Source organism: Akebia trifoliata, chromosome 6, assembly GCF_017979445.1.
Source record: "Akebia trifoliata isolate Shusen 1 chromosome 6, ASM1797944v1, whole genome shotgun sequence".
NCBI classification, from domain to species: domain Eukaryota; kingdom Viridiplantae; phylum Streptophyta; class Magnoliopsida; order Ranunculales; family Lardizabalaceae; genus Akebia; species Akebia trifoliata.
Window position 1 is genome coordinate 6,870,887 of NC_141380.1, and position 72,089 is coordinate 6,942,975.

Sequence of the window (72,089 nt, forward strand, 5' to 3'; positions counted from 1 at the left end):
ATTCTCTTGAACCAATATTATATTTTTCAAAAACTTTCTAATATAAATCAAATTATCCTAAACTGACTTTATAAAATTACATACAAATCTTATGGTATATTAAAGAGTGCCCCTAAAATATATTTTCTAGATCATAGATGTTTTATAAAATATTCTATATTTATTTAAAACATTTTAGAGTTTTTTATATTTTTTTTTATCCGTAAGCTGGGGTTGAAAGGACCCCTCACCTCCCTTTTATTCTAGCTTCTCCATTCTTGGCTTAAGGAAAAAATCCAGGTCACACCACGAGACTGTGACTCATAGTTGGATTTGAACTATAAGACATTGGCTAGATCACATATTTTCAAGGATTTTAATTTGGAGTTCTAGAATGTAGCCAAACATTTTATAGACTTTAAACCATAGAGTTGGAGGATTGATAGATATGTAAACTTACGTATTTAAGTAATGGGATTGACTAGTTGCACGTCACCTAGAACCAATTGCACTCCAATCTAAAAAATTGCTTTTTTTTTTTCTTCTAAAAGAGAAAAAAAAAAATTTTGATCCCATCCCAACTTTTTTGCATTCTACAGAAGAATTTTACTCCAACACTGAAGTTAAATAATCCATCATTATATTGGAGTCGTCGTGCAGATTTTGATTATACTTGTTTTGAAAATTGAATTTACAGTTTCTGAAGCTTTGATGTTGTGGTGACTATGATTTTTCAAGATGAGAAAAAAACAGTGCAACTTTTTGTTTCTTCATTGGTCATGAAGTGTAATTATATGATCACTTTTGGTTATAATTATGAGAACGTGGTTTGGATATTCATAGTGCGAATACTTCCAATACAACCATGATTGATGGATGGAGCTGAGTCTCCATTGGTTGATTGATTTTATTCTAAAACTCCTCCTTTGCATCATCTTCCACATACAAAATATATTGCACGGAATTGCTTGCGTTATGAAGCACTCAATATTGTTATTTGGATACTAATTTTGTTTTTTGTATAATTATGATAATATTAAAATCTCATGATAGAGCCCTAACAGCCACATGTTTTCATGAGAGAGAGAGAGAGAGATTTGACCAGTCTTGGAAATAAGAATTTGTGTTTACTTTAATAAAATAAAGTAGATGGATGACACCACAGTTTATTGCAGAATGATGAAGGAGCCTATGTTCCTGGTTCTAAAGACAATTGGAAGAACTAATTGATGAATTGTCTCATTTCTCAAAAAAGTTTTGAGTTAAAAAAAAAAAAAAAAAAAACAAATCCTATATGGGAATTTTCTTTGTTGGAATTATTATTATTATTATTATTATTATTTTTTGGCTCTTTCACATATACAAATTTACATAAATACTAGATTGTAATTTGTTCAAAACATTAAACATAAAATTGAAAATCATGTTTGTGATCTGGCATTGATTACCAACATCAAATATGATGGATTAGTGAACATTTTATCAAAATTTAAGTGGTATTCACCTAACACTATAATTCTACGATAGGTAAAAAATCTAGTATCATCTTTTATTAATAGGTGATCGTCCCTCCTCTCTCTACACACAGATTATTCTATTATTGAGATAGAAGTTTCCATCACCAAAAGTATAGACAGAGTTGGGATAGTACGTCCATTCTTTGCAAATCAAGATCAAAGTGTTCTTCACAGATTGTAAAAAAAAACGAATCCAGGTATTTTAATATTTATTGTTTTTCGATTCGATTATTATATTTTTGTTCAAGATCAAATCCTAAATCCATGAATATTGTCTTTTAGTTTCTCCCAATATTCTTCTCTTTCCATTTTAATACAAAACTAAGTTTTTGAGGATGTATTATATAGAAAACTTCTATTGCCACAACATTTTTACTTTATGATACACAAATCATAAAATTAAATAGATATGTAAGTTATGGGGAGAGCTATTTGTTTCTTTTTTTTCCATTCAAGCAAGACTTTTTCAAATCCATAACCAGTGAGAGGGTTCTAACAAGAAAGACCACGAACAAACGATAGAGGTAGGGGAGGCCGGGAATAGGAAGAGAAAAGAAAGTTTAAGATGAAAGGAGAAGACTTTGAGAGAGAAAGAGGGAGAGAACATAGAAAAAGGGTTTTGGTTGAAGAAGAAACTCTAAGAAGATGGAAATAAGTCTAATGATTTTAAGATCCATAATTTGCTATTCATTTCTTCTTATTAATTTGATGGGTATATTTAATTTCATCATTGGTGTGTTATAAGAAAAAGTTGGTGTGGAAATAAAGAATAATGTTTGTCTTGATTTCTAAATCCAAATGAAAGACAGGGTGGTTCTCTTTAGGCAATTAGAGTTTGTACTCTTGATAATCAAATTTAGCTTAACTCTAATATCATTTCATGGGACACTCTCTTCCAACAAATGGTATCAGTGAAAGATGTTGGGTTGGAAACATGTCATCATCCTCTATCCGATCCAATAAGGTCTAGGAACATTGTCATACTCATGATTTAAAAAATCTTCCAAACAAACATGTAATCGTTACAGTTAAAAACACAAATCGAGATGTATATTAGAGATACAAGTGTTCATCAGTTGGATTTTGTGTTTATCGATCTGAGTGTTCATGCGTATACAGATCCCAACTCCAAGAAACGTGCAATCCTAAATGTTAAAACACGAAATTCAATTATTCAGATAAAAACAGGTATACTATAAGAATGTCACAATAGTTGATAGTTGTGATACAGGTTTGATCTTACAACCAATGCAACAAATGTATAACATGGGATACATTCCCGGATCCATAATCTTGAGAAATTAAACTCATAAAGAAACACACAATCCCAACTGCTCAAACGGTAGAATTTAACGATTGGGATCAAACATGTATCCTGAAGCTGTCACACATCCTTAACATAAATCCCAATACATTGTTGAATTTTATGTTTCAGATTGTATTTTTCTTTGAGTTTATGTTCATTTATCTTCAGATCCCAAACGTCAAAAGGAAAAAAATCCATCAATCTGGACTGATCCTTATGGACAAGAATTGGATTGTTTGAATCCAAAGTTGAGTTGAACCTACAATATCTGAGTTAGAGTTGCAATAAGTCTCACCTCTGGCAATGCCAACCACCCTCCTTTATCGAGATTTGGGACCAGCAATTCAAAGGAAACACTACACAGGCAGAGAGTTTAGATCATTATCTTCTTCAATTGAGTTTGGGTTATAGCGATCACTCCCACAGGAGTTCAGCTTTGCACAGCTTTTAGTTAGTGAAAACAAAAGATGATTCCTTCCATAGAAAAAAATGAGGATGTTTACAAGTAATACATGTTACATACATAAGACATTTATGTTAATCACACCAGAGCGACGTTCTTCCCTTTCGATTGCTCTCGACTTCTGTCCCTTTGATGTATAACTAACCCCCGCACGACTTTAACAAGCGAGCTGGTGATCTTCCACCTGCCCTTCACAATACAAGCAAAATGCCCCTTCATCTCTTAAAGCACCATGAAACCAAGCCAACGAAGAACAAAAAGAAACTCATATCTACACAACTTGCTGAACATGGTGGCTCTCAGCATCAATAGCCTGCACCTGAGCCTGCTTTTGTTGCTCAACAAACCTGCTCATTCGGTCAAGCAGCTGTGCAGCTTTTCGTTTCCCTCTATCTGTACCATTTTGTGCCAAGTCCAACAATGGGCCCATCACTCCAATCTCTTGGGCCTCAGCCATATGATGCTGGTCTCCAGAACACAAGTGCACCAGTACAGCAGCAGCATTTTCTTTATTCCTCGGGGACCCACTCCGAATCACCTCCACCAAGACTGGTACAGCCTTGGCAGCTCCAATCGCTACCTTACCCTCAGGATTGCTTGCTAGTATCGCAAGGATCGCCAATGCCTCATCCATCATTCCACCCCCAGGTTCGGTCAACAACCTCATCAACGTGGGTACCACTCCTGCTCTAACTGCTCTCGCCTTGTTTCCTTGGTATATGCATAGGTTGAAAAGTGCAGTCGCCGCATCCTTCTTCCCCCGCTGACTACCATCATTTAGCAATGTCACGAGTGCGGGTATTGCCCACGATGCACCAATTGTCACTTTGTTGTCATCCACCACAGAGAGGCTGAAAAGTGTGGCTGCTGCATTCTCCCGTGCCTCCATACTTCCCTTCTTGAGCACGTGCACTATACCAGGTACCGCCCCGGAAGACATAATGCTTGCTTTGTTGTCTTCACAGATGGAAAGATTGAGGAGTGCAGTAACAACATGCTCTTGGATTCGAGGATCAGACGTGGAGAGGAGGCTGACGAGGAGGGGGATGGCACCAGCCTCCGCAATACATACACGGTTGTCTGCATTGCGCTTAGCAAGAAGACGGAGCTCACCTGCGGCAGATCGCTGGTCCTCAAGGCTGCTAGATGTAAGTTTGCGAAGGAGAATATGAACCTTGGCACATTCAGGTGAGGAGCAGACAGAGGTGGCATTACTAGGTCCATTGCCAGGTCGTTTGGGGGGTTCTATCCCATTGGACTCACACCACTGGGCAATGAGGCTACGCAAAGCATAGTTGGGTGTGAGGGCCATGCTTGAAAGGGTCTGTTGTGTCTTTGGGCATGTGCCATGCCCTGCTTCAAGCCATTTTTTAATACACGTTCGTTCATAAGTCTGCATAAAGGATATCCACATCGAAGATCAGAGGATGGTGGAGTTCCTATGCAACAGAACAGGAACAATTCCCCTGCCAGTGCCATACATGTAGCAAAAAATAATGGGGTCTGCAATTGAACATTTGATGTTCGCCTGAGGGAATATTTTTTGTAAACAAATTGACCCCATCATGGACATAAACCTCTAGCTTTGACACTTTTTCTTGAAACCAACAGTTTTCTTAAGAAAAACACTTCCCTTACTAACTTAGTAAGATTTTAAGTCATACTAAGGGTCGTTTTGCTCAAATGGATTACCACATTGGCAATCCAACTCCACAGCCCTCTAGATTTCATGGAAAAACTCAGATAAAAAATTTTAAAACTAAAAATTTTGGGGCTCATCCAAGGTTTTGAAAATGTACGGCTACAAAACTTCCACAGAACTCCCAAATTTAAAATTAAAATTCAATGGTGAAAAATAACTTTCTTTTGACCATTTTATTTTTCGAGGTTCATAGAATTTTGTCCTCTACAAACCTGGGCATCAGATCATGTTTTTGGATGATGCCACAAAGTGAGTGAGGTCATTGACCCAAGAGTTGAAATCTTACTAAGTTAGCAAGGCTAGTTGGACTCTTTTCTTAACCATCAGTGGATGGTTAGGATCATCCATGAGGGTCCAATATGCCTAAGAGAGATCTCCCAGAGCGGCCAGTGGGTGGTCCCAAACTGTTGTACACAAACCAAGGTCACAAGTCACAAGGTTTCAAAGAAAGTAAACCTCAGAAATTTATGGCAAACCTAAGAAAGGGAAATATAATGGATCTAGATTTTGATTATAAAAGCGCATAAAACCTGAACTAAGCACAAACCTGCCCCGTGGATACAATGACCGGATCTCTCATCAACTCCAAGGATATGGGACAACGGAAATCATCTGGGATGGACAGAGATTTGGGACTGCCATCAGTGGAGGCCTGCCCATTGACACTTGAAGGAAGAAATTTTACATTTTCCAGCGCACCGATGTTTGGGTTTTCGGTCAGCAATAGATCCTTGATTTTTTTCAATAGCATCGACATCTTTTCGATGCTACCCAAAGGATCACCACTAGCAACAACCATCTCATGCAAAGCTAGAGATTCTTGTTTGAGATCGGCTATGCCCACTAACTGTAAATTTTCAGCCAATCTCCTTAAGACAGCTGGGTCTGTATCAGCATCACTGGTCCTGTCGTAAATGGATAACAGATCCTCATACAGCTCAGCATCACATGTATCGACACGTCCTTTTGCTCTTCTGAACTGAGCAAGTACAAGCTCAACCTACAACAACAAAGTAGCAGAAATAAAACAAAAATGTAGAAAATATTTTCTGCAGGCCCACTCAATTTCTTGTTGAAGAAGAATATATATAAAGAGGGGGGGTGGGGGGTGGGGGGAATTGTGGGGCCTTCTATAAATCTTGTTTAATGCAAAGAAACAGTAAAACTTTCTGGGAATCTTCTAAACTTCTTCCAACAGACAAATATGCAAAAGAGAAAAAAAAAAAAAAAAGTTCTGTAAGGTCCCAGTCCAACTAAGCTCTTTTAATGAATATTCAAATGTAATTTAAGATTGGCAGAAGACCATTTCAAGGTCTTGCAACTCCAGCAACTTGACATTAAAAAGAGAGAAATACAGATATTGTTGGGGCCCTCTATAATTATTACCAAGTACAAATACTGAATGTTTTAAGAATGAAATATGGATCTCTACCTGTTCCTTAACTTCATCTGATATGTCAAAATTTTCAAAGGAAATTCCGCTCAAAGCTTGTTCCAATTGAGCTGTCACTTCCTGGAATTTGTTGGTTATTTGCTCCCTCTCAAGGACCTGCACATAAATAAAAAGATTTGGTACCAATAAAATCTTATAAAAACATAAGATGGGCTTTCTGGCTCAACACACTTGATGTTTATTTAGAGAAGCTATAATAACAACTTGGCATAGGCAGTGTATTTCTGCACAACAGACCCTTATATTCGAACCCTGGAGTTTACGTTTGGTTACACTTATGGATGCATGTGTAGTGTGTACCCACATAAACCAATCCGCACGTAAGAATATGGAACACAGGTCACACCTCTTGAGACTTGTTCTCTCTTGGCTAAGAGAATGATCAACCCCTATCACCATCCAAGTGGCGAGACAAATAAAACACTCCTGGACTAACTTATCCACTCACAATCGTCCAATCCGATGCAAGAACCCTTGCTTAGTTCTCACCACAACCTAGCATCGTTAACATGTCATTTTCATAGGCTCTCCTAATCCATACTTTCCAGTACAAATGTGCTAGCTGCTGCTGCTGTACTACTACTAGAGTAAGGAAAAAAATGTATTTTATGGTCTAAATCCAGGTATAGAAATTGGGGAAAATTAGAAATTTGAAGAAAAAATAATAACAGAGGATGAATCAATTTGTTTTTATTTTTATTCTATTTTTTATGAATAGTAAAAAATCGATCATACTACCGAGAAACCCTTGGAAGAACAGATCACCAAGAAATCTCTAATAATAAGTGGAGTTGTCACCACCAGAAATGGGCAATGCCACCTTCATGTCCACCAAAAAGAATTGTTGAACATTCTCTGCATTGTGGTTCTATGTGGATCCAAGCCATCATTATATCAAGACTAAAAGTCAAGGTCATTCTAATCCAAACTCCTATTTTGACTTGGACAACTCTAAGGCTTTTCGTATCAACATAACTTATTCAGAAACTTAACTTGATAAACAGGAGTTGACAAATTAATTTCAAACAAATGCCGCCAACTGTAAGAACTTTCAGGAGAATCTTAAAAACTAGAACCAATGTCAGCCGGATACTTCAATATATCCAGTGACATGCTAGAATACTAGAATCAGTTCTAGATACAACACAGATATATGTAACAATTTCTCATTTCACATTGTACGATACTTATTTTCTTAATTCTTAATAATTTCCTTGTTTGCAATATAACATGTAAATAGTACATTATAACAAGTCTCACATAAAAACTATGCACTATTAGAAGTTCAACTATGTTTTTGATGATGTAAAACAATGATATTTTGCTTAAAAGAATATATAAAGAAGACAGAGTACTAAGAAATTTGATGCATTGAAGAAGTGATGAATGGGTGACCTTTTTTGTGTACTCTGGTTCAAAAAAAGTGAAAACCTCGAGGCTTTGTGGGATAAGCTTCATAGCAGAGGATATTAAAATAATAAAATGACTTGTAACAATATTGAAAAGGATGTGATCTGCTTTGATTATTGTGTATCATATAAAAACCTGTAAAAAGCATAGGAACACATTTACAGTAATGATAATTATTGACCATGTTGTACCTCTCCCATAAGAAATTAGAACAAAAAGAAAAGCTCAAGAGAGATTACAGAAAAGAAGGATTCAAAAAGTAGAGCTCTGAGAACTGTCTTCTCAGTGACCCAAACACATTGTCTTATCATACACTTCTAAGCTAACAGTTACATTCTAGAGAACAGTAAGATATTAGATGGAATTAAAAGGAGAAACAGGCCGGCCCCAAATTTTTGGGATAAGGCTTCAATGATGATGGAAATATTGAGAGCAATTGCATTAATATATAAATGATGGATGGATTAGTAAGACCATTGTTACGTTACGTACATAGTTTTCAAACGAGAAATTTAAAATAATGCCATTTCCACCATCTACAAGTAGCGTGTGGGCTGGTTAATTTGAAAAACTCAAGTATTTCATTAAAATTCATACATATGAAAAAGCCTCATGAAAAAACAATACAAAGATAAAGCGTTGGGCACTTATAAACAATGACAAAGGAACATACATGGACTATCCCCAAACAAGGACTGGAACCAGAATCGCTCATTCATTCCAAATGAGGGTCGTTCTAAAGACCATAATTTCCAAAAGTAGTAAAGAAAATGAGAGCATGAGACCCCCCTATACAAAGTATGTCATCCTAAAAATCACTGATCAGGAGCAGAGCGTGAAAAATATTTAATTTCTATTAAAAGTAACCCACCTCATAAGGCACCAATTATGCACCACACCAGCAGGACATGACACAACAAAACAGTTTGTTCCCCAAAAACTATCCTCAATAAAGGAAAAAAATCATTTCAACCACAAAACTATGCTGGCAAGGTTGTTAGCTAGTATCAAAATGTATTTGGAATCAACCGAAGATCATGCCTAAAAATTCTCCTTCATTATCCTCACAAGCTTCTTAACTACCATCGAATAAGACAACTTATTCCAACCCATTCCTTGGAAATGATTCCCAATGTCCCCAAAACTCGATTTAAGCACTCTGTATGGCTGAAGGTAGATGTGGATAGACAGTTATACACCAACCAAGAAAGGGGAAGCATAATTTCAGAAGGTCGGGGAAAGAAACCTAAACAGAGTCACTGCAAAGAACAAAAACATCCTGCTCTCTCCCTAACTCATCAAACTCCACTCAAAGCCAAGACACAAAGCAAGGTTCAATACTTGTAGCAAACGTTACATGGTCTTTATTGGTAAGACCAACAACCAATCAATCAGAAGAAACTTAAAAATTGTTACAGAGTTCATAATCTGTACACGAGAGAGATAGTCATAGACAACGAAATAAAAGCAAAGATCTTCTTATATAAAAATGTAAATCAAACCATTAATGGGAAGATTAGCAACATATTTTGGCTATTTTCCTTTGCTTAAAACTTTGTATACCTCAATCATTAAGAGAAAAAAAAAAAAGCTTTATCAAATTACATCAAGAATAAGAAGACCATAATAAACTCACATACAAAATGGAGAATTTTTCACATAAGAAATAGCAAAACCGCATTGAATTGTTTCCTCCTTAATGCCCCTTTTGAATGCCTCTAAGCACGATCAGCCCCCGAAATATATATTTCCTAATTCACTCACCCCTTCAATATTCTAGCACAAGACATGAGCTGAAAATTTCGACTCCCCTTTGTTGATGAAACAAAAAAGATCACTAATTTACATAATTTTCACAAAAACTAACCCTAATTGATCATGAAAATTAGCTAAAAAACGTTGATCTAAGCCAATTTTAAAGCGAAAAGCATATTATACAAACGGTATAAAAAAGAACCCAATCAATTGGTTACAAAAGATCATCAATAACACCACTACAAGAATCAAATAATAAAATCTAAAAGGATATCCGCACGTTAATAGAATACGCACCATGTAAATCGTGCTACCCTCGCTTCCCAGTCTGAGAAAGTCCTTAGCTGATTCCAAAGCTTCCTTCAACGAAATTAGGGCTCTTAAAGACTCTTCAGGGATCGGTTCTTTGCTCTCTTTCAACTCTTCGAACATTGGCGTCAAGAGCTTCAATCTCCTTGCGAGATTACAGTACTGTTTCTTGATTGTACATCTGAAGTCTGATATTGCAGAAATCTCATTAACGATATCGATCAGTCTCTGAACCAGAGCACCCTTTTCTTCTTCCATGGCTGACTAAGATCGATTGATCGATCTCTCTGTGTGTGTGAGTCTGCCGTCTCCTACCTATCTAATTTTCCAGAAAATAACCCTAGAAACTAGGATTTTTGCTAAATTGGTGAGAGAGAGAGAGAGAGAGAGAATTGTCTACTAAATTTTGCCGAACGTTCCTTGTAGCAGTTCAACTTCTCTCATTGAGATTTGAGAGAGACTGAGAGATAGATTAGTGAGAGAAGACTGGCCCGTCTTTCACGCGCAGACTTTTCTCTTGGCGTGGCTGCGTTAGATGGCTTAACCAGGGTTGAGATTTAACCGCAGATAGAGGCGCTTAGTGAGTTTTTGTATAGTTAAGCCGAGCCATGATCAGCTAAGGCCTAAGGCTCGCCAAAATTTTAATTCGCCAACCAACACAGCCTTCTAGATTTAATGGAAAAACTGAGACAAAATAAAATATTTATAAATAAATAAATAAATAATCTTTTTTTTAATTTGATTCAAGGTGTTGATAATGGCACCTACAGAAATTCTAAATGTAATGGTGAAAATCAATAAAAAAGATTCAAAGTTAATAAAATTTTGTCCCTTGGAACCTTATGGCATTGATCACGTTTGTATGCCCCAAGGTTATGGAAAATTTCGTGTTTTTCATTGTATAAAGGTTAAAAAAATTAATATGAATTTCTTAAGGAAAATTTTCAAATAATTACAAAATGTTTCAATATTTTTGAAATTTTGTTAATGTTATCAAAATTGATAATATTTTGTTAACATTACATGACAACTTTGTCAACATCAGCAACATTTTGAAAATACTGAAAGCTTTTGTAATTATTAGGGAATTCACCTAATTTATTATTGGTAAAGCACGAAATCCAATTGTTGGGATAAAATACATCTCTCGGGGATAAATTACATAGATATAGAATAAATCTCAATCGTTGACTCAATATTTTGATAATTGGGATTACATATATCAGTACGAGATCCATAGCCTAGATTATAAAATAGTAGTAGTAAATGCAACTAATAATATTATGGGATGAGTGAAAATGCAATTAAACAATGGATGGCAAAGATTTATTTGAAAGTATCAACTTGCTAAGTTGATTGAAGTTTGAGGGTTAATGTCAGAATTTGGGTTTCTTCACCGAATAATTTGAGTGTGATGTGCGGGCGTTGCACGTGCTCAGGGGAGGGTCCCATATGACTTGGTTTCATCCTTAGCTCATCTGATCCCCTTAATCGGACGTAAATCTAGACAGCCCCGATATCTTAAAAAAAAAAAAATTATTGATCACTAACTCGCTTTCTTATTAAAAAAAAAAAAGTTCATGATCATCTTGTTGTTGGTAGGCAAAGTAATCAAGATAAAAATGATTTGTGGACTTGAAAGAGTGTTGGGAATAGAATTTAATTATGATGTGAAGCCACTTAACTTTGAATGATACCCATACCTAACTAAGTTCATCCTAACTTGAATTAATTTCTTGAGGGGAAGTATGATGGACCCAAATTGAGTACATAATTTTGGCATCAATAATTAGGATTGATGATGAGTTATAAAATTTTATTAATTCTTTGTACTTTAGTTCAATTAAATTAATTTCAATTGCCTATTTATTCTCTTCTACCAACATCAATGTAGGATCCATTATTATAATTAAAAAGATATTGGAAGAAAAAAAGAAGAGGAAGCAACAATAGGACAAGTTGTACCAGTGAGGTTAGGAAAGTGGCACAAGTCAATTATTCTTTCTTTCTTCTTTTTTTTTTTTCTTTAATTTTTTTTTTACTAGTAAGTTGGGTGAAAAGTTCAAAAATTGATAAATAAGTAAGCAATGTAGGCAAATAGGTCTAGAAGAACTCATCCACCTACCAAATTTGACAACTTAATTAATTCTAATTTGAAACAAAACTTGAATCGACTTGAAAGTCTTGTTGAGGTTATCTTGAAGTCATTGTAATATTAATTAATCTTATAAATATATTATTAAATATTTTAAATAAATCTATGAATATTGCTTTAAGAGTCATAATAATCAGACTCACTTTTTTTGTAAGCTCACTTCACAGAACTGTAGATCTTTTGTTTCGAGATACACAAGGACGAATGTTTATGATTTGTACAGTTCTATGAAGGGAGTGTACAAAAAAGTGAGTCAGATTATCACGACTCTTATTTTAAATATTAACATTTCTATTTCATGATATGAGAGTATGAGATTGCACATAAATTTGGTTAGAGACATTGATATCATAGTGGTTTTTAATTTGTCTAGACACTTAATTGAAAAATGTGACTCATCCCAAAGACAAGAATGATGTCTCTTTCTACATAACCACTCATTTCATGACCTAAAAATGAAATAAGGGGATGACTTGCAAAATGGTGTATCTCTGATTCATTTCCTCACTTTTTCTTATTTCTCTACTATTTAAAATCCTTTCTACAATCTTTTTAGTCAACTTTTCTCGAGTCTAGGGATGATACTATGAATCAAGTTGGTATCCCGAGCATGCCTGAAAGATAAAATCTAACTCAAATAAACTTTTTGAAACATTTTAGAGACACTTATGCTTAAGAATAATTGAAAATGGAGATTAATATGTCACATTTCAATTGTTCGGCCTTATTTTGTTGGCTGAGTTACCAAAACATAGGCTGAAATCATCTTATTTGTTGGGACAACACAAAGTTAGTTAAAAAGAGTTTTGGGTAAATAAGGTTTTTTTAATGGTTAAAAGACAATAGAATTAGGGTTGAAAAACATTATAAAAGTCTCTGATATTAAATTGGTGAAATATAAAATTTTCCCCAATTATCTTATTGTTTGAAAAAAAAATTATTTGAAAAATATTTTTAGATGTGTATTGTCACATTAATCTTGAGACCTCTAGTTCATGAATTGGTAAAAGTAACTATTTTGTTTCTAAAAAGAGAAGAACACGACAAATCTAATACATCCTCCTCCCATTTGATTGTGTTAATCTTTGGAGACGGTGGTCCTCCACTAAGATCTATCACCTATCAGGGTTTTTTTTTTTTTTTTCCACTGAAGGGGTGGGCCACACATTCATGATCCAATCGAAGATTATTAAGGAATGTGATATGGGAAAGTTGTCACTTCTCAATAGTATCGTATGAAAAATAGGAAAACTAACAGGAAAATGGTTTTCTTTAGAAAATACAATTTTTAAGTGTATGATTGTTCATTTTCTCACAGTTCATTTTCTTTTTTAAAATGATATTTTTTTCCTTTGGAGGAAAAATGATTTTCCACATGAACTACTCAGGAAAATGATTTTCCCACCTCCTAGTGTTATTTTCTCACGATGACCCCCATCCCTAAAACCAAAAACCAATACTCATTTTAACATTTTCTTAGGTGCAATCCAATGGTATAATTTATTAAGTGTTGATTTTCTAACTCAACCTGACAGAATAATTAAAAAACTCAATAACGCGACATGTACAAGAACTGTAGACTTTTCCTTCAGGATACACAATTGCACAAGTTTATAGGGATCTGCAATTGTGTATCCCGAGAAAAATTTCTACAATTCTTGCATAGTCCTTAACCATTTTTTCTAATGAAATACTTTCCTTACTAACATAGTAAGATTTTGAGCCTTACTAAGGATCATTTTGCTCAAATGGATTACCATGTCAATAATCCAACTTCTAACACCAATACACTACAGTCCTCTAAATTTCATCAAAAAACTTATATTAAAAAAATCAAAAAAGTATTTCTTTTGAGCTTGATCCAATGTTTTGAAAATGGATGGCTACACAACTTGCATATAACTCTCAAACTTGAAATTAAAATTCCACCATGACAAATAAATTTGTTTCAGAATTTTTTTTGCTCTATGACACTGAATCATCTGATCAGTTTTTTGGATGCGGCAAATTGAGCACAAGGACCCTTAGTAAGGGGGAAATCCTTACTAACTTTGTAAGGCTAGTCGGACTCTTTTTTCTAGGAATAAAGGGTAAGAAAGCTGCTTAACTCGGCTTGAAACCACTCTTATGGCGCCGCTATCAGAGAGAGCCGTTGCGTAAGGCGGCTGAGATTAGTTATCTCAGACAGAAACTCTTAACAAAAGTGGGTCCCACGTAACGAAAGTTGACGTGTACACAATTATGATGTTGGTGCCGTCGTAGAACTTGATCCGTTATAGGGGTTCACAAAAGAACTTCAATTGATCTCACCCGTCCATGTCAATTCAATCTTAAATCTGTACAGATTTTCGAGAATACTAGAGATTAATGGGCCATAGTAAAAAGGTGGGCCCTACAGCGGGTCCAGAGATATTCCAATGGTGATGCCGATATACACGTGACCCACTACCACATAAAAGACAGCTATTAAGAGCTCAGTTTTCCGCATCAAAATTATATTAACCAATCTAAAAGCGACACGTGGATAAGATATTCGAACACAGCTTTTAGTGGATTCACACATGAAAAAATCAACTTGATTGGTTTTATTTTCATTATAAGAATGAAGACCATGTGTTTGACAAAAAAATGCGGTGTGGGTGCATTTATAGAAAAATGGTTCTGAAAAAGTGCCACGTGGCAATTTATAAGGTGGTTTCCTTTTTACAAAGTGAAACATGGAACATGGACATACTCGTTTTTGAAAGTTAGGAAAATAAAGCCGAAATTTTTTACTTATTTTATAATTGTTCTTAATTTAAATACTTTTCCAAGGGGGGGCATTCAGCATTATTTATTTACCGAAGGAGACTTTTGCCAAAAGAAAAGAGTATGTAACTTTGAATCTCACTAAAAGTCCCAAAAAGCTCTCATCTATGAATCTTGGTTACAATGATTTTGACTAATATAATCGGTATATAGGGAGATACTTAGCTAAAAAGAGAAAAAATTGTTAAAGAGCCAGCGTAGATATTTAAAGTTTAGAATAGAAGTAATATCTTTAAAAAGCATTCTAAGTTTATTGGTCATATTGGAGATGATACACTTATGAGTCGGTATAATCTAATCTGACTCTCTTATACTCTCTTGACGTTTAAATATGTGCAATTATGTATCCCAAGCAAAAAAAATCTATGGTTTCATGTACATGCCACATCAGGAGAGTAGAGGGGAGTTAAAGAATCATTATTCTACATTTAAAATGAATTTGGTGTCTTTCCACTAAAAAGAACAAGTGCAATCCAAATCATCCTTAGTGGAAATCAATATCATACTAAAGTGTATTTAAAAAAATAATAATAATAAGAAAAAATTTGACTAATCGGTCTCAACGTACCCTTCTTTGACGATCCACATTTTTCCTAGAGATTAGTTCTTTGTAGAGTCGATTTGTAGCTTGGAGATGATCATCTTGAGTGACTTTCCTTTCATTTTAATAAATTTTTATTTGTATATAAAATAAAATAAAAATCATCATAAATAGTCCTCTGGCTTGATGAAGAAGATGATCTTGTTTAATTAATCTGCAACAATACGACAAAAAATCTTTAAAATTTAAAGAGATTAGAGAAAATTGAATAATTGCGAAGTGTGTAAGAAATGGGACGAGTATCCTTTGTATAACTATATGTTAATGTCGCATCATGAAAGCTTGACTTCCGATAGGAACCAATCCCTCAATTGGTATGAAAAACTAAAACCCAAATTAATAATTGAAATCTATATTAGATTGCAAGAATAGAACATTTCGATTATGTCCTAATTGATCTAAAGTAACTATTGAACCCAATTAGAATATTGTATGCGTGTACTATCACAAGACCCTTATTTTTTATCAATATTTTAAGAATATAAACTATTTTTTAATGGAAAAAAGGCGTCCCTCCAGAAGTATCCTATTTTAGCCAATGTTGGATTAAACATAAGTCATAAAAAAATTTCACTTTATAGGTTTACTTTAATTTTAATATTTCAAAATTTTCACACAACTTTTGTTTCCCAAAAATTAAGGTTCAAGTCTTTAAAAGAAGCGATGCAACAACTCAAATTATCTTAAGATATTTGTTATGAGATATCTAGTATTTTATTGGACTTGGACTTCAAGAGACAAGGCAATATCAAAATGGACTTTTCCCAAAGCATAATGGACTCCACACAAAGGGAAAGGGAAAGGTCCTTGGTTAAGTTACTTGACTAGGACCACATGAAGGTTTGGGGGCACCGTCTCTAAGGTGATTTTTGTGTTTTTTGTTTTTGGGTATATGTAATATTTTCGAGTATGTTTATTTATATTTATTGCTCTGTGAGGTTCCTTGTAATTATGGATGGACAAAGAGTCTGTAATCTTTATCATTGATAGTGTATTTTTCTCCCTTTCCTCTGCGGACGCAGGTAATTTATTGAATCATGTAAATCTTGTGCGTTTGTTTTTCTTTTTTTATCTTTTCTCTTGCTATGCTTCCGCACAATAATATTTTGTTTATTTTATCCAATAACGATTATTGTGGGAGACACGAAAATCTATATTGTTTAGTGGCAATGGTAACATGTATTGCACACTTACACAAGGATACAAATCAATACCCTATGCCCAACACTAACCACTTTTGTTCAAAACGAGATAATCCTTGTATCTTGAACCAAAACAAAAGAAGTCAATCTAGGATCATCCTCACAAGTCAAGCACACCATCTGTAATTAGAAGTCGATTTCATAAATAGAGATCTCTAGGATTGTAAAACTTAAAAGAAAATAGTGATTGTTCTTATTCTGGTATGTGGACGTAGGCACACTACCGAACCACATGAATCCTTGTGTTTGTGCAATTTTTATTTTCTTTGTTGTTTCAATTTTTCACAAAGGGTTGATAGTATTTTATGGAGTATTTGTTTTGTTTGAAATTTTTTGATAAATCACATGGTTAAGATTTCAAAATCATGAAAAATAAAATATATAACTAAGGTTTTAAAAAAATGGAATGTCACATGTGCAAATGCACGTGTATATGAAGGACTCTTTTGTAATCTAGAATATTAATTAAAGGATAGTTTTGAAGAATACATAGTTTAAAAAAAAAAGATATTTTTGTAATATTAAAAACTAACCACAAAGATTTTAGGACGTGTGATGACAATTCTCTTGGTTTTGGTCAAAATGACACTTATTATATTAAGTTTAAATGCTAAGATGAGGGCAATTTTGGATTTTAAATGGTAGTGTCAAACTACTTCTACACCGCCTTCTCTCATTATAATAGTACCCGTTGATGGCAAATGATGCTAAATAGAAGGATCAATGTTCTTTACTGTGTTACCAAATTTGTAGCTAATAGTCCAAATCACAAACCTGTACAAAGCGAACCAATTCGTGATACGATTCATACTAGGTTCATAAAATCAAGCGAACCATGAACCCACTGAATTTTGATTGGGTTCAACGAACCAAAGCATTAAATTTGGCAAACCCAACAACTTTGTTTTGCAAACCCAACAATTTGGTAAGTAAACTAAATAATTTTTATATTTTTTTCATGATTCACATTTAAAATTTAGATTATTTTATTAATTTATTTCTATTTAACTTAAAAAACTTACCATTATAATTGTACTTATAACTTTTACTTGAGTTATATATATATATATATATATATATATATATATATATATATATATATATATATATATAATATATATATATATATATATATATATATATATATATATATATATATATATATGCATAAGCGAATCAAACTAGCGAACTGATATAGCAAACCAAAGCAAACCAAGAAACAAATTATTTCTACCTACCTCTATGAACAAGGTTCATTTTAGAGTTGTGAACCACGAATCCCGAACACGAATTCGATTCAACGAACTAGGTAACATTGGTTCATTACAAATCAGGCTAAAGTTGACAGGATTTGGTGAATAATATATTTGAGATATTCCATGTGTTTTCAGACACCCAATGACAAACTTTCTTGGCTTAGGTCTCCATTAGAAGACTAGAATATAATAAACTAAATGCTTTTATCTTCTTTTCAAACTCGTCTCTATCCCCCAAAATACTCAAATTTGTTTATGAGATTTGTGAGTTGAAGGAGATATATCTTTTTTTTTTTCAGGCCACACGTACTATCCACCCTGTCATGTGAAATCATGTAAGTAGCCACTACTTTGGTGAAGGGGTATATAGAGATTCGAAGTCATGACTTGAGGGACAAATCCAATCAGTCTTGCCATCTCAACTAACCCCTAATGGGTAGATATAATCTTGAGGTTGAAGCAAAGACACAATTTCAATGCACTTAGAATTTTGAGACAATATCTTTACAACTATGGTAGTAAAATCTTCCTCTTAATGCCCTCTCATGAAACAACGAACTCCAATCACAAAAATTGACGTTCAAATCATCAATCACAACAATTTGAATTGTTGAAATGAATGATTCATGTTGAAACATGAGATTGATGATTGTAACAAGGTCAATCTCAAAAATTTGAAAGTTGATTTGGATGATTCATGTTCAAACATCAAGGTCGACAATTTACATTTACAATATTTGATATCGACTGTTGTAAAAGATGATCTCAACAATCGGAGAAACATTTGGTCTCAAAAAATCATTGATGTGACCAATTGAAAGGGGGTCAAGGGCTACTAAGAAAGAAAAAAGTTCTTTGAGAATACCATGAAAATATTATGTAATTTTTCCAAGAAAATCAAGGGTTTTTGTTATCATGTGGCCTCAGGGCACTTGTTAAGATGTATTACTTACTCCTCCAAACTTTATTTTCCTACCAAAAACACCCCCAACAAAATTTTCTACCAAAAATATCCTAAAATTCTTATTTGCAAGGTGTACTTAATGCATCTTTACATTTGTCCCCCAAAAAACAAAGGTCTTTGACAAGAGGCAGAAGAAGAGGGGCAGTTTGGTCATGTCTTCCCAGTCTCTACCAAAAGATTGAAATCAATTAAAACCTAAGGGATATCTCTAAATTTCAACAAAACCCGAAGGGGTACCTCAAAATTGTCCTAAATAATAATAATAATAATAAAAGATTGAATTTGAAAGAAGAAGCTAGTGCAGGATTTTATATAGAATAAGAGAGAATGAAGGGAAAATTTGGAGCGAAGCAACCAACAGGAACGCCATCATTAGCATGGTCATGCGCAGTTGTCATTGTTTCACTTCTCGCTGGCGCTTCTGTTGTCCACAACATTTTCAACCCTGATTTGGTAATTTTTTTACATTTTTATCTATCTATCTTGATGCCTGTTTTATGTTCGACAAAATGTCCCAACCATCTCAAATGCATGGCTCAATTGAAGTTTTTTAGATGTTTGAATTTCTTGTTTTGTTGTAATTTCTTTTCTATCGATGGAATTTGATGTGCACAGACATTGCCGCCTGTGGAGAGCGTTGGTGGGAGTGGGAGTGAGAATAAGATAGACGACCCGGAGAAATAATGAGTCATTTTGAGGTTCCCAATTAGTATTAGATTTGGATTTACATCAAACATAAATTTCTAGCCTCAATACTTACAATATGGTGGGATGTTGATTTAAGACATAAATTTCTATTACGTACGTTTTTTTTTTTAAAAATGCGATCTATCAATTGAAGGATTGGTTAGATGTGTTGAGCGTTTAGAATTCAGATGACCTTGCTTAGATGTATTGTAATATCCGCACTTTACATGTTTTTGAAATCTAATATTGATTTGCAACACAACCAATGCAACAAAAAAAAAATACCTAGGAGTTTGGTAGTGCAGAAAATTAAGCCCAAGAATTTTTATGGGGGCACTTGCTCCCACAAGAATTTTCATAAGTCTACTAAGGATTTATGAGTTATTCCAATAGATAATGATGATGGATAAAGAAATCCACCGCTATTTTTTTCAAAGTCTACTTATGGTTTATGAACTATTCTGATAGATAAAGAAATCTGCCGCTATTACCCTCACAAAAAAAAAAAATTCACTCTTAGTTGCCCCCATGTGGGTAAAATTCTGGCTCCGCCCTTGGTCGTAAACATATCAGACCACCACGCTCTGTTGTCGACATCCATGGTGGCCCACTCTGTGGTGACTTTCACTTTGATAACTCATTTCTAGCGTCCCCTAGTAATTCCTTCAGCTAACATCCTCGATGCCTACTTTATGGTGACTTTCACTATAGCACCTTTTTTATTGGACTACCAAGTAATCCTTTCCCCCTAGTCATTCCTTCCAATGTTTGTACCCAAGATGTTATGCTGGCTTTGATACCAAAGGATATGAATCCAACCAAAACAACAAAAATACCTAGGTGTTAGTGGTGTGGAAAGTTCAACTCATCTCTCTTTAGGGTCGTAGCAACTATGCTTTGAAAATATCACTAGTGAGAATGAGTGTGTTGTTTGGAGGGCTTTAAAGAACAAGGAAAAGCCCAAATGAGGATGTGGATGAAGACATTGCAAGGAGACATTTTTATTTTTAATAAGAGTAAGCAATGAAGGTCAATCACAAAAACAACTCACATATTATGATCATTAATAATGCTAAAGTGACCTGAGTCTGGAACCTCATATTGCACTTCTTGATGTGAAAGTGTATGGGAACCAAAGATGCTTTTCATCGCGATGCGATTGAAAAAACATCTATGGTTCCTATCCACTTTCATGTTAAGAAGTGCAATATGAGGTTCCAGCTTGAGGTCACTGCAGCACCACTCTATGATCATAATCATTTGACTTGAACCTTAGTAACCCAAACCATCTTTTCATAGCTGGTTCAAGTAATAATAATAATAATAATAATCAGAACAATCAAAGTTACTTCAAATTATCCTCATGAACATGCGTTTTCAGATTATAATGCTAATAATAAGTAAACATATAAAAGATAAAAATGAAGAAATTATTGTAGTTTTACTGACTTGTTAAGCAATAACAACCTTCAACCACAAACATATGCATTGTGCACACCTCTGAGTCTGGCATGACTCTTTGGGCGTTACAAAAGGTGAAGGTGTATGGCATGGATACAACTAGAATTGGGTCAAATTAGATGCCAACCTAACAGATTCTCTAAAGTGTTCGATTTAAGTCCAAGTGTCCAACCTAACAGAACTTCGGGCCTAGGATACTTGATCCAAGGTATAGATAGTACAACGCCAACCCGACTTGGGTTGGTTCTAATTGGTCGGGTTAAGTTGTAAAAATGAACTAGACACTGAAAAGTGGGGATGGAGAGATGTAATTACTTGAGATGGCTCGTGAAGAAGAGAGAAAAGGGAAGATTCAGCTTCTTGAGCCTTAACCCTAGACACGCCCTCCCCCTTTTTACATTCATGGTGGTTGGGATAGTTGACAAGACTAAGATGCAGACGTTCGACTCACACTCACGCTTTGGAAACGAAAACAATTGGATGTCACATTTGTAAGAGATAAAACTAAATTCATTCTTGTATTTTGGCTCATGTCTCCATGTCACCCTACCGACAGGAATAAGAATGGGGAATACTAATAGACACACAGATATTGGTGGTCATCAGAGTTTCAAGTTTTGTGGGATGGTCTTGGGGTTAATGATGTCGATATATTCTGTGTCGGTTCTTGGAATCGTTTGATTATTTTTGTAGCATATGAATACATAAGAGTTAAGGTCCGATAACGACAACACTACTGACACCTCTAATAGAACAATGCACCAAAAATTGAACTCTACAATCAAAGCTATCGATATAGGAAATACTAATCGATTAACTTTGGTAAATATCCTTCTTGATCTCTACACGAAAGGATACACCAATTATGATTCGATTCAAGTGAATTTGTAACAAATTAACTTATTTTATTAAATTGGCTCAATCTGTTTTAAGAAATTTATTAGATACGGAAACAAACGGACCCAATCAGATCTATCTTTTAAAGCTCCAGACCCAAATTGGTATAATCTATTGTTCTAGAGCAGATTCGATAGGATCCAATTAAAAAAATCAATTTTTTTTCTTCAAACGGACAAATTTCAATATGAATTTACTGAAAAGTATATAATAAATATTTTCAAACACATTATTATTAGATTAAGACATGGGTGATCAAAACCAATATGATAAGATTTCTCAAATTGGGTCCTCGTAGAAACTCAAATCCTCGATCTTGACCTGTAGTTATTGGATTGGAAAAAATCAAATTTCAGGTCTTATCCAATTTGATTAGCAAATATGACTGCTCAATGTTAAATCAACGCCGCACAACAAATGGGACCACACAAAAGAACTTTTTTTTTCTTCTAATCTTTATTTATTTTTTTAAATATAAACCCAACTTGCAAATCCAATCAAGAAAAATATCTCCTAAGACAACTTTTGACTATTCTTTATAGTATACGTCCACTACTGATCCTCTAGATTCAACATCAATCAAACTCTTATCTCAGATTATTGGTGAAGATCTTTTAAATTCTAAAATACATTTTTTAAAATCATTAATTACAACAACAATATCCACTCCACTATGGTTAAACAACCATGCTAACAAATAGACATTCTACCATAACACAAGCATGAACACAGAATTATTTTATGTTTATTAATTCATTCTTATATTGCAAGTTGGGTCTATTAGATAGCTACTTGGCACCAAATCTATGAAATTAATGATATAAAAATCATTAATTTTGAATAAAAAAAGTGATCGATTGGTTGCGAAGGATGAAGCAAGATATTTTGAGGGCTCAAACCTATGAATATTATATAATGAGTTTACAGCCAAAGTTTCTAAATTAGTGTATAATTAATTAATATAATCTTAAATAAGGAGACTTTTCTTTTTTAATCTCATATGAAATAATACATTTAGAATTCTTTTAAGTAAGATTAGAGACCAATGACCAATCTTGTATTGGACTAGGTAATAAAATTCTAATTTCAACCTATCAGTGTCAATTACTTTAGAGATAAGAGAATTTTCCTAGAAATGGGGCCCTAATGGAATTATTAAAACTAGAGAGCTTCTATTACAACACCAACTTTTGATAACGCCACTCTAAGATGTGTTCTAACTCTTTGGTGATTTACATATGGATTGAGGTTGCATTAGCAAAAGTTTGTCTAGCGATAGAATCTCTCTAAAACTACCTTTGAAAGTGAGAACTTTGGTCAAACATGATCTGATTTTTTCAAGGTATAATTACCTTATTGCCCTTAGGTTTTCAGTGAAATCCACTAAAAAGTATGGGTGCAACTTGGTCCGGTTCAAATCGAGAGTCAAACTAAATCGACAGCTTTTGATTGGTTTGATTCGGTTAAGAACAAGTTGTGGGTCGGTTTTGGGTATAGAAATGGATACCTGATCAATTTGGTTCGATTTTGGTTCAAGACTTGTATAGAACTCAACCTTATAAATAAATAAATTTATTTTAGGAATTAGGACATAGATTAATGATTTCTTTAAGGATGAATTAATGATTTTCTTTTTATAAATAGATTAATGATTTATTATATAATTTTATTTATTTATTATTATTTTTTATTAAAAATATGTCGTTTTCAACTAAGTTTATAGAATATTGACAACTTATGGAATTGAACCGAATCAAACCGACCTTAATTTGGTTTGGATTGGTTTAGTTCTATTGGCATTTCAGTTCAATTCTATTTCTTATTTAGTGGAATTGACCTAAGTTGGTTCCGTTCTGATTTAGCCACAAATTGAACCGAGTTGCACCCCTATTAAAAAGAGCACTCTTCCCTAAGCCAATTCTAACACAATCCAAGAAATCAATAAACCTAGTTACCTACAATCCAAGTTTTTTATTTACCTTTTTTCTTTTTGAGTCATGTTGGATAACATTGAAATTGACATCGCTTCACACATTGGTGTGCATAAAACCATACCATAGATGCTTCTCACTTGTATCTCGATGAAAAGTATCTATAGTTTTGTGCACACATCAACGTTATCAATGTGTGAAACGATGTCAATTTCAATGTTACTTTAGCATTTTCCTTTCTTTTTGTCTTTTTTATATTTTTATATCCATAATTGAAATTTATAATGTAAAATTCAAAAGACTCCTCAAGGTGTTAACTTTACACCATTAGGCTTTCGGTGTTAATAAACAACTTTTCCCTCACAAGACTATAGGTTTAATGATACTAATATCCAAAATATTGATGATGAATCTATTTAAAGGCAACATTCCATCAATTGTCACCTTGAGATTTGCATTAAAAATATTATAAATGGGGAAATGAGTTTCGAATGCTTGGAATCTTGATGTCAAACGGTCAAAACATATTTGAAGATGTGATCGTAATAGATTCGGAAATTAATTCGACAAGAGATAAATCAGGAATGTCCTATCAACATATAACTTTTAGTCAGGGTGTCGTCTGATCGATTTTGATTTGATTTTTAAGTTACCTTGAATTAGAATCACCGCAATTTTCTAATTCTATTTCTCAAGAATTGCTTATAACTTTAAATCAGGGTGTCAATGTGTCGCACGTTACCTGGAATTAAAATCATCATATTTACAAACAATAAAATTTTAAATGAAAATTTGAAGAACTTTATGTAAGATAGAAAAACTTTCAATCTCATTTCGAGCATCCATGATCACTTATCAGATAAAATTGAATTAGTTCTGATACTTATAGATTTGGTTTGATTTAAAACCATCTCTAATAATCCAAAATTTTTATTCTAATTCTAATTTTATTACAATTAAATGAATACACATTGGCATTTTAACTGAAAGTATGATTTAGGAAAGATAAAAATCACGAACCTATTAAATCAGTAGAAATATTATTATCATAATCATAATTGAAAGGAATCAATCAAACATTTTTCTAGAAAAATGTAAAAAAAAATTACTTATTTGATTTGATTATTGGGTTCTGATTAAGAATACGCCATGAATTTGACTCCAAATATAAAATATTCTTTGACAGATACAGCACAATTCCTAAAGACTAGTGAGAAATCTAAAACTAGATTGAAGGCATCAGATCTCAAAGTGTAAGAATCTCGAAAAAAAAAATCTTTCACAGATAAAATCAACTAAATCTTGGGTCAAACAAATTCTAGTGTACGTCCATCAACAACAGGCCAAAAATAGTGTCCTTTGTCCTTCGTACACAAGGGACAGATTTTACACATGAGTCACCATGTCAAATTGACAACTTCAAAGGTGTCCCTCAAACGGGATCTTCAAAATCTTTTTTTCTTCCCAAAGTAAAAAAAAAAAAAAAGCACAAAAGAAGAGAAATAGGGCGGTTAAGGCCTGTTTGGAATTATAAATAAAAATTGGAAAATAATTTGTGTGTGTGTGGAAAATTTGAGTGTGATTGATTTAGAGCATTATTATTGGCACCCCAAGTTCTACTTATGACATCTCAGATAAAAAATAAATGAATGATTGAGAATAAGTAAAATTGGGGTGCCTATAAAAACTCTCATTTTTATTTATCTATTTGTTAAATTTCTATTTTTTGAATTTAAGATTTTATATAATCCCAAGAGGTTGGCTTAATGGCAAGTTGAGCCTTGATATGCTTCTCAAGAAGGGTAGGTCAAGTGTTCGAAATCCCACAAAATTATGAATTCCTTGGGGCCACCTTCCAGGGTCCAATCGACCCTTGACTCAATCAAATGCAGGTAGGATTTTTTGAAGGGGCAGTGTGTATAATCGTGGGATTAGTCTCACCCGAATGGTGGGAATACCATTGATAAACCTAAAAAAATAAAAAATAAAAATTGGAATTTAAGATTTTATATGAGCCTAATCATAATGTGAATAACTATTGCAATTATTTGAACTTTGAACCAATGTTATAATGTAATGTAATGTTAAGATTATAGTATTAGTTAAACTTTTGTAACGGTTGACGAGTGTATTTTAATAGTTAATTGGGGTGCGATAAATAATTTATGAAATTGGAGTGTGATGAGTAAAAGTTTGGGTGCTAATACCAGTTATTTTGATTAAACTAATATGGGCCATTAAAAAGATTTGGCTGGGCTGATGGATGGTCAGGATCATCCATCTGATGTGATTGAACCTCAAGTCTGAAACAGGTGGAGAGAGATGGACCACACGATCATCACACATTTGTTAATGTAGGTGGTACATGTGATTCATCACGTCAAATGGGTGATCTAACTGTTCAATTAATATGCTATTTCTGTCCAATCATTCAGGTAAAAATGTCCCATCAATCTTGTTATCGAGAGGATGCTTCGTGACCCTAATAAAGTAACTGTTCCTCCAAGATTTTTTATGAATACCCCTCTACATTTTGACAAATATGTGAGATAACCCTTGAATTTGGTCCATTTGGAAGACAACTGGAAATGACCTATATGCCATCTTCAAGTTTTTCAATCTTTAGGGAAACTTATTTTTTAACATATTCAATTTCATCTTCAATCAAATCCTTTTCATCCACTTTGGAAAATACCTTTGATATTTAAATTGAAAAATTATCCTCTTCAATTTCTTACAATGATTCTATCTTATTCTTCATATTTGAAGCAGGTTGAATGAGATAGAATCTTTAAAGGTGAAGATGAGGATAAAAAAAAATTACTTATAAGTTGAAGACAATGGGTTATAAAGAGAAAGCTAAAGGTTTTTTTTGTTAGAGATTGAATATGAGGGTATTTTGGTAATTTTTTATTCATCATTTTTCACAGCAAAGGTCTTGTCATCAATTTAAAAATACGTAGAGGGTATCTCAATTATTCACCAAAACATGGAGGGGTACGTGTAAATCACTCAAAACTTAATGGGTTTCAAGTCCAACTTTCCCACTAAAAATATATTTATTTTTGAAGGTTGAAAGGCATGCCACTCAAAGAGGTGGTCCATTTTATTGTGTACAAAGTCAAGGTTAATTGTGAAAATACTCTCAAGGGACCATTGAAGTTTCTAATAATGTTATATTTAAATATATCTAATATAAAAATAAATTAAAAAAGATATTTATATATATATATATATATATATATATATATATATATATATATATATAAAATAAAATTTTAAAAATCAAGTTAATTCATTTTTAATTCAGGCATTATGATGCTACCCATTAAGATTACATAATTACCCTAAATAATGGTGTTAGTTGGATTGATAGTCTAAGAGTGTTTTGTTTTTTTTTAATGATCAAAATAATAAACTTAACAAAAGTACATTTTCATTATTGAAGAAGATTATTCAAAATTGTATTATTTAAATAATCAATAATAAAGTTGAAAACTACTCAACAATGGTACCATTTGATTTAACAGTCAATAATGAAGACATGTTACTTGCCAAACTTTAGCACCTCATTGAATTATTCAATATTTTGGGGAAAAAAAATCAATTTGGGAAAGCAGGAGAGAAACTGATAGTAAACAATAGGTTTATTATTCAAAATACACCTTGAGAATAAGGCACACTTTGAAATGAATTAATTTATTTCTTATCTTTTGCAGGGCTGAATATGTTCAACCATAGTGCTGCTATTTCAATCATAAAAATTTTGTAAATATATATTCTTTTATTTTTCTATAAATCTCACTAATTTTCCATTACATTAGCTCCATTGATTTAAGAAACATAATTTCCTTTTTTTCTTTATTTGTGATCTTAAAATATATATTTTATTTATTTATTTTTTATTTTTTGGAAATATGGTATCCCCGTTGCTAGAGGATCAGGACCTGGTCCATCAGGTAGTCCATAGGATAGGCCCAACTCAAGTTTCCTGGTCATACCCGACATGACTAATTCATGACCACATGCACCAACCCACACAACACATGTGGCATTTTAATCAAGAAATGGTCCTTAATTTCGAACTCACAACTTAGAGAAGCAAACTCTAGTTGTTGGTCTTACCATTGAGGCACACTCCTGATGAACTATTTTTTTATATCTAATTATCATAAACATCAAAATTAGAGAAACAAAAATTGGTACCCAAAATAACTAATTGTGATAATGATGGGGTCAATAAATGTAATCAATCAGAAAAAAAATTTCATATAATTTAATTATACAAGCAATGGGGATGGAATAAACTTTTAGGCAATATTTGAGCATTTATTTTTGAAGCAAGTTGATCAAATATTCCCCATAAGATAAGAATTTTAATGCCTATTATTCTTAGGATTAACACGGTCAATTTAATGTTTTATGAGTAAAGAATTAAGATCACCCCATTTAAATGGTGAAAAAGGTTACAACCATGTATGTCTAAAGACACTAAACACATCAAGCATTTTCTAAATCTTTCATTTTGAAACTACTTTTTGCTTTAGTTTTTATATTATACAAATGAAATATGATTTCCCTTTGAGAGCGTATGGTCCCACACCAACTTTTTTTTTTATAACAAATTTATGAGTTCTAAAAATTTTCCTGAGGATCAATTCTTTCAATCTTTTTTTTTTTTAAAGATCTTTGTGAACTATTCTCTTTCAAATGCTTCGATAATCAAGTTAGTTATTAATTCAAGATGGTCTTAGTTCTATTCATGAAAAATTACATATCTTTTCCATTTCTCACACCTTATTTATTGATTTTTGACCTCTTAGATTGCATTGCTTATTTACCTGCTCACAACGCTTCATCCTATTGCATCATATTTGTCTGATATCATTTCTCGAATTTCTCATTCTTAATTATACCATAACATGTATTACTTCTTGTAGATGATGACTCCTCTATCAACTATTCAAAATAGATATGCGTCTTAGTGCAAGGTGACAAATAGGCTTGATGGATTATGCATATCACTACCATTATTTTTAGAATTGTGATTTTCTGATATCCCCTCTGACATATGCTCCCAAGATGTGGTATGGGTTAGAATCGTAAATTTTTTTTTTCTTTTTTACCTCAAGATACACAATTGTACATCCCTATAAATATGTGGAGTTGTGTATCATGAGAAAAAAAAATCTACGTCAAAGAGCATATGGGAGAGGAGAGTGTTAGAAAATCATTATTCTTGTTTTTATGATTTTTCGTGATTTTAGCATCGATATTTTTTTTATCGGTACCATGGTATCCTCTGACCATTAAGTAATTATACATATACATGCTTTTAATGAGGTTTATATTCTTAATTATTTATAAAAATTAAGTAAGTATAATTTACTCTTGGTATATTTTTATTGGAATCAAAAGTCAAAACCAATCAATAAATAGTGTTAATTTCAACGGTCAAGATTTCTCCTCATTAAATAATCTTACATCGTCATCCAAACTCTTGTTTATATAAACGGACTTCAAAGACAGCTATTGATTTAGAAAGAATCTAAAGGTCCAGAAAAATATCTGACTGATGCCCGGACCCAGTCTTACCTCTGCCCAAAGTCATACGGTCATCTCCCCCGTACACACTTGGGCAGCTCCAGAATCCGAAAAAAAGCGCTCTCTCTCTCTTCCAAATTCCAATACTTATTCTTGCAATCTTCCTTTTTAACAATCGACGCCACCACCTCTGTGGAAGGTGTTGTGGCTCCAAGGGTGTTAAGTGCGCACCCAGAGAAGAGTAGGAAGGAGAGAGATGGGTCAGGGACTGAGTTGCACAGCGAGTTCTGAACATGGTTTCTTCAGTGCTGTTCAATTTGGTGACTTGAACACCATTGAAGCTTTGTTGGAGAGAGACCCAACTCTCTTGGATCAGTCCACTCTCTATGATAGGCTCTCCCCACTTCATGTTGCTGCATCAAAAGGTCGAATTGAGGTGGGTTTTGTTGTTGTTGTTGTTGTTGTTGAGTTTTCTTCTTGTTTTTTATTGATGGGTTTTGTTTGTGGTGATTGATTTGATGATGGGCAGGTTCTTTCAATGATTTTGGATCGATCTGTTAATCCAGATATCTTAAATCGTCACAAACAGGTGAGTTTTACACCTTATGTTTGTTTAGAAAGAGGGGAAGATTTAAAAAAAAAAAATCTTGTTTTTCTTCTTCTTCTTTTTTTGGGTCATATTTGATGATCTTTAGTTTCTTTTTTGTTTTTGATTGGTGTAGACACCTCTAATGTTTGCTGCAATGCATGGAAACATCTCATGTGTCCAAAAGCTCATAGAAGCAGGAGCCAATGTATGTAAAAATCCATTTTTTTTCTTGAATTTTATGCTATAATGGAGATAATAATCTGGGTTTTCTTTCAAATTTTTATTAGATTTTGATGTTTGATTCCCTACATGGAAGAACTTGCTTGCACTATGCCGCCTACTATGGCCATTCGGATTGCCTAAAAGCCATTCTTTCAGCTGCCCTTTCGCCTCCTGTTTCAAATTCTTGGTTTGTAATTGTTTTACTATATCTTCTAGATCAAATTGAAACCTTGATGTTCTAACCTGTAATTGGTTTTAATTGATTTTTTGTATTTGGGATTGAATTGCAGGGGATTTGCGAGATTCGTAAATGTTAGAGATGGTAAAGGAGCAACTCCGTTGCATTTAGCGGCTCGTCAAAGGCGAACAGATTGTGTTCATGTTCTGTTAGATAGTGGGGCTCTTGCTTGTGCTTCCACAGGCGGATATGGGTAATTAGCCCTTATAATGGTTTTGTTGTATTATAGTTAAAGTGATAATTTTCCAAAATTTTGGATTGATTTGAGTTCTAATTACAGATTCCCAGGGAGCACCGCACTTCATTTGGCAGCTCGAGGGGGTTCACTGGATTGCGTTCGGGAATTGCTTTCGTGGGGAGCTGATCGGCTTCAAAGAGATGCATCTGGGTATGATTTAGATATTGAAATTAAATTATATATTTTCATACCCAATTAAGTCTAGCCCAACATGGGTGGAATCATTTTATATTCCTCGATAACTTTAATTCAATCTTGAATTTGATCTTTGTTCGCCGAATAGATACTTGGGAAACAAGCTTTGATTTACACATTTTTTTTAGAAGATTTGAAGCTGACCTTGTGTTAATGTGGGTGGGAATCTATAGGAGAATCCCATACATGGTTGCGTTGAAGCACAAACATAAAGCATGTGCGGCACTACTGAACCCTTCGTCAGCAGAGCCGCTTGTCTGGCCATCTTCCTTGAAGTTCATCACTGAGCTTAACCCGGAGGCAAAAATCCTATTAGAGAGGGCTCTCATGGAGACTAACAAGGAAAGAGAGAAGAATATCTTGAAAGGGGCAGATTTCTCGCTTCCATCTTCATCGCATTCTGATGTTGGAACTGACGATAATATCTCTGAGGTGAATTTGGCCCCTCTATCTCACAATTTTATTTTTTTAAATCGAATGACACTCATGGCATATTTCATAAATCTATTTCTACGACGAATCCACACAAAAAAGTTTACATTTATGAAGATGAAACAAACATCTTGTGCTAAAGTTTTTCGAAAATTTTCCCTCAAGAGATGAAATGAGAATTAGAGATTGGATTTTTTCTTCGTTTAGGCAAAATATTTGGTTATATTCTTAATGTTGACTCCTACTAGGTTTACGAGCCATCCTAAATCACCAAAAACATTTAATTTCTTAAATTTTCCACTATTTTTTATCACCAACTTCTTCATATAGTCTGTGGAACTCAACTAATAATAGCAAAATCCATATACTCTTTCTACATTACTATCTTCGAAACTCTAATATAAGTTGTAAGGTTTCGATTTTAGTTGTTTGTTCAATTGCATTTTGATTGTGGAGATTAGACATCAATTTTTAGGACAATCTAAATAATTGATTATGTGTCGACCATAGGAAGCCCATGTTTTCTTTAATTTATTTTCCTTGGATTCACTTGGAAAATTATCTCATGCAGGCCAGCGACACCGAGCTATGTTGCATATGCTTTGATCAGGTCTGCACAATTGAGGTCCAAGACTGCGGTCACCAAATGTGTGCACATTGTACTCTAGCCTTGTGTTGTCACAACAAACCAAACGCCAATACCACGAGCTTGCCCACTCCGGTCTGCCCCTTCTGCAGAAGCAATATCGCCCAACTTGTGGTCTTGGAGATCAAGAACACCAATGAAATCAACAGAGAAATCAACCCTTCAAAGTTAAGGAGGTCTAGGAGGTCAAGAAACTTTAGTGAGGGTAGCAGCAGCTTCAAAAGTTTATCGGCAATGGGTTCATTTGGAAAGATGGGTGGCCGCAGTTCGGGAAGCATTGCAGCTGATGATCATGATTTGATCGATAAGACTTGACACATAGCAATGAGGGATTGGATATCTTGTTTTTGAACCATTCGGACGCACATGTATGGAGCCCATTTGCTATGTAGATTTCTTTTTGGGGGCCATTCTAAGAATCCAAATAAGCAGAAGGTTTGGGTTGGTGAGTTTGGTTTGGTGGCTCTCTTGATGTAATCTTGGTTTACTTTATATATTCAAGAAGCAATGGTGAGTTTTGGTTTTTGATTTTAGAGGGTCTTTTGAAATATTTTTGTTTGTTTGTTTGTCTGTTAAGGAAAATGTTTCCATTCATGTATGGCTGGTGGACTATAACAAACCCTTTTGTTTTCTTCTCATCTATAGTAAAAGAAAATGTCCACATTCAGATGTGAAATGTAATAATATTGTTTTATATTTTTTAATTTAAAATAATGAGGTTTAGCAGAGAAGCCTGTTTGGTTGTTGGTTGCCATGTGACCCATGTCTCCAATTGGATTCATAATTTGAGCACTTTGAGGATATTTATTTCCTATATTCACACCAGTGGCCCTCACATGCAATTGATTTAAATAAAAAAAAATGGAATTAAACAAACATTTGTAAATTGGAAGGGAGAGAATTACTAATCAAAGTTTCTTTTGGTTTGTTCAACCATCAATGGTTCTGCCATGAATCCGCTAAAGTTATTTGACATGGGCTTAACATGTCCATTAGATCTGCTGGACCTGACCTAAAAGATTCCATTAGTAACAAGATGGCACAAATGTAAATTAGACTTCTTACAAGTGTAGTAGTTACAATGTTGTGAGGGTATAAAGAGAGTGAGATCCACCGTTGTGTTTTATTATATACATTAGAATTCATCTATTGAAAATTTCTCTAGGATTAAAGGGTAAAAGAGGAAAATAAAAAAATTAAGGGAGTCTTATTGAAAATCTTTGTGTTAAAGGAATAAAGAGAAAAGAAAGTAAAATTAGAGGTGGAGTAGAAAAAAGAAAATAAAATTGAAGGGGATGAAGAGGTAAAGTTGGGTAGTATGGACCCCACTCCAATGGAGATGTATGTGACGCCTATCATCACAATACTGAAATAGGAGTGGGGTCCACCTCTATGTTTTATTATATAGATATTATATATAATAAGATGTGCCACTTTATAACAAAAACAAAAAAAAACCTAAAATATATTATAAAATTACAAATTTATTTTCATTGCCAACGCTTTTTCAATTGTAATTGACATTAGATATCTATTTTGATGAAAACAATATAAAACCAATTGAAAAAACCAAAGTGACAAAATTTTATGATTTTATGAAAAATCAAGATTTTAATAATTGTTGATTAAATCAAGATTCTTTTTCAAAAATTCTTAAATTTTTTGAAATATATATATATAAATTTTTTTTTTTCAAAATATCAAAATGAATCGTAATTTAATTTTGATGTTTTCAAAAAAAAAAATACCGATTACTTTTATTTTTAACATTTTTTAAGTATTATTTTTTATTTATATATAGGGTCATGTTCCATGTACATGGAACCTCGTCAAAAGTGATTTACAAAAAATGGATGGACTATCATTCTTCAACTCATAAATATGGGGTTAGAAATTTTAGAATTAGTTGATTTTAGTGGGGATGATCTCCTCGTCATAGAAATCATCCTCACAAAAAATCAGCTCAATCAAAAACTTTTAGCCCACATAGGACAAAACATGTTGTAGATATATGAGTAGATATGTGTACACGGATCCTAATCCATGTTTTCTCAATTTTTTTTACAAACTTTCTCTTACCGAATTATCCCCAAATCCCATTTTGTCACTATGGAAACAACTTCCAGAGAAGTTGGTGTTTAGTATTTTTATAAAACCCGGAAGAAATCAACCTAACTTGGCTTTTGTCGACTTAGGCCTGATAGGAGTATATGGTTGGTGTACGGTACAGCCCTAGGTCAGGACTTAACCAAGCCACAGCCCACAGGTCTAGGAGATGGAAGTCACCTAAAACTTTAGTGGGTCCGGTATTAGTTGGCCTTAAATTATGTTGGCTACTTGATAGAGATAGAAGAAATCAAGTAAACATTTTATAAGTACTTGATTGGGCCGTTAGGGCTTTGATACAAGAGGGTGACTGTGGTGGGAAATTGCCATTATCAAAATCAGTTGAACTATAAAGTCGTACCCCCTTCTTAAATGAGTAACACGTAGTTTGAAATTTGAAATTTAGGGGTGGTAATCTTAGCCTGTGTCGCAAACATGACTTGTAAACAACATGAAATTAGTACGTTTGAGTCAAACCCAATTGGATTTGGATCATGATAGTGTTAATCCATCTAACACGATAATTAAATTGGTTGTGTCCAGGTTAGAAAACTCAATCCGCTTGACATGTTTAGATATTGTGTCATTAACATGTTTTTTAAAATTGTGAAACATAGGAGGTATCTCAAATATCAATAATTTTAAGAATTTTTAAAATTACCTAATTTTTTTATTAGAATTTTGTAAAAAAATTTATAATACTTTTTAAAAAATTTTTTTTTATAAAATATAGAGGGTGTTTGAAGATTTTTTTTCAAATAGTTAAGGATTAAACTTTTAGTTTAAGAAATAAAAACTTTCCTTATTAAGTTAACAAGGAAAGTTTCCTCGCTGCATTACCTTGTGACATCCAAAAACATGATCCAGTCCCACAAGGATATCAAGGACAAAATTCTAAGAATATTGGAATTTTTTTAAAAATACATAATTATGTTAGTTGATATTCATTTATGGTTATGTGACTTTATTTTTATTAGTAGTATTTTATTTTGGTGGTGGAAATGAAACTTTTTTTTTTTTCACTTAAAATTATAATTTTATCAAATGGGTTATATGGGTTGAATCAAATTACCTATTTAATAAATGGGTCCGATTCAGGTTGGGTGGATTTTTCATAATACCCTTACCTCAACGCTATGCTCCCTTACTTTGAATCTATATGGAAATACTTCACCTCATTAAATACAGTTTTGAAAATAAGCATTGAAGGTATTTTTTGTGTAAGAAAAAAAATATTGAGGGTATTTTAGATAGAAAATATAATTTTCAAGGTGTATTTAATGCAGCTTAACAAATGCCTTAGGGCCCATGTTAATTAAACCCATATTTTATTTATGTGTAAATAATAACGAGATTTGTAAAAATAGTAATCACAATCGTTTGAAATCAAGGAATGAGAAAATGATGTGTTAGAAAAGGTAGGAGTGGGAGTTTCGTTTCAAAATAAGTAACTAAAAGATCGATAAGCCTACGTATCACACATTATTTCTTTATTTTGATTTTTTAGGATATAAGAATTAAAATATTACTATTAATCTGACTTAAGCATATATATATACATTGGTGCTCTTAGAAAAGGGAATTTAAAGGAGGTTGTTGTTGTTGTTGTGTATCTCACTCTAATTGACTAAAAAATATCGCACAAATAATTTAAACTATTTTTTTTTCTTTTTTAGTTTGCAATGTTACACTGGTTTTGCTGATGCTAATCATCACGTTGAGGCTTGAGAATGACTCTACAATAATGCGATTATCTAGAATAATATAAGTCTAGCCTAACTAACTTAGTAAGATTTCAAATTTTACTAATGATCAATGTCATAGGGATGAGGAGGACAAAATTTTAAGAACTTTGAAAAAAAAAATTCTCACCACTAGATTTTAAATTTAAATTTGGGAGTTCAACAGCTTTGCATTTTCAAAACGTTAGATCAAGTCCCCAAAAAATTATATATGTGGGTTAGGATGCGTGTGCACATATATCTACAATGTGTTTTGTCCTATGTGGATTAAAAATTTTGGATTGAGTTGATTTTTGGATTCTCACCAAAATTCAGCTAATTTTAAAATTTCTAGCCCCTTATTTAGGAGTTGAAGAATCGTGGATCGTCCAATTTTTATAAATAACTTTTGACAAGGTTAAAAGCTTCGGATTGAGCTAATTTTGGTGAGGACAATCACATCATAAAGATCATCCTCACCAAAAATCAGTTCAATCCGAAACTTTTAATCCACATAAGACAAAACTCATTGTAGATATATGTGTACACGGATCCTGACCCATAGATAGATATGGGTAAGGATCCATAGACACATAAAGCTACTCATAAAATTACAACGTTTTTGTCTTATATGGGCAAAAAGGTTCGGAATGGGCTGATTTTTTGTGAGGATAATCTTTATGGTGAGAGGATCATCCTTACAAAAAATCAGCACATTCCAAAACTTTTAACCCCATCAAAAATGATTTACAAAAAATAGATGGTCCAAAATTCTTCAACTTGTAAACATGGGACTAGAAGTTTCAGAATAGGCCGATTTTTGGCAAGGATGATCTCCTCACCATATAGATCACCCTCACAAAAAATCAGCCCATTCTAAACCTTTTTGTCCGTATAAGATAAAATACATTATAGCTTTATAAGTAGTTTTATGTGTATACGGATGCTGATCCACATATATATATATATATATATATATATATATATATATATATATATATATATATATATATATATATATATAGGGGGGCGTTCAATGGCCAACTTTTTGGCAAAACATTTTTCAAAACATGAGTTAGAGGTTTTGGAATGGGCTGATTTTTGGTGAGGATGATCTCTACGGTGAGGAGATCATCATCACCAAAAATCAGCCCATTCTAAAATTTCTAACCCATGTTTACAAGCTGAAAAATTGTGGACCGTCCATTTTTTGTAAACTATTTTTGATGGGGTTAGAAGTTTTGGAATGGGCTGATTTTTGGTGATGATGATCTCCTCACCGTAGAGATCATCCTCACAAAAACTCAGCCCATTCCAAAACCTCTAACCCATGTTTTGAAAAATGTTTTGCCAAAAAGTTTGCCAAAAAGTTGGCCATTGAAGGCCCCCATATATATATATATGTGGATCAGCATCCGTATACACATAAAACTACTTATAAAGCTATAATGTATTTTATCTTATACGGACAAAAAGGTTTAGAATGGGCTGATTTTTTGTGAGGGTGATCTATATGGTGAGGAGATCATCCTTGCCAAAAATCGGCCTATTCTGAAACTTCTAGTCCCATGTTTACAAGTTGAAGAATTTTGGACTGTCTATTTTTTGTAAATCATTTTTGATGGGGTTAGAAGTTTTGGAATGTGCTGATTTTTTGTAAGGATGATCCTCTCACCATAAAGATTATCCTCACAAAAAAATCAGTCCATTCCGAACCTTTTTGCCCATATAAGACAAAAACGTTGTAATTTTATGAGTAGCTTTATGTGTCTATGGATCCTTACCCATATCTATCTATGGGTCAGGATCCGTGTACACATATATCTACAATGAGTTTTGTCTTATGTGGATTAAAAGTTTCGGATTGAACTGATTTTTGGTGAGGATGATCTTTATGATGTGATTGTCCTCACCAAAATTAGCTCAATCCGAAACCTCTAACCCATGGATTAGGATCCGTATAAACATAATGGGCAAAAATGTTTGGAATGGGCTGATTTTTTGTGAGGATGATCTCTATAGTGAGGAGATCATCCTTGCCAAAAATCAGCCCATTATGTAACTTCTAGCCCCATGTTTACAAGTTGAAAAATTTTAGACCGTCCAATTTTTGTAAATCACTTTTGATAGGGTTACAAGTTTTGTAATGGAATGATTTTTTTGCAAGAATGATCCCCTCACCACAGAGTTTATCCTCACAAAAAATCAGCCCATTCCGAATCTTTTTACCATATAAGATAAAAATGTTGTAGCTTTATGAGTAGATTTATGTATCTACCGATATATATATATATAGGGAAATGTTCAGCACCCTAAGTTTTACCACACACTTTAACAAACGTTTTTTGTCCTACATGAGTTAGAAGTTTTGGAATGGGCTGATTTTTGGTGAGGATGATCTCTATGATTAGAAGATCATCCTCTCCAAAAATCAGCCCATTCCGAAATGTTTAGCCCCATGTTTACAAGTTGAAAAATCGTGGACCGTCCATTTTTTGTAAATCATTTTTGATGGGGTTAGAAGTTTTGGAATGAGCTGATTTTTGGTGAGGATGATCTCCTCACCATAGAGATCATCCTCACCAAAAATAAGCCCATTCCGAAACTTCTAACCCATGTAGGACAAAACGCGTTTGTTAAAGTGTGTGGTAAAACTTAGGGTGCTGAACGGGACCCATATATATATAGGTCACGTTATTACGACCCCCTTTTGGACCCCCTTTGCGACACACCTTTTTGTCTTATATGGGCAAAAATGTTTGGAATGGGCTGATTTTTTGTGATGATGATCTCTGTGATGAGGGGATCATCCTGGCAAAAAATCATCCCATTCCAAAACTTCTAACCCCATCAAAATTGATTTACAAAAATTGGACGGTCTATAATTTTTCAACAAAAATCGGACGGTCTAGAAGTTTTGGAATGGGATGATTTTTTGCCAGGATGATCCCCTCACCATAGAGATCATCCTCACAAAAAATCAGCCCATTCCAAACATTTTTGCTCATATAAGACAAAAAGGTGTGTCGCAAAGGGGGTCCAAAAGGGGGTCGTAATAACGTGACCCTATATATATATATATGGGTCGGGTTCCTGCGACACACATATAGACAACGTGTTCGTCTTATATGGGCAAAAATGTTTGGAATGAGCTGATTTTTTGTGCGGATGATCTCTGTGATGAGGGGATCATCCTGGCAAAAAATCATCCCATTCCAAAACTTGTAACCCCATCAAAATTGATTTACAAAAATTGGACGGTCTATAATTTTTCAACAAAAATTGGACGGTCTAGAAGTTTCATAATGAGCTGATTTTTGGCAAGGATGATCTCCTCACCACAGAGATCATCCTCACAAAAAATGAGCCCATTCCAAACATTTTTGCCCATATAAGACAAAACACGTTGTCTATATGTGAGTTGAAATGGTTGTCGTTTGAACCTGACCCTATCTATATATATATATATATTAGTATTTTTCCATGAAATTTAAAGAACTGTGGTGTTGGGTTGCCAATTTGATAATCGATTTGAGCTCAACAACCCTTAATAACACTTGAAATCTTGCTAAGTAAGGAAAGTGTTACGCAATAGTGTGCGGAATTCCCAGTCATGAGGATCATCCTTTTAAAAAATAGTATAATAAATAAATAAAATCAGTTCCTTCTTTCATTTGTTGAACTTGTTAAAAATCAACAGGATTATAAATCAAATTTTTATATGGTTAACAAATTGGAAATTGGAGTATAAATAAACAAAGGGAAAATTACATAAAGGACTCTATTACAGGGATTTTTTTTCTAATTAGTCCTTAAGTTTTAGGACTTCTTTTAATAATCCATTTTGTAAAACTTTTATTTTTATTCAGTCCTTGAACCCACTCCACACATCTCTTACAATTAAAATGTCGAAACAGCCCTTACTATCCGGTTAAGAGGAGATTGGGAGAAGTGTTCCTTATTGTTAAAAAAAAAAAAAAAAAGAGGTGAAAATTAACATTTTATTTGCTTCTAAACATACGAAATTCAACCCAAATAAACACTGAAAAAAAAGAAGAAAAAGAAGGTAAAGTGAAGACCTAAGGAGCACCCATTCAATTGGCGATTTGTCCGCACATACACGAAAACAGTACTGGAACTCCACACCCATTACCATGGTCCAAGCTTTCATTGGGTCTCCTTCCAACGTCTGAACCGAACCATGGACTTGATTGAGGAGGGGCAACATGACCATTAACAAAGAGCGAATTAGGTTCGGAAACAGATTGAGTTCCAATGAACTCATTTGGTTCAAAGATCATTGGACTTTGATTCCTCCTGCATCCATTGGCATTGGCAGCTCTCCTCTCCACTTCAAGAAAATGACCAAGTGATGGAGGATTGTTCACATTGTTCGTATAGTCGCTAGCCTTGCAACATAGAGAGAATAACCAAGTTTTGGACCTATAACTCTTCTTGCCTCTAGATGATTCTGCTCTTCGTCCCCTACCTGATCTTCCCGAGAGCTCTACAATACTAGAGACACCAATGAGGCTCCCAAGTGTGATGCTCTTGTCGTGGAAAAAGGACCCGGTAGACTACAATCGATCCAAAGATGATGAACAAGTAAAATAACAGGATGAAAGATTAAACACTCACTAAGTTATTGTTTAATTCAAAATCACACTTCATACATGAGCACATCCTGCATTTACTTTGAATATAAAGGTTGGAAACACATCGATACAAACATAGTGAACGAATCAATTGATCTTAGATTAAAGTTTTGGGTTTTAGTCATGTAGAGAATCACATTCAATTGTTTATCCAAGCTTCTTACAATGTTGAATTGGTCTGCTCCCCCATATTATTCTATTAGAGATTGGAATTAAACACTAATCAAGTAGTCAAAATCCAATAAACATATCTATGTGGAAATACAAAAAGGATTCAATGTTTTATTTTAATAATACAGATAATTTTATAGAATTTATTCCATTCAAGATACTGCTTGATTCTGCAGATAAGCAATGCTTTTCTCAAAAAATAAATAAAAATATTCATGTAAATTTTGTAACTTACATTTCCATTATGGAAGTAGTCAAAGAATTTCTGACCACCCTTTTTTCCTTTTCACTCACTTTAAAAAATTACTTAAAACTAACCTGAAAATATAATTTAGTGGACCATGTTGCCCTTATGCCCAACAAAGAATAACTTGTGCCATTTTCAACACGATCTAATCCATCGAAATGGGACTCGTGACAAATGATCATATTAGATCAATCTTTTGAGAGTTAGGTATTAGGTAATCTTTTTATTGTCAGCAAAAGGATGAAGTAGTAAAAAAGGGTATTTAAATGGTATAAACAATAGTTATATAAAAGGAGCATGATATTATCTTTGTAAAGCGTAACCTTGCTCATCAAAAGAACAAAGCACCATCATCAGGTGTGCACAAACAAATCTTATTCCTCCATTGAATTTAGTCAAAATATATCTTTTGTTAATTCAAGCGTGTTAATAAATGCCATCGCTACCTCAATCAATGTTTTTCTCACTCTTTTAGAAACTTCAACTTGCAAGTTTTTCTAGACTGGGCTTTTGTCAATCGAATTTCCCCTAGTTTATTATCTATTAGGGTTACTCCTGCACTTTCACATATGCTTTCAATCTAATTTTTATATTTCTTAACTTTTCTAATCATCCATCTCAGCACACTCTTCTCTAACAAACTCAATCCATGAACACATTATTTTTTTTTATTGTGCAACATTACTAATTTTTCTACTTTCTCGGAACATTTTCCTTTCAATTTGATTGACATGAGGTGGTCACATTGTACTCCAGAAAGTAGACCTCCACTTTAATTATCTCAAGTGCAATAAATGATCAAAATTCCAAAAGAGTTTGGATCGTATACACATGGCGGAGGGAAACCCTCCTCCCACATCTCAATACATGCCATGTAAGCCACAATCCAAAAAATTAATGCCTAAAATATCTCCATTTTATAATTTCCTTGGATTGTTGCTTACGTTCCATGTATTGAGGGGTGGGATGAGAGTTTCAATCCTAATTCCAGAAACACATCCTCTCAAGCAATTTTTACAAACAAAAAGGGAATACAAATTATTGAGAAAAAAAATGGGTATATTATCTATGAAATTTTGATAGAAGATGACAGTTTTTATTGTAATTTTTTTCTTTTTTACTTCCAAAGAAGCAAACAAATAGGAAAATGACAAACCTCTGTATCTAGGTCTGATGAAGAATCTGTTGAGGAACTTGGAGAACCAGTGATCAAAGTGTTAAATGAAATTGACCCCGAAAAATCACGATTCCTCACCAACCCAGCTCTCGCATTCAATGGTTGCAAACCCAAGGGCCACCCATTTTCCTCCTATCCAAATCAATAAGACCAATAGTTCAGCAATCTATCAAAGAATTTAGAGAAAAAGTGGCAGAAAATAATACCACTGCACAACAAAAAAAAAAACCCTAAACCCATTGTTAAAACAAGAACAATTAGAAGAAACAAACGTCAAGAGAAGATACCCATCAGTCACATTGAGGGAAATATCAAGTCAGAGAATCATAAAGAAAAATTTTCAGAGTACCCAAAAAGGGGGAGACAAAACAAACAAATAAATAAATAAATAAATACCTGTCCAGCCATATATCACAGAGAACTTGGACTGATTGATTTACAAGGAGAAGTTCAATCAGGTCACCTCAGAGAAACAACTTACATTTCCCAAGTCTTAGACTTTCATTCTAACTAAAAGAGTAAAAAAAATGTAGAAACATTCTAACTAAAAGAGAAGATGAACAAGAAAAATGTACAAACAGATGCTTTCAAGTGAGGGTCTCCTTTGAAGGAGAGAAAGATAAAAACTAAACAAAAAAAAAAATGTAGAGGAGCTGAGAGAGTCAGCAATGCCCAATGCGTAAGAGATCTTACACTCTTGCCATTTATACACATATTCTCATCTCACTCTCTCTTTTTTTTTTCTTTGTGATTTTGTTGGCAGAACCCAAGGGAGAAACAGAATAAATTTGTACAGAGAAAAGAAGATAAAACAGGGGAACAAAGACAGTACTGCAGTAGTGGTGACAGGAGGTGGCCCGCTTTCTTTCAAATTTACCAAATTACCCCTCCTTTAGTAATCATCCCTCGAATGCAGGAAAGGATCCATCCATCACGGGGCATTATGTAATTTCGTCCCATTCTCTCTGAAATTTTCTTGTCCACGTAATTTAGCTGCAGATGGCCCACGTAACCATCAGATCTTGATTGGATGGTGATTAGATGATGAACATCAAATATTTGATGATCTAGACAGATGACTTATTTGAGTCTCACCCACGCTTCGTTAAAGATGCGTCAGGACTTGGGTCAAGAGAATCTGTGCCGTACATTTTGCAGGAATTGGGGATGAGAGCCATGTATGGACACCACGTGTTTGGGAATATCAAACGTTGCGCCCTAAATATTCTTCTGTATAAGAATTGGGGACACTAAAGTCATATTTGGAAGAGAAACAAAGTATTTAGTCCACTAGAAAAAGTTGAATGGATTTTCATGATGAAGGGCCGAGGAGAATCCAATAAAGAGTATAAAAAAGAAGAATAATTATAAAAGCCAGCATCAAAAGTGATCAGTCACAGGTAAATAGAAATAGGACCCCACACAATTTCAATGATCATCCAACGGTTGAGAATAAGAGCAGCATTTACCTTCTATGTGCCAGTGCAGTACCAGATAAAGAAAAAATAGAGTAAAAACTAACTGTACACTGTAGCTTCCCCAAGGCATCAAACTTACCTGTCAAGCCACCCAATAGTCATTTTCAAAGAAAGAATAGAAACAGTTTTAGCTAATACAAAGGGGGGACCTCTTCAGTACTTTTTTGGTTTCTCCTTTTTCCATTTTTTTTTTCAAACCTTGTTTGCTTTTTCTTCAATATATTCTTGATCTTGTTGTGGACCAAAAGCCGAAAGCCAATCGGGAGAATTGTTTTGATCGTATAAGGTTTATATTAATCTAAAAGAGATTGAACCTGACATACATTTTGTGTTCAAATGATGGTTTCGATTTATCGATGAGCATTATTCGATGCACCAAGTCATACTCTCCGATCCCAAGCAAGTCCTGCACACATCCAGGGAAAAAGGGAAAAAAATCAATACTTTTAATAGATTAATGTAAGGTTAGCAGACGTAATCCAGCTGTGTGTAATAAAACAACAAAAGCATGGGCTTTTGAAGAAATGATGGAGACGAGGATGGGTAAGCGCTATAAGTTGAATTTGACTTTCAAATGAAATGATGCATCACAATGATGATGGGGTCCAGCCTCATGAAGCCAACTGGTGGTAAACACATAGGTAGGTAGGGAATGAAGGGGAGCAGATGGAATCCAAGATCCAACCAAATTCTAATCTGCTTTCACAAGCTATGGATCCTATACATAAGATTCATATAAAATGGATTGGAGTAGGGTCTGGAGTTTGATTCAAAACACGGGTCTGACTTAAATGCAGCATTAATTAGTTTAAACATGTAAATTCAGGTTGGATCCACTGCATCCGACCCATTTCAGGCCTACTAGCGGGTTGAACATTATCCACCATAAGAAAAATATAACTGAAAAAAGAAGTCAATATGTAAATGGATGGCTTATTAAACATCACAACAGGTTAAAGAGATTATGCACGAATTTAGCACCGACAACTTGCTTCAAAAATCTTGGAAACAACTTCAATGAAAATATGATTCGAGATCCACATTTTTACCCCATTGACGGATTCAACAACTTAGCAACATAAAAAAAAAAGAGGTAAGCTTTCACCGTCCATGTACAATCCAAACTAGATCTGACCAACTGCCCAACCTACCCACTCTACGTTCTTGACAGCCAATCTTGGTCTCAGTAGAGCCTTTTAGTGGCATGTTTTGGTCCTCTTCCCTATTACTTCGAAAAAGTGAGCAAACACATATTGTAGATGGTTCTAATGAGTAATTAATGATACAATATGAGAATGTCAACAGGCAAATTAGCCGATTTGTGCATGATGCTGGTTCCAATTGATATGGCCAGACTTGTATCTCCAAAGTCTCCATCAGATAATCCTCTCTAAACAGATTTAAACCTATATCAGCACTACCTAAGATAAACAATTGAACTCCAATAAGAAGAAAAGTGCATATTTTCGTTTAGGGTGAATGTGATGTTAGTGTTGGAATCATTCATATCCCATTTCAAGTTATCCAGCAGAAGAACAACTTGTTCTCAGCATGAACAGACTCATGTTCTGCAATCTACTTTACTTGGTTGTGGTAATTGTTTCCTGGTTGAGTTTTGAATAAGGTTTTAGGATGGTGAGTTAAGCATCATTACGAGCTTATTTGGAGAGTGCAAGGTCGTAGGAAAAAGGTGTATGAGAGGTCAAAGAGTGGAGAGTTCGGAAGAATAGTGAATGTTAAGAGACTTGTTTCTCTCACAATATTGTACTCTTACCATTTCTCACAGCGGAAGCTCCCAATCATTGTCACCCTTGGATGTATCCCTTTGGGGGTACCCATGCAAAATCTTTGTGCATTTGCGTGTCGCTGTTTTCTTGTATCTTCTCAACTTTTGTTGGATCCTTGGGTTTCTGCAACACAGGATTGGGGAGCCCAAAGCCTTGGTTAGGCTCTCTGGTGCAACAAGAGATCCCCAAAGAAGACAGTATAAGATGCTGTAGGAGGGATGGTATGAGGGAGACCTAGCTTTGAGCTGTTGCAAGTAAAAAATGAACTTTGATTTATGTTTGAGTTGAAATAGCTAAGATGAAGTTCTACAAGTAACTACTACCAGCGATTAAAATAGTTAAGATGAAGCTCTACAAGTAACTACTACCAGAAATACAATGAATTATATTTATTGAATCTCATAAAAATGTTGTCTATTATTTCTGTATGGTAGAGGAACTATGGCAGCATTTGTTAACAAGAATTGTACTTTTTGTGAAAACCCATTTCCAGGTTTTCCATGAAATCATTTTTCAGGACTCATTTTCTTGCTGCTAGGATGGAAAACATTTTTTGCTGCAACCAAAAGGCTGACAAGGATCCTAATGCATAAAACCATATTTGACCCATACATTAAATTCTTCAAATTTTCCGACCCAAGATCCGTTTTTACACACTATAAATATGGGACAGACTGAGTAAAGGTTGTCGATAAAAGGCTCAAAGGAACCTGAAGTCACACGTAAATGACTTACTTGGCATGCTTTATTTTTAGGTCTGGTTTCCGCTGTGCTGGGAATGTCATGGTTTGGTTTCAAAAATGTTTTGGCCATTCACACAAGTCCCATCCATCTGAGAAGCCAACACCTCTGGCAACAAGACAAAGAGAATGTGATTATAAGGAGAAGACAATGAAAGAAAGACTGGTAACTAAGTTAAAGAACATACTGCATATAAATACCAAATCTCAAATTCACAAGAGTTGAAAGGTTTTCTCTACACAAGGAAGTTGAGGTAGCAGGCATGAAGGGTACCATGAATTCTGCTACCTCGGCATCAATTCATATAGAAACTAGAAAGTTCCTGTCCAATAGCAGTCCACCATGCAGCAACGAGAGGTACATTTCTCTTGTTTTTGTTTTTTTCTATTTTAATCTTCATCAATTTTCCAAAAATTCAAGGGGAAACAAACAAGGTAGCTTATAGGCATGACTTGGACAGGGGAACTACTCACATGGCCAATCAAGATTCCAGAGGGTTATCAAATGGATCTGGATTGATCACTTCAGCCCCCACGCTTAAAGAAGAAGAATTTAGTAGAGGATTTGTCAAGCTTCATAATGAGAGCTTGGCAGATATTTATAATAACTAATGTGTGAATGGAAATAAATGCCCTTACATAGAAATAAATAGAAAACTCATAACAAACTACTTCCAATAAAAGAAAGCCTGAGAGAGAGGTTTTCTGGGTGTAAAAACATTTTTTTCTTTCATTTGTTAATTGATTTCTTGTTAAATGGGCTCCCAATATTGTGTAATCGGTCTAGTCCAGAATCTGTCCATTCAAGTGACAAATACATGGAAACATCAGCAATTCTTAGGTGATAAAAAGTGAGTTGTCAAATTGGAAGTATGACAAGAAACAAATGGTTTTTCTTAAATAATGAAGTAGAGTTATCCATAAGTGACCCAAGGAGGTTTTCTTTGATATTTATTTGTTGTAGACCTTACTGCCAATATGTCCCTAGTCTTAACAGGACATTTTATATGCATATGTTTTAGAGCAGTCTAATTTAGTTCCAAACATGGAGCAGGATAAGGGTACTACTAGGAGCGCAGGTACAGAAAGAACCATGAAGACCTAAAAGTAGGTAGCACTGTATACATGGAAGTACTCATAAACATTGTACTAGACACGATATGATATTGCTCCAAACCCTATCAACGTTGAATCCTAGAAGTAATCTTGTTCTAGTCCAAGAAGCAATATGGGCACATTATTGATTAAGGTAACATGCAGATCATGGTGACAAGTTTATAAAACTCATAGAAACATTAGAAGAACAAAGTCCAACCATCTAAGGTTGGTGAGATGGTCAAGATCACGCCTCAAGAAGCAAGCAGAGGTCTTGAGTTCAAATCCCACCTTATGGGCCACCCTCAGGGATTTATCCCAGAAATTACCTAGTGTGTGGTGGGGTGTGGGGGGGAGGCAGTTGCATGTGTTCGCGAGGATAATTTGGGTACTCTAAGAAGTCCAGTTACCTCGGTTCCCAAAAATAAAATAAAAACATTAGAAGAACGAAGTGACACACCAAGTGTGTACTGAAAATCTGAAACGGAGATTGGAAGGAGGCGGTTGCATGTGTTCCTGAGGATAATTTGGGTACTCTAAGAAGTCCAGTTACCTCGGTTCCCAAAAATAAAATAAAAACATTAGAAGAACAAAGTGACACACCAAGTGTGTACTGAATCTGAAACGGAGATTGGAAAGATTTAGGGTTTTTTTAAAGAGAGTAAAGATTGAAAGACAATGAAGTAGAAGTACCTACCTTTTCATAAATAGAAATGCTTAGATTACATGCCAAACTTAGCCTACAGAAGTGTTTGAATAAAAAAGTTTGAACATTCATAGCAAGCTTGAAGCCAAATTCAGAAACTCCGAAATAAAAAATGATTTCTGAATTGATACAGACCCTGTTTGGGTTTGTTGTGGGCTTTTGAGTCCAAGAACCATAAGAGCAGAAGCAGTGAAAGAGCAATTGCAATACTATCGTTTGGTGAGAGGTACTTTTTGGGAAATAGCTTCTTTGGACTTCTTTTTTTTATAGTAAAAGGGTTAGTGGTTGGCCAGTGAAGTTAGGTTCAAGGGATTTGAACCTAGGACATGGGAACAACACTCCACATGTCTTACCAAGTTAACTAAGTTGGCACCTCAGCTTCTTCAGAGATATTAGTAATTATATTAGGAATTGTGCTGGAGTGACCTCAAGCTGGAATCTCATATCGCACTTCTTGACGTGAAAGTGGATAGGAACCATAGATGCTTTTTCACTTGTATCTCAATGAAAAGAAACTACGGTTCCCATACACTTTCACGTCAAGAAGTGCGATATGAGGTTCCAACCTGAGGTCACTTCAGCATTATTCTATTAGAAGTTTTGATTATTAATTTAACATCTTAGTAACATTATGGGGGTACTTTAGCCGTTAAACAAATAAATAAGGGGGATTAATGTCTGAAAATCACATAAATTTTCATTTTTGTTAGATTCCCGTAAATGCAGGAAGTAGGCAGTAAATCTGAGCCCCACTTCTTAGCTACTTGACAAACAGTAATTTGAATTAGAAAAACCCTTCCCAGCGAGGAAAAAAAAACTTTTCAAACGCAAACTCAAACAGGTTTAGAATTGAGCACTGAAAATTTTCACCAAACTTCTAAAAATGTGAAGTTCTCTGTTGATACTCAAACAAAGACCAACCAAGTCAAAAACAGTTCGAGTTCAGAGGTGAAACATATTCTTTGCAATTGAAATGGAGCAAGCAACAGAAAAATGCTGTAAATTTAACATTTACCACAGCTTTACAAATAAAAACTACATTGAACCCGATATTATACTTCTTCCATTGGGTGCATTATAGAATTTTCTTCTGAACCTATCTAGAAAACCTCATCTATAAACAAACACTCAGCAAAGAGAGAAAACTCAAAAGATCTCAGAGAAGTAAAGTGCGCTCATTGGATAGAAGTAACTGTCTAGTATAAAGGACATTAATTTCCTCATAAATCAATTGGATGATTTTAATTTAGACAGAATAATAGATCAAGAACTTGTAAGTGATCCAATTGAAAAATAACTTAAATTGGAAGTGTTTCATATGCAGGCAATGAAACTGTTGTCAATCGAAGCTTAATCCAGAGTTTTAATTACTATAACTTCAGAAACCAAAATAATGCAATAAAATAAGAGAAAAACAGAAAGAAATTACCGCTAGATCTTACACTTTTCTGCAACTCTTGATGAAACTCTAAATTTTTCCTCTACTGTGTATTGTTTCGGCGAATTTCTGAAGAACTTTGGCATGAAAATTGATTCGTAACCTGGTATCGTCGACGTCCATTGCTTCAACAGATATATGGATCGAAGACGCCATTTTACTTGGTTATGGTTTCTTCTCATGAGGCTTTCTAGGGTTTTATCGAAGTTTTTGTTGCAGAGAAGAAGGAACTTAGCCATGATAGTTATTAAGGTTCTGTTTTCTGATGCGAGAGCTCTTTTTCGAATTTCAATGGAGGGAGTCAAAAGTCAAATGTCAAAAGTCAATAGGGGCGAAGAAAAAGGAAGTTATTTACGGTTGTGTCCGAGCTAGGTTTTTGCGAGCGCTCCTTTTATATATAGAGCGGATATATAATCTATAAACAAAGGTTCGATACATCCATCTCCCACTATTTTTGTGGACAATGATTTATAGCCGTCTTATTGGGCTTTTTCTATCATCTGCTTCCTTGTTTCAAAGCCCATGATTGTTGAAATCCACTTTTGATTTCAAGTCATTAGATCTAAGCATTTTTTTTATCATGGGCTTGGATCCACCCATGATTTTGATCAAGCCTGTGATGCAAAAACAAAATGGTTTGAAATAGGGCCGGCAATAACATATCTGATGTCTAAACCGATCCGACAACATGAAAAATCGGATTTGGATGTATCCCAATCTGCTCCAAAAAAATCTGATCCGAATATATTTTAATAATTCTTAATTTCATATAAATACATATAGATAAAACGTTTTAATCTTTTTTGGTTTCCCTCTATATTTGTAGTTGAAAATTGGATTTTTTTTTTTTTAATTTTTGAACATTAATAATTTGAAAATAAGACATGTGTTTGGATCGGATTGGTTTTGGATTAACGATGAAACATATCTCACTTGGTTCACAAATTCATTAATCTGATCAGGTACAGTTTTTTTTAAAATTAGATTGGTATTGGAGTGTTACTGATCGGTATTGAATGGATCCGTTGCCAGATCTAGTTTGAATCCAACAGCTTGAAAATCATTAATCATGTATACTTGATTTTTGCTATGTAGTTTAACTATTTGTTGGCCAAATATTGATGGGCCAGGGACCAAAAACACATATTGATGGGCCATTCGGCCCACAATAAAGGATGCCATGTGGCAAAAGGATATACGGAAAATCAACAATTAATCCACAATTTGTCAAGTATTTGTGAAATATGATAACATTTCTACCCCTTAACAACCAAGATGAGAGTGTTTATAGAGATTAAAAATGACAGTTTTTATGATTTTTTATTTATTTTTTATTTATTTTAACAAATTGAATAATTATTGAATCCTAACTTTGATTTCATGTAATCTGCACTAGGACCATTGTTTTTAATCTAAAAAACTTGACTGAACCATTGGTCGGATATGGTCCAACCGATTTTGAGATAAAATTGATTCCATTAGGAAGGGCTGAATAGAATTGGTTGACACCAAAATTTACTTAATAATAAATGCCCCCATTTTTATATTTAAATTTAATAAAATCAGGGTTATTTTGATAAAATCACATTGTTTAGTTTTCACCACTATAAAAGTACTCTTATTTTTTATTTATTTATTTATTTATTTTTTATTTATTTATTTATTTATTATTATTATTATTATGATATAATCTTCAAAAATCCTTCAATTAATATTTTAAATTACAAATGAACCCTTTTGATGCATGTACATTTGCACATGTCACCTTCTAGTTTTTAATAAATGTAATTTGGTTTAATGAAATTGAACGAAGATCCAAAGAAGGTGCAACCAATTTGAAAAAAAATTAATCCAATCCTTGGTTGGGACAAGTATTCATTAGTGCACCAACCTAGCGAACCATACACAATGTATGATATTTAATGAAGGAGAACAGTTTGGATTGGCTCTCATTTTGGATTCTACCATTTTAGGCTATTGAGTTTTGGTTCCTTCTCTTCATCTAGATACAAATTAAATCCAAAGTATTTAATTCAAAAGTTAACATTATTAATTCTAAAATTATTAATTCTAACTAATATTTTGATCTCATAAATACAATGTTAATTATCCAAAGTATCCACAAAAGTTGGGCATTAGTGCTTCGTAAATTAAAGTGAGTACCCACCCATGGGTTGCCTAAGTGGTAAGGGCGAGCACGTGAAGTGTGGGTTAGGCGCACATCACGGGTTCAATTCCTCTCTTGGGTTCTCATGATTTAACTGGGGGATCATGGCGGTGGGTTGCTGTGGTAGTCCTCCCCGAGATTAGTCGTGGTGCGCGCAAGCTGGCCCGAACACTCGATTAGAAAAAAAAAAAATAATAAAATAAAATGAGTACAAATGTAAATAATGTAAATCAAGTGTTTTCTCTCTAGTTTCGGTTCGATGTAAAATAACATATCAATATGCAACTTATTTCATAGAGACTCTAAACATGTTACATTTAAAAGATATGGTTAGTCCTATCCTCAATCATGGCCATTTCAAATTTACCCAATTGAAAAAATCGATCTCCAGATACACATATTCCATTATGTTTTTATAGTTCTACAATATCGAGTGAGGATCTTATTTTTATTATGGGTCTTGTTAATGTTTAGATGCATTAAATACACATTGAAAATAAGTATTTGATGGTATTTTTTATAGAAAAAAAAAAAAAATCTTTTGAGGGCAATTTTAGTAGGAATTTCAATTTTCAAAATGTATTTAATGCACATAAACATGTGCCCTTAGGACACCTATTAACAAAACCCTAATATTATTATAAACTTACCATGGGAGAATGGTGAGTTTTGTTGATCAAAATCCAAATTAAATATTTTTCTTTAAATCACAAAAGCACCATGTCGATAGATCTATTGATACATTTGATATACGTCATCTAAAACTAACATAAATAAAATTCTTTAAACTAATCACACACACACACACACACACACACACACACACACACACACACACACACAAAACAATTTAATTTAATTACGTTAGGATGCTTCTGAGTGTTCCACAAGGGAAAATAACTATTACTTAGTATATCAATTTTCAGTCCTAGTGGTGCACTCAAAATCATAAAATCAAGTTTGGAGTTTAGCGATGCTAATAGTTTTAGTTTGATTAAACCCCGAGTGAATCAATACTCACTATGAACATTAATTTTTAGGGGCCACCTTTGAAGGTGCACCCTCACTTATTCGGTATGTGTGATGTGCGAGCGTTGCACGTGTCCTGAGACTAGTCTTTAGACAAGATCATAGTTTATGGAATAGGCAAAGTTCAGATACTAATTCGATCCGTTGTTTCAAGGATATTTAGATATCACAAAAGAAAAATTAGTTTGATTTGTAATAAAATGTGCAATGACAAAAATCCATAATATTTTGACACAATCATCGTGCTTTTGTAATGTTATGAAAAAGTTAAGGTCCTGTGTGGATACACTTCTCCGCACAAGAGCAAAAACTCAATCTCTTCCCGTAAAAGCAAAAAATCTCTTCGTGAAAGAGTAGATTTTTGGAATTTCTGAACAAAGAACAAAGAACAAAAAATCTCTTCTCGCAATAGTAAAAATTTCTATGCACAAGAACAAAAATCTATCCAAACATTTGCTAGCTCCCCGCAAGAGCAGAAAATCGTCAAAAAACTCTATCTAAACACATAACAAATTTCTCTTATAAGTCCTACCAAATCATATCTAGCTATTTTCCTTACAAAACAATCTCACCATTTCATATTTATTATCAACACACACATTTAATGAAAACTTGTTAAGCGTTAGAGTACGATCCAATAAAAATCATAAAAAAATGTCTACCCTTCACAGTTAGTTGAACTTACATTTTTGAGATATATATCAGAGATGATCATGTGCTTCTAGGACTTCGGATTGCAAACTGACTCCCACTTTTTTATCTGGATGCAAGTAGCCATAAAAACACTCTAACCCATGAATGTTTGGCTAATCTCATTAGAGTGCATCATCTTGTATATTCTCACTTTCGAATATTTCTTTTTGGGTCGTACAATTTTTTTTTTCTCGTTTACTTAGGATTGCAACTTGAGCGAGCTGACCCGGCTCAACTCGATTGATGGGTAACTTGGGCGGAGTTACCTAGAATATAACTTAACCAGACCTTAATTGGGCTCGAGCTTGGGCAACCTAGCTCAACCCGAACCCAAGGCTATACAGGGGCGGATTTAGAGTGGGGGCAATGAGGGTACTTGCCCCCATAAGAATTTTCAAACTTTCTTCGGAGCAATGAACTATTGCTCTCCCAATTTGTTTTACACTTTTAGTTGCCCCTACAAAATAGTTTCCATTGTTATGTTGCCCCCACAAAAAAAATTACAATCTTCGTTGTCCTTACAAAAAAACTTCCACTCTTACATTGCTCCACATGAGTTAAATCTTGACTCCGCCCTTGAGGCTATATAACAATATTTAAATTTATATTAGTTATATATTTAAAAATATTTTTTTTTCATTATTTCTTGTTACATATATTTATTGTAAGGAAAAAAATCATTTCTTTAACATTACTTCTCTTTCTATTTGTTGACTATGAGTCTATTGTTATATTCATATATGTACGTACAAATTTCATGAAGGTGAAAATTCAAATTTTGTGTAAACTTATAAGAGAGAAAAAAGAAATTAAAAATAAAAATAAATAGGAACTTGAATTGATTAAGAACAAAATGAGGCTTGTTCAATGATCCAAACCTGTCCAAAAATATCTAACTAGGGCTAAGTCAAGCTTTACTCAAGTTTAGAAGTTCAAGCTCAATAGGCAGGTTGAGTTGAACTCAAGCTCGATACTCGGGTTAAGGTGAGCTTAGGCTGAGGGCTCTACCGCTTGAACTAAGTCTAGTCTACCCTCCAACCCGCTCAAGTTGCAACCCTATTTGCACTAGTGTTCTTGGTGGTCTATTTTATTAGATTTTCTTTTGGTATGTACCCTTCTGATGCCAGCTCCAACTCTGTCCGAAGTTAAATCCCACATGATCTTTTTCTATATTATTCCTTTAAGTCCTTATATATTTGAGATGGTGTTACCAATCAAACTAATTTTGGTGGGTAGCTCAACACAATAACGATCTAAAAGCATGATTGTAAAATTCATCCAAGATTGAGATGAAACTTATAGAGTTGTAACTTGCACGAGATGACCTGTGTGGACACGGGATTTTCAATGTTTTGAAACATCCCTCCACTTTGGGGTGTTTTGGAGTCGCCACCATTCAAATTTGACAAAAGGGTGTGAATGGTCACCCGAAGTTGTATTTCTTGAAAAACATGTCACTTTGGACATATGATGACTCTCGTTGGATAATGCATGTTTGGTTCAACCTTGATTCCGGGTAAGGGAGTCCATTTATGGAGTAGGGAAGGTGTTAGGCACCATATTCCATCCATGTAATGTGGTAACCTCAGATTCGATTTTTTAAATAAAAAAGAAAATAAAATCGAAAAAGGATTCGATGTGTGCCCTCAAGTGTGAGGGGCTTCGATGTTGATTCAAATCGTTGAGGGCACCCTTATGAAGAAGGGGCCCTTTGGTGATTTAAACCATAGTGGTGTGTGCAAATGTGTAGGAAAGGGGTGAGTAGAGGAGGAGAGTTGAGGGGGGTGTTCCTTTTGTCCAAACCCACCTTGACCTTCCTTGACTTCCTTTGGCTTTCCTTGACTTCTTTTCTTTGCTTGATTTATTTGAGAGAAGGTTGAGAGTTGAGAGTTGTGAGATGAGTTGAGAGTTGGGTGTTGAGAATAGAGTAAGAGTAGAGAGTTGAGGAGAGTTGTAATTTTTTAGGGTCTTTTTGTCAAATTTTCATTAGTTGTTGTAAGGGGAGAATGAGTGGGTTTTTATAGAAGTTGGGGAGTTATTTTAGGGGTAAAGTTGGGTGAAATGAAGAAAAATGATAGAATGATTATGAGTTTAAGAGAGAAGTAGGTGTAATTTGATGGAGATTGGAGGCTATTTAGGGAATGGGGGTTAAATGGGTTGTTTACAACCCAAATGGGTTGGATCTTTCAACCCATTTGGGTTGAGTGTTAGATGGAGGAGAATTGATGAGAGTGGTTGAGAGGATGAGATTGTTTAAAGGGGGTAATTAATTGGTGGTTGTGATTAAGTGGTGTTTGGTTTAAGAGAATGGAGGATTTAAGAGGGTGATTGATGATATTTTGGGAGGGTGAGGGAGATGATGACATGTGTTAAAGTGGGTGGAAATGAAGGGTGGAGATGAGTTGATGGGAAAGGATGAGTGTTTGATTTGAGAGGATGGGTATAGGTGTAGGTTGTAGAGATGGGTTTTGTAGGAAATGATGAGAGTAGATTATGGGAGGGTGATAGGTTATAAGTGTTTGATTTGAGAGAATGGATATGATAGGTTAGGGTAGAGTTATGGGTTGAATTAATTTTTTGGGGGGAAGTAATGGAGTTGGTTGGTTGGATGAGGGAGGTGGAAGGGGGTGATGACATGTGTCATATTGGGTGATTGGTTATGATGTTGGGCTTAGGTAGAGAATTGGGCTTGGGTAATGTGTTGGGTTGAGTTGAATGGGCTTGGGTAATATGTTGGGTTGAGTTGAATGGGCTTGGGTAGTGGGTAGGATAAAGATGGGTTTAGGTTGAATGGGTTGAATTGAAGAATGTAGGAGGGTGATGAGGTGTTGGGTCCATGGGCCACGTGAGTAACCTTGGGCCGTTTATTGAAAGATAATGATAGAATAAATTGAAATTTTGTAGGTTTGGGTTTCGGAGCCCATTCCGATTTTTTCGATTTTTTTGGGACATTTTGCGTCGAGGGCCCGCTCAAATTTGGGTGTCTACAACCTGAGTTCTACTTGATTGATTGACGAGCCTGGACTAAGTTATGTAGAAATTGAGTTGAGCCTATATTAAAATATCAACCCAACCTTAATCTAGATTGAGGGTTCTGGCAACCCAACTCAACCTGAATATGATGTTATATGCTAATATATAAATATTTTTTACATTAGTTAAGCATCTTTATTTATTTTAAATTATTTCTTTCTCTATATATTTTTAGTAACTAATTATCTTAATTATTTTTTTATTTTCTTTAATAATAATAATGACATTAAGTTATAAGGAGTGAAGTGAAACATCATCAAGAATATTTTTATTATTTTTTTTAAATTTAACATTTTGATTTCATTTTATTATTACGACTTGTAAATAATTGGATATTATATTATTAATGTGGGTTTTAATTTAGTTTTTTTTTTGTCTAAATCTTTTTCAATGATGGATTTAGATGTTGTATGCGATTTTATTTACTAGTGGTTAATTTTTTTAATGTTATATTTTTTGTTTTATATATAAAATTTATTTGTTGATCAAAATTGAAATTAGGGTTGTTCAACAAGTCTAATCTGTATAAGTAACCCAAAATTATCTAATTGGGTTTAACCCGATTTTAGAAGTTCGAGCTCGGGTTAATGAGCTCAGGTTGAGGGATCTGCCCCTTGGTTGTGCCTGGGCTCACCTTTCAACCCACCTAGATTCCAGCCCTAAAAGTAGACGTCACAACTCACAACCAAGATTCAAAGATATCTTCTTCTTCTTGGGTCACAAATTTACGAGTTATCTCAACTTTGATCGTGAGTGATAAACGAGTCATCTTAGTATTGTTCGTAAATGAGACAAAACTAGAAACTGATATTTACAACCATGGTAAAAGGAGCATTCCACGTGGCACGTAGAGAAGGCAGGAGTAGGATTGCAAACTAACTCCCGGTAGTAGTCAAAAGTTTGACAATATTGGGTCTAAGTATAACTAGCTCGCCTACCCCAACTACACACCATTAACGATGGAGAGTGAGAGAGACCCACACCTTCACGTTTAAATCCGAACAACCCGTATTGAAATCTCAGAAACTCAGACCGGCAAAGTAAAACGAGCAAATTGAGAAATGGGGTTTGCAGGAATTCGAGATTTTTCCGTCCAGTTTCTCTGATTTTAATCAAAACGTTCTGTTCTTCTCCTTTTAATTTCCTCTTTGTGGGAGTGAGACTGAAAAATCCTTTAAAGGGTCGTTTTATTTCTCTGTTTTGGGAAGTGGGTTTCAATTCTCCTCTTTGAAGATGAAGGTGACCGTTATTTCTCGAAGCGGTAGAGATGTCGTTAAGGGTGGGGTTGAGCTCAACGATTCGGTAAATTAATTTTTTTTTTTTTTAATTTTTCTTCAATTTGATATATATTTTTTTCTTGGATTTTTACATGGATCTATGTTGTGGAAATATTAGAGTTTTTGTTTTTGGAATTTGACTTCCTGTTTGGTGTTCTAGTTCTTAAATTTCTTATGGGTTTCCATAGACCTCTTCATTAGATGTGAAATGCGTAGATATTTACATTTCAAGGGTGTTAAATGTTTTGCGTTTTTTTTTTCCTGTTCTGTAGGCCACTGTGAGTGATCTTCAAGAGGCAATTCATCGTCGAAGTAAGTAGTGGAAACTAGATAAATTTATCCAACTTTTACTAATGCTTAATGTTTCTATTTATGCTTAATTTTCTGGTTTGGTTATCAAGCTATTATTTCTATATCTAACATGATTGTTTATTTAAATCATTGCATTTGATCTAGGAAATTTTTTATTTTAGATAAAAAATGCTCTTTTTTCTTTTCTAGTCATGCTTGTTTTTCTCAAAATTGGTGTTATATTTGTAATTGACAACATAGTGTTCTTTTTAGTAGTGATATAAACCATATTTTCTTTGTAGAGTAATCTGTATTCTGGGTTGTAATGTTCATTTGATAAGTGGAATTAAAATGTTATGAAATGGAGGGGCAAGTCTGGGTTCGAATATGATCCACTTAATTTTTTCACTAAATAATTCAATTGCAGAAGCTCCTTTGAGGAAATGTTTAAGAAAAAAACTACAGATTTTTAAGTTGACCATAGGAAGATCAAGATTAATATCTCCAAGAACAAATTTGGAAGAGAAAAGTGGAATGGTTACTTGGAAAGTATGAAAAGAAACTAGAAGAATAATAAAGAATAACAAATTTGATGCGATGTTCCAGTTCAACAGATTGTGCAATCAATGATTGCCTCAATCCTTGGATGGGACAATTTCTGAATGATTCAACTTATAGATTGAAATTACATATTTTTGAGCTTTTGTTCTAGCACACATCCATCTTGATGCTTTAGATCTCATACCATCTGAATTTTGAATCATACCCACCCGACTGATGAAGGGAACAACTGCATTGCCTTGATCCTTAAACCAATTGGCTTTTTTCGTGGGTTAGACAAAATTCACAAGTTAAGACAATCCTAGACATCCGGTGGTGTGCTTTTTCTTTTTGATCAATGTTCATTCCTTTAACCATCCAAATAGCTCTTGATTGTTCAGACACGATCAGTTGACCACTTTGAGATTTTGGGTGGTGTCGTACTCTCATCTAGAGCAGGCCCACTGGTGGTTAGCAGCAAGGCCTCAGGCTTCATGAGGTCTTGGATTATATGTTAGGTTGGAGAATGGCATTTCATTCAGTTTCCTATTGTTGAGTGTTGTGTTATCCGCCTTCGCTCCAGGGTCTCACATGCTCACATATTGTGCTCTAGTTTGAGCCGTGACCCTCTTATATTCATAGTTGCGCTTTCCTAATTAGATCAGTCTTTTGGGGTAAATGGTTGTCAACACCTATTGCATTGATTCATTTGAAAAATTGGATAAAAATGTATTATTCCTTTACAAGTCTTTCTCCATATGGTCTTTAACCATGATTATACACATGACTGTCAATCTGGATGGTTAAATTATTGGATATCGAGTATCATAGATCTGGGGTTAATCTGGTGAGTAGTTACCTTGATCTTTGTATTTGAGAATTATTTATGATGATTTAATACATGCACTATATTGGATTTACATTTGGATCTGTATTGTGCACACTCATGTCAATTGTCAGCTATGCACTGCATTGTCGTATTGGCATGACAATCATTGCTGTGCTCGAGAATTTTCATTAAATATAAATATGCATATATTGTACAAGGCTAGAAAACTCGACTTGGAAACTATTTGATCAGCCATATGAACACTTGTTCAGCTACCTTGCTCCTTGTAGGCATTGTCACCACATTTTCCAAATGTTTGATGATTCAGTTCACTCAGTTTCTTTGTTTGCACGACATATTCCACTATCATTTGTGTTTAACTTCTGGTGGCACTACATTCTAAAATCTAAAACTTAAGGGAAAGGAGCATTGTGGACTTTTTTTTTTTGGAATGCAAATGGGTCAATTTGTTTCTTTTTCAGATAGATATTTAAAAAAAAAAAAAAACTTGAGAATTAAATTTCTATTTATGAGTGTTCTATATAAAAAACAAAACTGAGCGTGGACTTGAGGAACTCAAAAAGGAGGATTGGTAGTTTGATTTGGATAATATTCAAGCAGAAGTCAACACTTCTTATAGGGTAATAGGACTGTAATGGCATAGATAACACAACACTTATAAACAATAGAGTTCTTTCAGGGGATTTTTTTTTTTGATAAGTACCTTATGGGGATTATTTGGGTTCCCTTAATGAGTGACCCCTTTCACCTTTAGTTGGGCAATTTTGTCTTTCTAATAAAAAAGGTTTTCACTAAAAGGTGAGAAAGGGTGCCCATTTATCAGAAACGGGGATCCCCCACACCATTTCCCTTTCCTACATAATACCATTCGGTTGAGAAAGGATAGAAGTTAAATTTAGGTTATGGGGGAATTTAGAAAATTGAAGATCAATCTATATGTATCGTAACTTAATCCATGGATTACCAAAGTAATTTATGTTGTAGTTAGGGTAGTTATCCATATTTCTCTATAATTTCCACAAAAACTGTTGCATCTAGCAGAAGCTTGTTATTGGTGTTCTTGCTAAATGATTCTTCTTACATTGCAACTAGTCCAATATTAACAAACTATATAAGCTTATTATTATTAATTTTTATTTCTCACATTTTTTATTTCTATTTTTATCTTCTTTTTTTTTTAATATTTGGGTTCAACAGCCAACAAGTACTATCCTGCTAGACAGCGCCTCACTCTTCCCCTCCAACCTGGTTCCAAGGAGAAACCGGTTCTCCTCAACCCTGGGAAAAAAATCCAAGATTATTGTGATGAAAGTGCTGGCAAGTTGACCGTGGTGTTCAAGGATCTGGGTCCACAAGTTTACTATAGTACCCTTTTCTTCTGGGAGTACTTAGGCCCTCTGATCATTTACCCCATATTTTACTACTTCCCCGTGTACAAGTACTTTGGCTATGATGGCGAGCGTGTCATTCACCCGGTTCAGACCTATGCGATGTACTACTGGTGCTTCCACTACTTCAAACGTATAATGGAAACATTCTTTGTCCATAGGTTCAGCCATGCAACTTCACCTCTCAACAACGTCTTCCGCAACTGTGCTTACTACTGGTCCTTTGGTTCATACATTGCTTACTATGTAAACCACCCACTCTATACCCCTGTGAGCGAACTCCAAATGAAGATTGGGTTTGGTTTTGGGTTGATATGTCAAGTTTCAAACTTCTATTGCCACATTTTGCTGAGGAATCTTCGGAGTCCCGATGGGAAGGGAGGGTACCAAATTCCAAGTGGGTTTCTGTTCAATATAGTGACTTGTGCAAATTACACTACGGAGATTTATCAGTGGTTAGGCTTCAATATTGCGACACAGACAGTTGCGGGTTATGTCTTTCTTGTGGTGGCAGCTTTTATAATGACTAATTGGGCTCTTGCAAAGCACCGACGTTTGAGGAAGGTATGTACCATCTTGTGTACATATATAATGCATTAAATTTTATAGAACAAAAGTTTCACTTAGACAATTGTGAATTGTGAACCTCAAAATCGACCTGATTAACACTTGACCAAAAGAATCGGTTGATTTTGATCACAAAATATCTGTTAGGCCGGACTCATCAGATGATGAGTTCCACTTGCTTGCTAGAACTAGGCGTGCAATTTGGTTCGGTTTGGGGCCAAATCGAACCGAACCAACCTAAGCCTGTTCCACTAAACAAGAACCAGAACCAAATTGCCCATAGAACTGAATTGGTTCGGTTATATGGATTGCTGATATCCTATAACCATGCTTAGAAGCAAAATATATTTTAATTGAAAATATAATAATAAACATGAAATATTTCATATAATAATAAGTCATTAATCTCTATACCAACTCCCAAGCATTAAGAATTATAAAAAAAATTCAATCATCTTCCACCTTCCTTCATGCACCAATCCATAATAAATTAATTTATATTTACTTATTTTATAAGGATTCTGTTTTCGGTTTGGTTTGGTTCAGTTCTATACAAGTCTTGAACCGAGCAACCAATCCGAACCAAACCTCAACTTATTCCAAACTGAACCAAACCATCCCAAAGCTATTGGTTTGCTCCAGGCCAAGTTGCACCCTTACTTAGAACACCAATTTACATGGTCATCTGCTCTTATTTTCTTAATTTTCTCTCCTTTGGCTGCAGTTATTTGATGGAAAGGAGGGAAGACCAAAGTACCCGCGGAGATGGGTGATACTTCCTCCATTCCTCTGAGAAGTCACGACCAAGCCTGCCCTTTGGGTTGGCATCTTTGCTGCAAAGTTCCTCAATTTCGTGAAGCACAATCTTTTTAAGATAAAACCTAAAAAAGAAGTGAAATTAGCTATGTTAGTTGTTTGCTTGACTTTCTATCCCTCATCCATAAATTACAAACATCTCGAATTTGATCTGATAATTAGAGTATTATTCTTAAAATTTGAAGATTTCTTGGATTATAATTATTGGGGTGTTGTCTCCTATTTTGTTTAATTTACTGGTTATCTGCAATGGTTTCTTATTTATCTTTCACAATTTATGATGGGTATGGATTTTGCAACTTTGGGTTGTTTTCTTCTTTAGGTGGGTAAAGTTGGGATTTTGATTGAATATATTACTTTCATGCTAAAGACTAATCGGTGAATTACCATTTCGTGAGCTCAAAATGAGTTATTTACGATTCCGGCTAACTGTTCATTTTAATTATCAAAATGTGAATGATCACATTTTCGATAAAAAAATTCAGAAAGAAGATGAATTAGTCAGTTTTAAAGTCCTTTTAAAAACCTCTGAATTCATTTACCTTTTGATAATTAAAATGAACAGTGAGCTGGAATTGTAAATTCGTCAAAAGTTGATCACTTTTTCATAAATATCCCTAGCCTAATTCCTGTGATGGATGGAAGTCTTCTTAAGTATGATTTGTTGTTTGTTTAATGGAATTTCATGAACCTTTACACGCTGAGTTTGGATTGAGAAAAGTGGAGAGGAGAGAAGAGAAGAGAAAATAAATGAGTTTTTTTCCATTTCTCTTATTTGGATTGTTAAGAGGGGAGAGAAAGTGAAAACCATTGGGGAGAAGACTTTTTTTCTCTTTATTGGTTCAAAATAATTTCCAGATCAATCTAAGAATCTCAATGAGATTTGTATCATTCTTGCGTACATGGACGTAAGCTAATTGCCACGTGGCATTATGGGTTTTGAGGCAATTAAATATTCATTGACTCAGTCGAAGTCATGGTTACGTTAGCAAGGATCAAACATACAAAAATTAGATGTATATGACTTTGTACCCTATCATTCCACGTGTTGGGTGTCAGGATCCAAAGATCTAACTCTAAAAGAGTCAGTGAGACACGTGTACATTACAGGGTGTAAGGAACATCAATCCTTGATGTTGGTAGAGAGTTTTGAGTAACATTGATACCCAAACACCCTGGTTGACTTAAAAAAATATATAAATCTGGAGTTCATGTTACATGAAGTAACACAATTTCCAAGAAACCTAATATTTACATGATAAGCTTTTACTTTTTCATGTCTTGATCTAGATTCCAGACAAAGGGGTTTAAGATTGTGTTCTAAAAATAATTAAATTAATGGAGACATCCTTTTTGCACGTGGGCAATCGATTGATCAATCTGGGCCGTCCAATAAGTCATCCACCTTTGGATGATGCTCTATATCTTAAAGATTTGACATCGATTAGCACAGGTTTGGTTTGATCCGGGTCGGAGGTTATATTGAAATTGAATCCAACTGGATCGATTTTACAAATTTGAAATCTGAATCGAACTAAGTCAATCTTAATTCGATTTGGTTCATTTCTCAAATCTCCTGAACATAGATACCAAGAATCCAATTATCACATCTTACAACTAAAAAATCTACGACTATTAATGATTTTAGTCAAAAGACGAAATAAAAAGAATGACATTGTTAATATAATATTAATATTTTCATAATCATAATTATCTATTTAATAACATGAGTGATTAGGATCATTTCATTTGGACCACTCAGATTGGTGACTAAATTTGTTAGAATACAAGAAACAAACAATGAGTGTTTTTTTTTTTTGTTGTGCCAAATTTAATTTAATTTTTTAAATAAATGTATATATAATGAATTTGATTCGGATCTAGGATTCCTTGAATCGAGATTCGAATCAGTTGATTTTTTAAAATTATAAATCATAACCGAACCGATGAGTTAAAAAATCAAACCAATTTGAAATACCTTGATTCAGTTTGGCCCAGTACAACGTGCACCCCAAAGATACATATAGTACCCCCAAAACATATCTTTAATATTATAATGAGAGAAGGCGGAGTTGAAGTAGTTCGATCCTCAAATTTAGATTCCCAAACTGCCCCCACCTTAACATTTAAATTAAATTTTGATTTTGATTTTTTTTTAAATCAATAAAATTGAGATCACACATACACATCCGGAATAAAATTCAAGACCACCCTTTAATATTATTTTAAATTACAAATAAACCCTTCAAAGACATGGGCGTTTGCACACACCACCTATTAGTTAATATAATAACATTTTTCGAAGTTCGCCTTCTATTGGATTTTTTTTTTTATTTTTTTATTTTTGTTTCTTGTATCTTTTAAAATGAAAAAAGATTTGTGAGAGTTGTTTCATCGATCTGAAAGAAAGTATTTGGATTCTACCAATAATTAAAAAAATGTATCATGCCCAAATCTAATTGGGATTTGCGGTGGTTGTGGAAGAACCGGATCTTAAAAAAAGAGAGAATCTAATTATAAGATATCTATTGAAATCGTAGCAGAAATTGAGATCTCATTCAAAAAGAGAGCATTATAGGTAAGTCTGATTTTAATGAGGCCAATAAGATAATGACAAGGGTAATTGAACCCAAATATATGATATCATCGTCTATACTTAGATTTTGTTATCGTGTGCCCTTAGGGCACACGTTAAAGTGCGATAAATACACTTTGGAAATTGGATTTTGTATTGCAAATGCTCTTAAAAAATTATTGTTTTACGAAAATACCCTTATATTTTACCAACTAAGTTAGTTGGCACCTTCTTTTGACAATAAAAAGGTCCATTTCTAATAAGATAGTGACATATGAAAAGAGTAATTGATGACTACTACATCATTTTTCTTCTTATTATTCTTATTTTTCTCACAATAAAGAGATAAAAGTAATGTTTTAAAAATGGGACTGGGTTAGAGCTGACCCAACCATGTAGTTTTTAGGTGATTTTAAACATACCTCTCCATGTTTTTGTGAATATTTGAGATATTCCCGTGTTTCAAAACTGAAGACATACCCCCTTGACCTAAAGTCTTCTCTTATAAATTAATAAAAAATGACGTAAATACCCTCATCTTCAAAATTATTACAAAATTTAATCATCTTCCACTTCAAAAATGCTATCTTATTCAAGAGTTTTGAGGGTTGAAGAAGTAAATAGAATCTTAAGGTTAAAGAGTAGGATAAAAACAATTTACTCAAGAGATTGAGTTGAAGATGACTGATTTTGGGAAGAAAAAAAAAATCTTAATTAATTAAATTTTGCTTTTGGGTCAAGCCAATTGGACTGGCTAGTTAATCCGGTTTGGATCTATCTGATCAGCTATCCGGGTCGACGACTGATCTGATTTTTAAAATATTAGAAAAAAAAAAAGAAGAAGGGAATTGGTTGTTTTCAGGTTACCAAATGGTGAAAGATGGAATAACATTTAGAGGCTATGGGGATAGCAAACAACATGTATAGACTTGTGATTGGTTTATGATATATAGAGATAAATAAAATAAATAGGATTTAACTTGCGGACTGACTTGGACAAAAGGGATAGGTTTCTATCTAATTCTTAAAGATAGAGATTTTAGATGTTTATTTATTCTTTTTTGGTGTGTTACATATATATAATTTAATTAATTGGTGTATTATAATAACAAGTGGGTGTAACGAGAAAAGTTCTCTCTATTTTAATAAAGCAATGTGTTGCACACGTTATTATTATTTTTAATTTAAAGATTCAAGTTAATTAAAATTTTTTTTTTTGAAAAATAAAATATTGGGAAGAGAACTGGATGCCAAGGTCTCCATGCCAAAGTTTCCAAAGTATTTGTGGTGTAATTTTATTGATGTTGGAGGCATTTTGTGTTAAAAAACTTGTGATACAGCCCTAATAGGAGGAAGCTTCAATCTGGCATGTCGCGCAAGATTCTGAACAACGTTCATATCTTTTTACTCATAAAATAATTAATTTCAAATTTTTGATAAGCTCCCACTTCAAATAAATTAAGAAACTCTTCCTTACATTTATGATAACCAAGGATATAAAGTTCCATATATACAATAAACCTAACATATAAATCCTCTTTAATGTTGGAGGCATTTTGTGTTCAATTACTTGTGGTACAATTGGTAAGATGGCCAAGACCATACATCAGGAAACGGAGGTCTTGATTTCAAATCGCTTCTTAGAGCCACCCTTAGGGATTTATCTTAGAAATTCTGTGCAAAAACAAAGTAGTAAAGAATAGAGAATAACACACAAAACATAAGAATTTTTATGTGGTTCGACAATGTGTCTAAGTTCATCACGGATCATATAGAAATATGATCACTATATTCTTTTAAAGTTACACAATCTAAGATTTCTAACAAATGAGAACAAGAGAAAACGTTTCTCTCTTTTCCCTTAAAAAAAAAAAAGAGCAGGAGTGACCTCAAGATTGGACCTCACATTGCACGCCCTGATGTGAAAGTGGATAGGAACCATAGATTCTTTTTCACTTGTATCTCGAGAAAATCATCTATTTTTCCCATGCACTTTCACGTCAGGGTGTGCGATGTGAGGTTCAATCTTAAGGTCACTTCAATATTATTTTAAACAAAAACAAACCTAGACATACAATTTCCTCCAAAAGAATACATATGTACCACGAAAATAATTCACTTTGGGACCGCTGTCCCCAACCTTCAGGTCGAGTCCACTCCGCATCGGAAAAAAGTCCCCTTTGATTTTGAATATTTGAACCTAAAATGAGAATACAAGACATCTTACACAACAATGCAGTCTCTCTCCCACCTTCATTTATTTACTTTATTGTGTATTTTAACCAAGAGAAATGCTATTCCAATGCCATATTTTATAATGGAAGAAATCTTCAATCATGTGTGATCAAAATGTCTAGGTTATCCACATTTACCCCCAACAACTGGGCCATTTTGATCAAAGAGGATTAAAGATTCTTGACCCTACAAAACACCAAATTCACCATAGTAGTTCCTTTTGCCAATTGTGAATCTGCAGTCACTGACTTAATGAAAACCATGAGGATGTTTGGCTCTCTTGGGAAACAAAGAAGGGCATTTATTAATACAATCCCTCCATCAAATATATATCTTAGAAAGTCCAAGCCTTATCATCAGTATTGAAAGATTAAAAAAAAAAACAATGTAAACTCAGGAAACATAACTGAAGTTTCTCTCTTTTATTTTTTATTATTTCTTGTGATGGAATCCAAAGAGACATTATAGAATTTTTATAGAAAATTGATCTTCAAAAGATAATCATCACCAGCTCTGATATTTGTAACCCAAACCTTCATTCTCACTCAATCTGTGAGAATTATTTCTCTCCTTTAAAAACGAACTTACAACATTGACTGCGTAATTAAGAATCCGATGCTGCAGTAAAGTAAGAATGCTATATATGTATCCACTTTTTCCATGGTTTGTACTTCATTTTGCTTCTTTTTGCATCTTTAACCTAATGAACTCAGATCTGGACCTAAAGCCAATACCCAACAAACCCAACAAATATTTTCTAGAAAAAAAAAAGAAAAAGAAGAAAGAAGTGTTGAAATAAAGATGAAATTGCACTCTTAACAACAACCATTATCATTGATGGAAATGTGGAAATTCACACACAATAACAATTAATTAAATTATTGAAAATCATATGGTGTGATTCCTTCTTACTTTCTTGATCTTACGGCCAAGATCGGTTGGAGGAAACAACGATTCGATCTCTGTGAAGTGATCGATATGGAGATGGTGGGGATTGGACGATGCTTTCCTTTTCGTTAATAGGAGAGATTTGGGTTTCCTTGGTGCAGGTGGGCATTGTTGGATCAATGGAATTTTGTGATCTAGTGAAGTTGGAGTATGGTACCCATCATCATCATTGTCATCACCGTCATCATCGACCTTGAATTCTTCCATTGATGGAATTTTGAGTTCCTCAGAAGAAGCTATAATCTCACATATCTCTTCTTTCTTTTCTTCTTCTTGTCGATGGAGCTCATGATCATCCGAATTATGACATCCATCTAAGATTTCCAATTTGGGTCTTGACATAAACTTGAATTCGATATCCTTTTGATCTTTCTCAGTGAAAAAAAGCTTAGAATTAGACATACCCACAAAGGAAATTTGGTCGAATTTGAAGTACATGAAGAGAAAAGAACAAGAAATGAAGAAAAAACTGATGAACCCAAATCACAAAAACTACAACAAAATAAACAAGAAGAAATTCAAGAAGAAGAAGAATTAGCTCATCAAGTGAGATGATTGTTATAGTTCTCTTACATGTAGGAATGTAATCATCAACTCACCATCTTTTTCTATTTCTTTAGTGATAATTTCTCTAAGGTTCTTTTGCTTAGCTTTTCTAACGATTTTGATGAGAGATCTAAGGAGTGATAGAGAAACGGTTTTAGCTGTGTGTGAGAGAGAGAGAGAGAGAGAGAGAGAGAGAGAGAGATGGGTGTGTCATGTGTGCATCGGATCCTTCGCCGAAGAGTATTTCAAAGCCTATACTCTCTCTCTCTAAGACTTGACACTCTAACTATAAAATCTCGTTTTCTTGTTCGCTTTTCTTTTTTTCTGATCCACTACGAACTTTGATGCATCTATGCACGTGGTTTGCTATACAGGTGTGGACCATATCTGATAAAAACTCTCTATTTTTTCTCTCGAGATTTTGGTTCAACTTCTCGGATTCTTGGTTTGGCTTACAAGTTACAAGTAAGATCTGCCACACTATAAAGTATAAAAAAAAACATGAAATTTATGTTTGTATTTGGTATCATAGGATACATAGTGTCCCTACTTGCTCTTAAATCAAGACCATTCATTTGATGGGGTTATAACCAAAAAGAATATGTTGATTAGACACTCAAGTGTCAACGTTCATGGAAAAAATCTCCTAAGATTGATTTGACATAAGGTTATGTATGCAGTCCCACCATCACTAAGCAAGGGTTTTGATAGAACCAAAAATGCAACAAGATATAACTCTAAGGTGTTGGATCAATGGCTATTTTGGACCCATAAGTTGTTAATGCATGTTGGTCATGAGTTCAATACTAAGTATAAGCAGTTATGAGGATGACTCTCATTTATTTGGTGTGTGTGATGTGCGGGTGTTGCACGTGCCCTGGGATAAATCTTTATTTTTAATTTTTTTTATCGTATACGTATCATCTCAAATTGTTATAACTATCAATTTTGATTTTTTAAAGAATCAATTTTGACGATAAAAATAAACTCTTAAACCATGAGATACTTAAGATCAAGAATAATAATCACACATGCATATATATATAGGGAGTGGTTTAGCAGCCCCATTATGGTGCCACACATTTTTCAAAACATGGGTTACAAGCTTTGGAATGAACTGATTTTTTGTGAGGATGATCTCTATGATGAGGAGATCATCCTCACCAAAAATCAGCCTATTCCAAAACTTCTAACCCCATCAAAAGTGATTTACAAAAATTGGACGGTCCACGATTCTTTAATTTGTAAACTTGGGTTAGAAGTTTCAAAATGAGCTGATTTTTGGTGAGGATGATCTCTTCACCGTAGAGATCATCCTCACAAAAAATCAGCATATTCCAAAACTTGTAACCCCATCAAAAATAATTTACAAAAAATGTGTGGCATCATAAGGGGTTGCTGAACCGCTGCCATATATATAGGATTATGATTCGTATACATATAAGGTTACTCATAAAGCTACAACGTGTTTTGTCTTATATGGGCAAAAATGTTTGGAATGGGCGGATTTTATGTGAGAATGATCTCTATGGTGAGGAGATCATCCTTGCCAAAAATCAGCCCATTATGAAACTTCTAACCCCATGTTTACAAGTTGAAAAATTTTAGACCGTCCAATTTTTGTAAATCACTTTTGATGGGGTTAGAAGTTTTGGAATGGAATGATTTTTTTGCAAGGATGATTCCCTCACCACAGAGATCATCCTTACAAAAAATCAGCTCATTCCAGACCTTTTTAACCATATAAGACAAAAACGTTGTAGCTTTATGAGTAGATTTATGTGTCTACGGAATCTGACCCATATATATATATATATATATATATGTCGGTTTCCGTATACCCCTATTACGACTCACATTGCGACACATCGTTTTGTCTTATATGGGCAAAAATGTTTGGAATGGGCTGATTTTTTGTGAGGATGATCTCTATGGTGAGGAGATCATCCTTGCCAAAAATCAGTTCATTATGAAACTTCTAGCCCCATGTTTACAAGTTGAAAAATTTTAGACCGTTCAATTTTTGTAAATCAATTTTGATGGGGTTAGAAGTTTTGGAATGGGATGATTTTTTGCCAGGATGATCCCCTCATCACAGAGATCATCCTCACAAAAAAATCAGCCCATTCCAAACATTTTTGCCCATATAAGACAAACGGTGAGTCGCAATGTGAGTCGTAATAGGGGTCGTAATAACGCTATCCATATATATATATATATATATATATATATATATATATATATTTGAATCAATATATAATAGAAAGAATATAAAATTAAATCATTGATGTCACGTTAACCACTGAGATAATTTTATGGAATTGCTATCTTGAAATGTAGCCATGATTCATAAGTAATTAAAACACGATCGATGGGAGCTTTGGCATGATTCATGTAAGCAAATAAAACATAACAAAGTGATGGAAACTCTATAAATGAGAGTACCCTATTGTATTACAAACTTGAGCGGTAGAGTGCAATCGAAAGGTACCCAATTGCAAGAAAATCTCAGTAACTGAGATGAAGACTACTGGATCTATCTCCAAACATTGTCACCATTCTTGAGTTATATGAGGTAAAACAAGTAAATAACCTCAAGAGGAGTGATTTTTTGCTCATAGTGTTCACAGACTCTTTAGTGTGTTACAGTGTGCCATGTCAATCATATAAGGGTAGTTTTGTAATTAATAAGGGTAGTTTTGTAAATTAGGGATGCCATTCAATACATGCGGATTCATATGATCGATGGATCCCAGATTTCTGTGAGCTCTTTGAGCAAATTTTTTTTTCCCTCAAGGGTATATTCTATTTTTCTTTAAGACACAACCTTCATATATGGTATGAGTGACTCACCACCAAACTGATGCCATTTTGTCCAATTAATTCTTTCAGTGGACCACCTCATGCTTAAATCGGTTTGAAATTGTTCCATCAATGATGATTTAAAATTAGAATTGCTAACCAAAATTTGGATAAGGGCCTAAAATTTTGGACTATGTTCAACGCGCAAAAGGTGGTTAAGTACACCATTAAAAGGGTTTATACCAAGAGTTGTGATAATCTGACTCTCCCGTATGGCATACTCAAATTGACTCCCCCTGACGGGGGTGTGCTAAAATCATAGATTTCCTTTCATTGGGATACACAACTGCACAGATTAATGGGGATGTGTGGTTGTGTATCAAAGGCATAAAGTCTATGGTTCTGGCACACCTCACATCAGGAGAGTCGATTGAGTATGACTCATGGGAGAGTCGTATTATCACTACTCTTATACCAAAACTATCATTTCTAATGAAGAATTAGTGCTTAAAATTCTGGACTAGGGCCCTTGGAAAAGGTGGTTACATCATTAAGAGTTAGACCAATGAGATAGTGGGCCATACATGGATGGCATACAATGAGGGTCTACATCAAGCAGTGAAGAAGGTGGTTGTACCCTATCATCTATCAAAAGAAGAAAAAAAACAGTAACACTAGACTTTCCTCCATGTGGGTCCCCTTAAGTCTCATTGTTGAGTGCTTAATACGCACCATTTATGGGTTAGGAAACTTAGGATTCCCCCATTGAATATGAAGTCATCGTTGAGACTCAGATTCGAAAGGCTTGCAGTTTATAGTAAAAGAAAATCTCAGCAAGGACAAAGGCTCTTAATTATTCTTTCTTATTGTTCATCTTCTCAAGAGATGAGATGAGAGAAAATGAATGTTGGAGCATTGCTTGGTTTTCATCACCAAAGAGTATGAAGGAAGGATAGAGATCCTTGTTTACTTGATTTATTTATATGTATTTTGTGTATTAAATAAGGGGTAACATATATACTTAAATAGTCATATTTTCTCTCAGACACAC

The 72,089-nt window shown here is 34.1% G+C and overlaps 5 protein-coding genes across 6 annotated transcripts; 3 read left to right on the top strand and 2 right to left on the bottom strand.

Annotated features, from left to right (window-relative positions):
* Positions 1 to 3,247: 3,247 nt before the first annotated feature.
* On the bottom strand, positions 3,248 to 10,368 carry LOC147399964 (U-box domain-containing protein 13-like). Its single transcript, XM_086445540.1, has 4 exons — positions 9,883 to 10,368; positions 6,400 to 6,516; positions 5,515 to 5,967; positions 3,248 to 4,658 (listed from the first exon to the last, which is right to left on the bottom strand). Exons 1-4 carry the CDS (start codon positions 10,150 to 10,152, stop codon positions 3,537 to 3,539), a joined length of 1,962 nt encoding a protein of 653 aa, XP_086301666.1. The 5' UTR covers positions 10,153 to 10,368; the 3' UTR covers positions 3,248 to 3,536.
* Positions 10,369 to 18,858: 8,490 nt separating this feature from the next.
* Positions 18,859 to 19,564, top strand: LOC147399965 (uncharacterized). Its single transcript, XM_086446568.1, has 2 exons — positions 18,859 to 19,333; positions 19,496 to 19,564. Exons 1-2 carry the CDS (start codon positions 19,208 to 19,210, stop codon positions 19,562 to 19,564), a joined length of 195 nt encoding a protein of 64 aa, XP_086302694.1. The 5' UTR covers positions 18,859 to 19,207.
* A 9,864-nt stretch (positions 19,565 to 29,428) lies between these two features.
* Positions 29,429 to 32,554, top strand: LOC147399966 (putative E3 ubiquitin-protein ligase XBAT31). Its single transcript, XM_086445541.1, has 8 exons — positions 29,429 to 29,836; positions 29,930 to 29,989; positions 30,123 to 30,194; positions 30,277 to 30,398; positions 30,502 to 30,642; positions 30,730 to 30,837; positions 31,056 to 31,314; positions 31,886 to 32,554. The coding sequence occupies exons 1-8, from the start codon at positions 29,657 to 29,659 to the stop codon at positions 32,273 to 32,275; spliced, it is 1,332 nt and encodes a 443-aa protein (XP_086301667.1). The 5' UTR covers positions 29,429 to 29,656; the 3' UTR covers positions 32,276 to 32,554.
* Positions 32,555 to 39,772: 7,218 nt separating this feature from the next.
* On the bottom strand, positions 39,773 to 42,845 carry LOC147399967 (uncharacterized). Of its 2 annotated transcripts, none has more exons than XM_086445544.1 (3): positions 42,434 to 42,845; positions 42,017 to 42,169; positions 39,773 to 40,364 (listed from the first exon to the last, which is right to left on the bottom strand). In XM_086445544.1, exons 1-3 carry the CDS (start codon positions 42,443 to 42,445, stop codon positions 39,882 to 39,884), a joined length of 648 nt encoding a protein of 215 aa, XP_086301670.1. In that variant the 5' UTR covers positions 42,446 to 42,845; the 3' UTR covers positions 39,773 to 39,881. The 2 variants fall into 2 exon arrangements, with proteins under 2 accessions (XP_086301670.1, XP_086301668.1); XM_086445542.1 differs by having other exon boundaries at positions 42,731 to 42,820.
* A 14,303-nt stretch (positions 42,846 to 57,148) lies between these two features.
* On the top strand, positions 57,149 to 62,182 carry LOC147399968 (very-long-chain enoyl-CoA reductase-like). The gene is made up of 4 exons (XM_086445545.1): positions 57,149 to 57,505; positions 57,753 to 57,792; positions 60,359 to 61,113; positions 61,841 to 62,182. The coding sequence occupies exons 1-4, from the start codon at positions 57,437 to 57,439 to the stop codon at positions 61,907 to 61,909; spliced, it is 933 nt and encodes a 310-aa protein (XP_086301671.1). The 5' UTR covers positions 57,149 to 57,436; the 3' UTR covers positions 61,910 to 62,182.
* The last annotated feature ends 9,907 nt before the right edge of the window (positions 62,183 to 72,089 follow it).

What these genes read in the sequence shown, in the direction of transcription:
- LOC147399964 (XM_086445540.1), bottom strand. Translation starts at nt 10,152, where the DNA reads ATGGAAGAAGAAAAGGGTGCTCTGGTTCAGAGACTGATCGATATCGTT. An exon ending in AGGGTAGCACGATTTACATG is followed by an intron (nt 6,517 to 9,882) that starts GTGCGTATTCTA and finishes ATTTATGTGCAG; the next exon opens with GTCCTTGAGAGGGAGCAAAT. An exon ending in CAGATGAAGTTAAGGAACAG is followed by an intron (nt 5,968 to 6,399) that starts GTAGAGATCCAT and finishes TTGTTGTTGTAG; the next exon opens with GTTGAGCTTGTACTTGCTCA.
- LOC147399965 (XM_086446568.1), top strand. Translation starts at nt 19,208, where the DNA reads ATGAAGGGAAAATTTGGAGCGAAGCAACCAACAGGAACGCCATCATTA. An exon ending in ACATTTTCAACCCTGATTTG is followed by an intron (nt 19,334 to 19,495) that starts GTAATTTTTTTA and finishes TGATGTGCACAG; the next exon opens with ACATTGCCGCCTGTGGAGAG.
- LOC147399966 (XM_086445541.1), top strand. Translation starts at nt 29,657, where the DNA reads ATGGGTCAGGGACTGAGTTGCACAGCGAGTTCTGAACATGGTTTCTTC. An exon ending in CTTCAAAGAGATGCATCTGG is followed by an intron (nt 30,838 to 31,055) that starts GTATGATTTAGA and finishes GGGAATCTATAG; the next exon opens with GAGAATCCCATACATGGTTG. An exon ending in CTGACGATAATATCTCTGAG is followed by an intron (nt 31,315 to 31,885) that starts GTGAATTTGGCC and finishes TATCTCATGCAG; the next exon opens with GCCAGCGACACCGAGCTATG.
- LOC147399967 (XM_086445542.1), bottom strand. Translation starts at nt 42,751, where the DNA reads ATGTGTATAAATGGCAAGAGT. An exon ending in TGTGTATAAATGGCAAGAGT is followed by an intron (nt 42,170 to 42,730) that starts GTAAGATCTCTT and finishes TGATTTGGATAG; the next exon opens with GAGGAAAATGGGTGGCCCTT. An exon ending in CATCAGACCTAGATACAGAG is followed by an intron (nt 40,365 to 42,016) that starts GTTTGTCATTTT and finishes GATCGATTGTAG; the next exon opens with TCTACCGGGTCCTTTTTCCA.
- LOC147399968 (XM_086445545.1), top strand. Translation starts at nt 57,437, where the DNA reads ATGAAGGTGACCGTTATTTCTCGAAGCGGTAGAGATGTCGTTAAGGGT. An exon ending in GGGTTGAGCTCAACGATTCG is followed by an intron (nt 57,506 to 57,752) that starts GTAAATTAATTT and finishes CCTGTTCTGTAG; the next exon opens with GCCACTGTGAGTGATCTTCA. An exon ending in AGCACCGACGTTTGAGGAAG is followed by an intron (nt 61,114 to 61,840) that starts GTATGTACCATC and finishes CTTTGGCTGCAG; the next exon opens with TTATTTGATGGAAAGGAGGG.